The 72,089-nt window shown below is 45.7% G+C and overlaps 1 long non-coding RNA gene across 1 annotated transcript; it reads right to left on the reverse strand.

Moving 5' to 3' along the window:
• Window positions 1–28,439: 28,439 nt before the first annotated feature.
• On the reverse strand, window positions 28,440–33,218 carry LOC138570170 (uncharacterized). The gene is made up of 2 exons (XR_011303414.1): window positions 32,284–33,218; window positions 28,440–30,053 (listed from the first exon to the last, which is right to left on the reverse strand). It is a non-coding gene; the product is annotated as an uncharacterized lncRNA (long non-coding RNA).
• Between the last annotated feature and the right edge of the window lie 38,871 nt (window positions 33,219–72,089).

Consider the following 72,089-nt stretch of genomic DNA (forward strand, 5'->3'; position numbering starts at 1 on the left):
GAGTGCACCACACATGTAGGAACCCACTGACCAGGGCCCCTCCCAACAGTGCCACGTCGCGACGCTGCTGTTCGTGATGGCGTGCGTGCTCCGCCCAGGAAGCACACACATCATCACGAATATCACGCGTGCGCCATGTGACACCAACCAGGACGGAGCCCATACGGTCGTGGGACCCCTCGTCCGCAGGTAGTGGAGAGGCAGATGACGTGGCACTCCTCCCTACCTGCGGACAGGCCTGGGGCGGGGCATCCCTGCTGGTGCATGGTGGTGCAGTCACAGGGTCAAGGACAGCTACATGCACAGGCTCCTCCGCAGTGACCTGTGCTGCCTCCTGACCCTGTCCCTGGACTGCACCACTTGCACCAGTGGTACTACCCCCACCAGGCCCCATGTGCGGCTCAGTAGTGGGCTCCTCCTCCTCTGTGAAGACCACCAACCTGGATGTCTCCACACCGTCTTCCGTCATTGCAAGCCCCTGTGGGGGTTCACCCGGCCCTTCCGCTACAGCCGTAGTGGCAAACGCGGCACCAGTCCCCTCGCTCCCGGATGATGGCAATTCCTGGGAGGGTGGCTGGGCCTTGCGTCACCCCCCGGTGGAGGCATCCCCGCTGCTTGGCTCCACAGCACCGCCTCCGCCCTCTTCTTCACTTGACGCTGCGTAGAGGGAGACATAGAACACAATCATCAGGGTACAGTACAATATTCCCCTAGACATGAAGCAATAACACATGAGTGGCTCTGTCAATTGTCACTTCCATCCTGTCCCTCCACTATACATGGGTGTATGCACGCAACACACATGCAGAAACAGGCACAGCGCCTGCAATCAACATCAGCATCCATGTACAAGGGCTCTTTTAACCAAAATGTTGCCTTCAAACTCACATGCATTATGGCTCACACTGATCCCATGCGCACACATCACCGGAGGGTCATGCATCATGGCTTGTACACCACAGACACAGTGGATAGACACAGTGGATACAACGGTGACCGCACTGCATGAGTGAATCTACACATCATCACGGACATGTGTCATGCATCCATGGCGTTTCAAAGTCACACACACACTTCTCAGACACACACACATGTGCACCATACATGTACATGAGAGCAGCACCCATCCCTCACCCCCCCTCCATGTCCAAGAACAGAGACTGGCATGCATTCATGTGTGCATTCCGCATGCAGCTCCCCATGTTGCATTGGAACACATGCACCATCCATGTGGTTCACACATTGCTGGTCTCACATGCATGACCATGATGTCCCTGCACACACACATCCATACATGGCCTATGTCACACATACAGGCAAGTATCAGACTACCAGCACACTGCAACATGCCCTATCTCACACAGCAATGCTTGGCCACTTACTGCTCAACTCCAGACGGGTCTGCCTCCGAAGGATCTGGGCGTGGAGCGCTGGGCCTACACGTTCCAGGACCCTTATCTGGATGTTGCTCATGCTGACCCGGCACCCCTCTGCATCCTCTGCCTTCGCGAGGCGCCGGGCCTTGTAGAGGGTCCTGGACCTGAAGTCCTCCCAGCGCTTCCGGACGTGCTTGATGTCGCGGGATTCCACCCCCTCCGCGTTGATGGCAACCACTGCGTCCTCCCAGATCCTCTCCCGTCCTTCCTTGTTGGTGCGTGATGTTCCGAAGAGGGCATCATATTCATGGATTTTAACATCTATTACCAGCTGTGGCGCAGAGTGGCGCAGAGACCCTGCATCAGCGCCAGTTACGCCCCCAACCCCTCCCCGTGCGCCATGCACAGCGCACAAATCCCGTCCATGGCGCAAAGGCCAGTGGACCAGCATACAGACCCCCAACCACGAAAACTCCTGTAAAACTTCCTGCGCACCCCTCCGAATACACGTACACCCCTGCACGGGGAGAATCACATGTGATTGGCCCTGTGCGAGCGGGGTACGTGCATTACTGGGGTTCGTGTGGAGTTCCACATGCTATTGGCCCTGTGCGAGTGGTGTACGTGTATTAATGGGGTTTGCGTGGAGTTCACACGTAATTGGCCCTGTGCGAGCGGGGTACGTGTATTACAGGAGTTCGCGGGGAGTTCCACACGCGATTGGCCCTGTGCGAGCGGGGTACATGTATTACTGGGGTTCGTGTGGAGTTTCACACGCGATTGGCCCTGTGCGAGTGGGATACGTGTATTACTGGGGTTCGCGGGGAGTTCCACACGCGATTGGCCCTGTGCGAGCGAGGTACATGTATTACTGGGGTTCGCGTGGAGTTCCACACGGGATTGGCCCTGTGAGAGCAGGATACGTGTATTACTGGGGTTCGTGTGGAGAATCACACGCGATTGGCCCTGTGCGAGCGGGGTACGTGTATTACTGGGGTTCGCGTGGAGTTCCATACGCGATTGGCCCTGTGCGAGCGGGGTATGTGTATTACAGGGGTTCGCGGGAAGTTCCACATGCGATTGGCCCTGTGCGAGCGGGGTACATGTATTACTGGGGTTCGCAGGGAGTTCCACACGCGATTGGCTCTGTGCGAGCGGGGTACGTGTATTACAGGGGTTCGCGGGGAGAATCACATGCGATTGACCCTGTGCGAGCAGGGTACATGTATTACCAGGGTTCGTGTGGAGTTCCACACGTGATTGGCCCTGTGCGAGTGGGGTACGTGTATTGCAGAGGTTCGCGGGGGGTTCAACACGCGAATGGCCCTGTGCGGGCGGGGTACTTGTATTACTGGGGTTCGCGGGGAGTTCCACACGCGATTGGCCCTGTGCGAGCGGGGTACATGTATTACTGGGGTTCGTGGGGAGAATCACACGCGATTGGCCGTGTGCGAGCGGGGTACGTGTATTACTGGGGTTCGTATGGAGTTCCACACGCGATTGCCCCTGTGCGAGTGGAGTACGTGTATTACTGGGGTTCGCGGGGAATTTCACACGCGATTGGCCCTGTGCGAGCGGGGACGTGTATTACTGGGGTTCGCGGGGAGAATCACACGTGATTGGCCCTGTGCGAGCGGGGTATGTGTATTACTGGGGTTCACGTGGAGTTCCACACGCGATTGGCCCTGTGCGAGTGGAGTACGTGTATTACTGGGGTTCGTGGGGAATTTCACACGTGATTTCGCTGTCAGAGCGGGGAACGTGTATCCAGTGGGGTGCGCGGGGAGTCCCACACGTGAATTGGCAGTGTGGGTCCTCCCAGGTGTGCCCTCTACCCCCTCCACAGCCCCTGCAGGCAGCCCACACCACAGGGACTACCATGCACCCCTGGTCATGTCCCGCAGGCAGCCCATCCACCATGGGCATGCCCCCCAGCCAGCCCACATGTCACCTTGCATTAGTGATCACCAACTCATGTCCCCCAGCACCCCCACCCACCCAGCAGTGAGGGGCACCTGCCAGCAGGCCCCGACTCATGTCCCCCAGCACCCCCACCCACCCAGCAGTGAGGGGCACCTGCCAGCAGGCCCCGACTCATGTCCGCCAGCACCCCCACCCACCCAGTAGTGAGGCCCAGGCCCTGGCTCATGTCCCCCAGCACCCCCACCCACCCAGCAGTGAGGCTCAGGCCCTGACTCATGTCCCCCAGCACCCCAACCCACCCAGCAGTGAGGGGCACCTGCCAGCAGGCCCCGACTCATGTCCCCCAGCACCCCCACCCACCCAGCAGTAAGGGGCACCTGCCAGCAGGCCCTGACCCATGTCCCCCAGCACCCCCACCCACCCAGCAGTGAGGGGCATCTGCCAGCAGGCCCCGACTCATGTCCCCCAGTACCCCCACCCACCCAGCAGTGAGGGGCACCTGCCAGCAGGCCCCGACTCATGTCCCCCCAACACGTCATCATGATCCACAATCATGGGCCTCATGGCCTCCCAAATCCCACCGCACGCCATCCCTGTGCAAAGACCCAACCTAGTATCCCATCCACCCCACATTGAAATGCCCTTTACATGATACAACCCAACTGGCAAGAATGTACATTAACACATGTCTGTCACACACACACAATGGGTGCTGGTGATTGTGAAAACCTACACCGTGACATGCATGAAACCAATGAGAGGATACCACACATTAAAGTAATAAACCAAAATGTATTGAACACAAAAAGAATGTAATCAAATGAAAACATAACAAAAAATGTTTTAAAAAAAGATGAAATGCAGCATGTCTAAAACACAAATAGAAAAACATGAAGTCTGAATCCAAATAAATCGAAATGAAAATATGTCCAAAGTCTCCGGCCACCAAAGCAAATCCAAAGGAAACGGAAACAGCAAAATCCATTGCTCCATGGTGAGAAAAATAAGAATAGATAAATCCACTGTTCAACTATGTACAAAGAAGTAATCCAGGGTCCATGAGCCCAACGAATGAAATGAAACCTAGCAAAAAAAACTACCTAATAAAGAACTATATACAAAAAGGTGGGGCATAGTCCAAGCGCCCCAAATTAATGAAAAAGATAAAGGAAACCTAAAACTACAAACTATATACAATGGCGGCGGGCTAGTCCGACGGCTCACTTTCCGATTTCCCGGGCCAGGGCATCATCAAACTCCTGCTCGATGTCCTGGAGGCGGTCCTCTTCCATGGCCCCGAGGGTTCGCAGGGACGATGCCATGTTGGACTTCAACTCCCTGCGAATGGCCTTGAGGCACTCGGCCCGCCTCAGTGCCCTCCGCATGGAGTTCTCCACCCTGACCATTGTGAGCTATGCCTCTTCTGCCCGCCGCCGCTCTGCTTCTATACGCCGGCCCAAACGCAGACATGGAAGACACACCCATTCCAGGGTCCTCCTGCCCTCTGGCCGATGCCTGCCCCTCTGATGGCGATGGCCCCGAGCCATCATTGCTCCCAACTAGAGCCTGTTGCTGCTGCTGCTGTCCATGTGCCCTGTCCAATGATGCCTGCACATCCTCCATCAGCTTGTCTCCACCCCTGCTGGACCACCGACTCCCGACTTTGGCAGGGATGGGATCTCCACCAAGCTGGCTGTGTTGGTCAGGCCAGGTCCACAGGGGGCCCTGGTGGAATCTGGGCCGGAAGAAGGCAGGGAGAACGACTGGCGCATAGTCTCCACAGAGGAGGAGAGGTCTGCCAGAGTGCACCACACATGTAGGAACCCACTGACCAGGGCCCCTCCCAACAGTGCCACGTCGCGACGCTGCTGTTCGTGATGGCGTGCGTGCTCCGCCCAGGAAGCACACACATCATCACGAATATCACGCGTGCGCCATGTGACACCAACCAGGACAGAGCCCATACGGTCGTGGGACCCCTCGTCCGCAGGTAGTGGAGAGGCAGATGACGTGGCACTCCTCCCTACCTGCGGACAGGCCTGGGGCGGGGCATCCCTGCTGGTGCATGGTGGTGCAGTCACAGGGTCAAGGACAGCTACATGCACAGGCTCCTCCGCAGTGACCTGTGCTGCCTCCTGACCCTGTCCCTGGACTGCACCACTTGCACCAGTGGTACTACCCCCACCAGGCCCCATGTGCGGCTCAGTAGCGGGCTCCTCCTCCTCTGTGAAGACCACCAACCTGGATGTCTCCACACCGTCTTCCGTCATTGCAAGCCCCTGTGGGGGTTCACCCGGCCCTTCCGCTACAGCCGTAGTGGCAAACGCGGCACCAGTCCCCTCGCTCCCGGATGATGGCAATTCCTGGGAGGGTGGCTGGGCCTTGCGTCGCCCCCCGGTGGAGGCATCCCCGCTGCTTGGCTCCACAGCACCGCCTCCGCCCTCTTCTTCACTTGACGCTGCGTAGAGGGAGACATAGAACACAATCATCAGGGTACAGTACAATATTCCCCTAGACATGAAGCAATAACACATGAGTGGCTCTGTCAATTGTCACTTCCATCCTGTCCCTCCACTATACATGGGTGTATGCACGCAACACACATGCAGAAACAGGCACGGCGCCTGCAATCAACATCAGCATCCATGTACAAGGGCTCTTTTAACCAAAATGTTGCCTTCAAACTCACATGCATTATGGCTCACACTGATCCCATGCGCACACATCACCGGAGGGTCATGCATCATGGCTTGTACACCACAGACACAGTGGATAGACACAGTGGATACAACGGTGACCGCACTGCATGAGTGAATCTACACATCATCACGGACATGTGTCATGCATCCATGACGTTTCAAAGTCACACACACACTTCTCAGACACACACACATGTGCACCATACATGTACATGAGAGCAGCACCCATCCCTCACCCCCCCTCCATGTCCAAGAACAGAGACTGGCATGCATTCATGTGTGCATTCTGCATGCAGCTCCCCATGTTGCATTGGAACACATGCACCATCCATGTGGTTCACACATTGCTGGTCTCACATGCATGACCATGATGTCCCTGCACACACACATCCATACATGGCCTATGTCACACATACAGGCAAGTATCAGACTACCAGCACACTGCAACATGCCCTATCTCACACAGCAATGCTTGGCCACTTACTGCTCAACTCCAGACGGGTCTGCCTCCGAAGGATCTGGGCGTGGAGCGCTGGGCCTACACGTTCCAGGACCCTTATCTGGATGTTGCTCATGCTGACCCGGCACCCCTCTGCATCCTCTGCCTTCGCGAGGTGCCGGGCCTTGTAGAGGGTTCTGGACCTGAAGTCCTCCCAGCGCTTCCGGACGTGCTTGATGTCGCGGGATTCCACCCCCTCCGCGTTGATGGCAACCACTGCGTCCTCCCAGATCCTCTCCCGTCCTTCCTTGTTGGTGCGTGATGTTCCGAAGAGGGCATCATAATGCCCCAGGACATGCTCCACCAGGACCCCAACTTCCTTCTCACTGAAGCTGGTGGCCCTCTGCCTCTCTGGCTGGGGGTCGCCAGTGGTCTCAGATGGTGTTTGCCCTGACATGGCGACCCCCGAGGCAGGCGTGGGTGGGCAACTGGGTCCTGGGGCTGGGCTGTGGAGCGATGGTATCCCAGTCGGGAGTCTTCTGTTCCAGCAGGGGTGGACACAGCAACTGGACCCCTGCAGATGGCTGACGTGCAGGCACCAAATAGCAGGGCATGTGGGCAGCAGGCAGGCAGCAGCAGATGGCTGGTGGGAGCGTGCTCGGGGCTCTTGGGGGCAGGAAAATGGCCTTTTGGGCAGGAGCGTGGTCTTCCGTGTGTTTTCGCGTGGCCAGCTTGATACGGAGTGATTTAGCATGTGAAAAAAGTGCACGTCAGCGTGAAATCCGAGGAAAGGCCCTTAGCGTGTAAGCGCGTAAGTGATGTTATGCGCGCGGGCGATCCCCACAACACGGGTGCATTGTGATTCAGCACGTGACAAAACTGCACGTCACCGTGCTATTGGAGGAAATGGCCTTAGCGCGTAAGTGACGTTGCACATGTGGGCTGGCTTAAAAGGTACGAGTATCACACTATTTTCTTGTACGTGCTTTCTGTGGAGAGCGAGCGGGTGTTTCTTGTACTTCTTGTCGGTTCACACGCGATTACTTCACAACGTTTCCAGTTTGTACTCACTGTTTCCTCAGACTGTGTTGTTTTCTTCTTCTGGCGGGGGTGTTGCCAACGCGCACACGCGTGTCTTTTTCACGTTCTTTTTCAAGGCAGACGGTGAGTCGCGCACGTATTTTCCAACTGTGGTTGCCCCCGTGTGTTGCGTACCCCAGGCTGCGTGTAACACACGTACGCTTATTTTTGTGTTTCTGGGTGCCACAGCGTAGTGCAGGTTCATTTTTCCACGCACGTGGTCTACCAGGTGTTGCGTGCACGTGTACTTTTGTTTTTGGGGTGCCTGTGCGTTGCATGACCAGTCATCTTCCCCCAGGTGTCACATATAGCCTTGCTAGAGCACTAGGGAACGAATTTCATCGAGTACCCTACCCCTTTCACCCCAATTGCCCAGGACAATTGTTTACTGCAACTCCCATACGCACAACAATATCAGTGCCATGGTTGGGAGGCGACCAAGCAGTAAGGGAGGCAAAGGTGGCCGACCTCCAAAAGGTGGGCGTGGTGGGCGCGGTAGGGGACATGGCCAGGATTTGCACGGTGCCCCTAGAGCCCTGTGTTTGTTTTGTTTGTTTGTTTATTTGATATAGCGCGAAACCAAACCCGAGGGTAGCTGGGCGCAAACATTACATGGATACTTGAGAACTTGGTTACAGAGTGGTACAGGTATACAGTAGGTTGAAACATATATTTACATACTGTGGGTAAGGAGAAAAATAGTAGAGGCATGGTGAAATAAACAAGGTGGCATACGGGTAATCATCAGTTGGCATAGTCAAGAGAAGCAATTGTACAGGGTGACATAGTGAGACGGTCCGGCTAAGTGTCATTAGGTTGTATCCAGGTAAGGACCTTGCGCCTGAAACTCGGGTAGGGTTGGTCAGTTATGAGATGTGAGGGGAGTCTGTTCCAGGTTTGGGCTGCTATGACCGGAAAGCTAGAGCCGCCGGCTGTGCTTTTTTTTATATCTGGGCACCATTAAGGTGTATGCGTTGGACATTCTAGTGGGACGGTTTGAAGTTCTCTTGATGATTCTATCTGTCAGGTAAGGAGGAGCTTTATTGTTGAGACATTTAGAGGTGAGAGAGAGGGTTTTTAGGATAATCCTGTCCTTAATTTTTAGCCAGTAGATATTTCTTCTGGCGGCCGATATATGATTTCTGGTCGGGATGTTTAGGGCTGCTCTTAGAGCGTTATTTTGGAGGGTTTGTAGTTTATCGAGAATGTATTTGTTAGAACCTGCATATAGAGCATTGCAATAATCCAATCTGGATATGATCAGTGCATTCGCCAGAGTGATGCAGCTGGTCTCAGATAAGAATGGTCTACAAGCTCGGATCAATTTGCAGGTATATGCTGTGGAGGATGCTAGGGTATTGATTTGCTTCTTGAAAGTGAATGCTGAGTCAAGATAAACCCCTAGGGTTTTAACTGCAGGCATCACTTTGATGACATTGTTGTCAATGTTGAATGAGGTATAGTTGGGGTCAAGTTTTTTAATTGCTGTCTCTGTGCCAAGGATCAGTAGCTCCGTTTTGTCATTCAAGCAGAGGCCGTGGGATGCCATCCATGCCTGAATGAGGAGATATATCTTGTTTACCAAGGCCGAGTCTTCCACAAAGTTGCCCAAAAGGGGGATGAGGATCTGAGTGTTATCTGCGTAGTTAGTGTAGATGACACCCAGTCTGTCCAACTTGTCGAATAATGGCTTGGTAAAGATGTTGTACATCGTAGGAGATACACAGGATCCTTGGGGGACGCTGCAGGAAACTTGTATGGGATCGACGGCTGCTAGGGGGGAGAAGACTCTCATTGTACGGTTCGCGAGGAAGGATTGCACCCAGGCTATGGCATCACTTGAGAAATGGGCAGCTGAGCTGAGATGATTGTATAAGACTGCATGATGTACCAAGTCAAAAGCCTCCGAAAGGTCAAGGAGGAGTAGCATAGCTGATTTTCCATTGTCCTTCAACTCGTCAATTTTAGTCTTGAGGTCAATCAAGGCTGTTTCGGTGCCATGAAGGGGGCAGAAGCCCAATTGACGTGAGCCTAATAGGTTGTTGGTTTCTAGATAATCCTGGATTTGCAAATAGGCTACTCTGTCAATGATTTTGAGTAGGAAGGGGGCGGGGGCGGTGGTGATGGGTGTGTAGTTTGTCGGTATAGAGGGGTCAAGTGTTTGTTTTTTGAGCAGGGGAAGTACCCAAGATTGTTTTAGGTTGTTGGGTACTAGGTTTGACCTGAAGGAGGCATTGATGAGCTTGGAGATAAAGGGGGCAAGATCTCTAGCTGCATCCTTGATCATTCGGGGTGGGCAATTGTCTCCTTTACAGTTAGAGGGTTTTAGCGAAAGTATAATTTTTTCTGTCTCTGGTATACTTATTTGTTTGAAGGTGAAGGGATGGGGGGTATTTTTAGGCAGGTTGAGTGGTGGTTGTGATTGGGGAGGGGGCTCTGGCGGCAAGGGTAGGGAGGCTTTCTTGTTGGCAATTTTAATTTGGAGAGAGCTAATTTTACCTGAAAGGGCGTTTTGTATATTGGTACACCATGTCTTATCTTTGGGAGTATTGTCGATCTGAGGTATAGGTGATTGCATTTCGCGAAGGATGGAGAATAGTTCCTTGGTGTCTGATTTGGCCTTAGATATTCTGTCATTATAGGTATTCTTTTTAGTGCTAATGATTTCCTTTTTGTACAGTTTAGAGTGATTGGTTAGCTTACTTTTGTTCTCCTCGGTGGGCGAATGGTGCCAGATTGATTGCAGCTTTCTTTTTTGAATTCTTAATTCTTTCAGTAGTGGTGTGAACCAGTTGTTCAGATGAGATAGTTGTCTGGCTTTGCAGTTTATGAGCGGGGCGATGGTGTCCAGTGCTTTAGTCATAGTGCTATTGTAGACTTCCACGAGTAAGGTGGGGTCTGTGTTGTTGTCTAGATTGTCAAGAGTGGGAAGAAGGTGTGGTGAGAGAAGTTCTGCTGTAATGTCTTTTTTACTCCTGGTAGAGAGTGGCAGGGCCATAAGTATGGGTTTAGGGCGGATAAGATCAAGTGTGGCAGAGAATGAGATTAAGTGGTGGTCCGTCCATGATTGCCGTGTTATGTTGGTGATACTGATGTTACAATTCAGGTCAGCAATCCAGTCTAAGGTCCTTCCTTTAGAGTGTGTGGGAGTAGCAACTTTTTGTGTCAGACCATGGTCATTCAGCAAGGAGGCTATGGCGAGGGCATCTTTATTGCTACAGTCATTGAAGCCGAGGTTAAAATCGACCAGTAGGAGGGTTTGTGCGTGGTCTTTGGTATTGTTAGACAGGATGCTAGTTAAGTCGTCCTCAAAGGAGCCTAGTGGTTCAGGTGGTCTATAGATTGCGTGGATAGTAAGTGTCTGGTTGCATGATAGGTGGAGTTTGGCCGTCAGGAGTTCACAGAACTGATATGGCAGGGTAGTGGTTAGCCTGATTGGTAGGTTAGATTTGTGGATGATGGCTAGGCCACCTCCTCTAGAAATGGGTCTGTCAGCTATTAATAGTTGGTAATCCTCTGGTACCGCTAGCATGCTCGCAGGGCCTGCAGCCTTGTGGAGCCAGGTTTGTGTTATGACCAGTAGGTCCAAATTCTCGTTGATTAAGGTGTCTGAGATCTCTGTGGCATGAGCTACCATAGATCTGGTATTAATGAGGGACCCCATTAGTGATAAGGTGCTGGTAGGTATGGTAGTAGTGAGTTGTTTATTTTTAGTTAGGGTTGCTCTTTGTGGAGTTGTCTGGTTCGTTGTCGGGAGGGTGGGAGGCAGATGGGTAGAGTTGGGGTATTGTGAGCGTTTGTTGGTTGAGTCGATATAGCCTCTGAAGGTTAGGTGGGATGAGGGTTCATGGAGACGGGATAGTCTTGCCCTCAGTCTCATATTTCTATCCTTGGGAGGGGCATGAGGCAATAGAAGCGAGTGCCATGGTGGTGAGGAGGCTTAATACAAGGTGTGAAGACTGAGTAGTATTGGTTTTCAGCATGGTCGTGGGCCTGGGGGGCAGATAAGCAGGTTCTGGTTGGGGCTATGGTCTAATTTGGTGCTACCTTATAGGTGTACGGCTGTATGTAAGTTGTTGGGCAAGTCTAAGCAAATACAGATGTACTGAGGCTAGTTCGGTGAGAGCAGCAATTCGAGTATCGGCATGTGCACAGGTGGGCTAGGAGGTGGCTAGGTGGTGGCTAGTCAAAGGTGGGTAGCACTTGGAGAGGCACATATATTTGAATTTCAACAGTTAGAAGGCACAGTGATTAGAATTACATTTTAGCAGTTAGAAGGCACAATGCCTAGATTCGAATTTAATAGTTAGAAGGCACAGTGACTAAAATCAGGTGTCTGCAGTTAGAAGGCACAGTGATTAAAATTACGTTTTAGCAGTTAGAGGCACAATGTGTAGATTTGAATTTCCACAGTTAGAAGGCACAGTGACTAAAATCAGGAGTCTGCAGTTAGAAGGCACAGTGATTAAAATTACGTTTTAGCAGTTAGAAGGCACAATGTCTAGATTCGAATTTCAGCAGTTAGAAGGCACAGTGATTAAAATTACATTTTAGCAGTTAGAAGGCACAATGTCTAGATTTGAATTTCAACAGTTAGAAGGCACAGTGATTAAAATTATGTTTTAGCAGTTAGAAGGCACAATGTCTAGATTCGAATTTCAATAGGTAGAAGGCACAGTGATTAAAATTATGTTTTAGCAGTTAGAGGCACAATGTCTAGATTCAAATTCCCACAGTTAGAAGGCACAGTGACTAAAATCAGGAGTCTGCAGTTAGAAGGCACAGTGATTCAAATTATGTTTTAGCAGTTAGAAGGCACAATATCTAGATTCGAATTTCAGCACTTAGAAGGCACAGTGACTAAAATCAGGAGTCTGCAGTTAGAAGGCACAGTGATTCAAATTATGTTTTAGCAGTTAGAAGGCAAAATGTCTAGATTCGAATTTCAGCAGTAAGAAGGCACAGTGACTAAAAGTGAGTGCCGGCTCTTGCAACATATAGCGAGAATGGGAGAGCAGGTTCGAAAGACAATGTCAGTGTGTGCGCAGGCAGGGCAGGGTAGTGGCTATTGGCGGGCGGGTTGCAGTTCGGGGGCACTGTCTAGCTACAAATAATAGCATATGGGCAGGCAGGCTGCTGTTTCAATTGTGGTCGTAGTACAGAGAGGGGGTGATGAGAGGGGCTCCCTAGTTCGTCATAATGGTGAGGTCACCGAAGTAAGGCGCATACATCAGTTTACCTTAGAGGATGTACTGTGCGTGTTAGAGGGTTGATGTAAAGTTCTGGGCTCCGGCGACGGGACAACTCGGGACAGGCTCAAGACAGGCATCAGCCTTTTGAGGGTGGGCCGTCCAGGGATGTGGGCCGGCTCTCGCCTCCAGGCAGCGGGTAGGCCAATAAGAGCAGAGAAGCGGCGAATCAGAGGGCCGCGACGGGTGATGCTCCTTAGGTGCGTCGCCGGTCGGCCATCTTAGAATGTCTGGTGCTCGAGTTAGGCTTGTGGAGGTGCCGTGGTTCTTTAGGCACAGCGCCACAGATATTTCTGTATGTGATGCAGCTGGGGGTCTGCGGAAGCAAGCGGCGACAATCTGCTGGCTGCAGTGGCATTTACCGCGCCTAGTGCGCTAAGAATAAATGTGCAGGGCGGGATCATGGGTGCGTCGGTGGGGCCCCAATCGGGGACACCTATGCCCCCCCCCAATGGTTGTGGGAAACGTAGCTGACAGCACCCCAGCTCAGCCTTTGTTGGACCGGCCCATTTTGTCACCTGAACCGGCACAGGATGACTCACAGGCTGACTTCCAGGTCAGCAAGTCTAATCCACGTGTGGCGGTGAAAGTTGCTGTCACCAGGTCACGTGGATCTGGGGCAGCAATGACATCTGCTGCCCCAAGTAGCCAGGGTGGGGAGGCTGCAGGGGCAGCTGCAGCTCAATCCACCCCAGCTCCGAGTCTCCCAGCCGGCCCTGCCGACATCACCCTGCAACCAATGCCTGCACCAAGACCTATGGTCATTGTGCCTTTACAGGCTTCTAGTACCCAGTCCACCTGCGCTTCTGCCCATACTGACCACAGCGGCGTAAGCCACTCAGGATCCGCACCACCTTACAAGAAGAAGAAGAAGGGTGCTCTTGCACTACAGGCTGAGACCCCAGACACGGCTACACACTCCGGCACGTCAAGGAAGCCTAGCTTCAATTACGCCGAACTTGATGCACTTGTGGCCTATGTGTTGGCACATAGCCGCGAAATGTTGGTGACTGCAGGCTGTAAGACTACGACTGCTCAACGTAGGACCCACTGGCAGACCATCGCGGACCACATTAGTGCCCTTGGATTTGTGAGGCGCACAGCTGATGATTGCTACAAGCGGTGGAATGACCTGAAACGCAGAGCAAAGAACAAGCTGGCTTCCAATCATGCCTCTACTCTGGTGACTGGCGGTGGGTCTCCACCAGAGGATGACCAACTCACTGAACATGAGTCTGTTGCTGGAACCTTCGTCACAGAGGAACAGATCCAAGGTGTGGGAGACCTACCAGATTATGAGCCATTGTCCGGTGAGTGCCCATGCAAGTGTGTGTAATCCATGTGTATGTTTCTTGGGTGATGTGTAATGATTGAGTGCCAGGTGAGGGTGTGTACTCCTTAGTGGTATGGGTCACCCATGTGCTTCCTCCAAACCATTCTCCGGCCTTTGGTTTGGGTATGACAGTATCCCTTCTGACCACAGTAGCCAATTAGCGCCACATTACTGCAGTTGCCCTTGAACTGTCATCTTGCAACAACATTGTTCTGATTTTTCAGTGTTCATTCAGCCTGATTGTTTCAATCCTCCCATTTTTGCAAGGCATTTTTCTGCCCTAATGCCACATATGTGACATGCTTCTGTCATAGATTACAACCCACATTTGCCCACATTTATTACCTTGTTATGGGAATGATTTGACCATTCAGGCTGGTTGAGTAAGGGCCTGCTCACATTAATTTTTGGGGCCTGTTTGAATGTGGAACATGATTGTTGTTTCCTGTCATGTTGAAGTGACCAACCATTGATGTATCTATCGGCCTGCCAACACTGTATTATTGCACACTGGATGTGCTGCAGTGTGTGGCACATGCATATTTTGTCACACTATTTTGCATTTTTCATCTCATCATGTCCATCTCACATGGATGGGTGACAGTACTCATTTACTGACATATGGCTGTACTTGTCAAATGTACCATGGCTATGCTACGTGCCATCTGTGTGCTGGCATGTGTCATGTATGTGGATTGCCCATGCCACTCACAGGCTAATATGTGATGCCAGTGCTATCCAGCATGCAGCACATGTGTTGATTTTCCATCTAGGAGTCCTCAGTGTTTGCTTTTTGTCCCCCCTTCCAAAGCATTGACAGTGCATGCATGCAGGCTTATGGTAATGTGGGGCATGTGTTATTCATGTACTGGATCTCTGCCTTGTCAGGCCTATGTGTGTGCTATGGTGCTCATGCCTTTTTCCATTTGTTGTCTTTCATGTTTTTGCAGGTGATGACACACTTGATGCTGTTGAGGTGGAGGAGATGGTGCAGACCCAGGAGGAATCTCAGCCACGACCGGGCACCAGTGGAGGACGTGGTGTGGTAGTGGGTGAAAAACCTATCCTCCTACAGACCATACTGTCCACGGGTGTCTCTGGGTGCACCTCCCCAGACCTCGATGATTCAGGTGCTGAATCGGACAGTGGGATTTATGTTCTTTCGCAGGTGAGTGTTTCTGGCAGGGATGCTGTTCTGTCCAACCCACCTGCACCTGGGGTAGGCACCTCTATGGGGATGTCAGTGTTGATAAGTCCGCCTTTGGCGGTTACGGATGCAGGGTCACACTCCACAACATCTGATCCTGTTCCTGGGCCAGCAGATCAGAGGGGGAATGCAGTCCTGCAGCCTCAGGCAGTGCCAGCACAGCAAGGTGCAGATCGCCTTGCCTCAAACAGGTGTGGTGCCCGCTGACGCGGTGGCCGTACGCCACCAGGCAATACTGTATGGGAAAACTCCATGTACAGTATAGCAGCACAACAGGGAGCATTGGTTGAAATGATGGCTCAGGCAATGGAGAGGGTGGCCACTTCCATTCTCCCCCCTGAAAGGCAGATGGAGCAACAACAGCAGGCAACAGACTCCATTTGCCAATCACACAGGGAAGACATGTTGGCGTCCAACAGGGACCGACGGGCGGCACTGGAGACTCTGCGCGAAGCCATATCTGTAGAGTCACAGGGCCACAGGGAAGCTCTGAGGTGAGAACTCCATTTCCTCAGGGAGACTCTGGGTGAACTTGAGGCTTCCCGAAATTTTAGGTCAGAACAGCAGCTGGAGCAGCTCACACGTTCGCTCTCAGCTGAGCTACAGGCAACTCGTGAGGACATCCGGGCATCACGCAAGGCCATGCGTGCAGAAATGCAGACAACCCGTGAGGTGCTGCATGGGGATCTCCGTACTATCATCCTCCAGAACAAGACCTTCCACACCCGCATGCTTGCTGCCATAGAGGACCATACCAGGGCTTTGCGTGGTCTGCCTCCCATAGCACCGCCACCTCCTGATGTAGCAGCAGAGGGTGAAGAGAGCGACAGCAATTCTCCCACATTGGCGTAGCCGTGCAGGCCATGAGCTCATGGAGGTATTTTTTTTTCTCACAACATCCACGCAGGTGGGTGTTGGTGTGCACCCTGTCCTCAAATCTCCTGGGTGGCCTTCCCCCTCCCCCCTGGTCCACACATGGCCATTTTTGATTATTATTATTTATTCTTACAGTGTGTTGCTTTGTGTGGCTCCCGTGGGCATCCACTGTGTATTCCAGCTGGGCACATGCAGGCTTGTCCTGTCTTTGTGTTAGATGCTTGGGTTCATGACACACACCTGCTTCCCCTTTCCATGGGCTTTCAAAGGGTGTGACCAAGTGACAGTGACTTACACAATGACATTGGGCTCTCATGTGCTGTGTGGGCAGTCTGTAGTCAAAACTGTGTGGACATCCCTGCTGGGGAATGTTGTTGTATTGAACACTGCATGGTATATTGATATGTGCTTGTGCATCCATGTCTTCCTCCTTATTCACAGGTACCTTCTTCATGTCTTCACAAGGCCGTCACCTTTGCAGATGCAGTTCATGTTGTATGCAGTACACTGACACATTTGCCTGACAGCATCACTCTGCAGTTGGAAGGGGTCGATGTGCTGGCTTATTCAGGTTGTAAGACTTGCACTACTTTGATTTTGTACTGTCATATTTTGTATTTATTTTGTATTTTGTTTATTTGTAAAGCGCAAACCAGGCCCATAATCTTGCAAAGAATGTTACAGTAAACAGTAAATGCACAGTAAATTTACAAAACTACAGAAAGTACAGATAGACATACCGTTAAAAAATGAGATAGGGATACAATAAGAGGTGTATATACACAAATTATATTACATGTGGCAGGCAGGTCTAAAATAGGCGCCTCACTGGACGTAAGAGAACAGTCACATTTTGGCGTTGTTCTTGAAGGTTTGGAATGGCGATTCAGCTCTGATGGGAGTGGGTAGAGTGTTCCAAAGTTTGGAGGTTAAGACTGGAAAGCTCACGCCACCCGCTTTTTGGAGTTTAAATCTAGGCAGGGTGAGGCTGTGAGTCTGGGCCGATCTTGTGGGACGAAAGGAGGTGTGGGGTGTGAAGTGGGAGGAGAGGTAGGTTGGGGCATTATTGTTCATGCATTTGTGGGTCAAGGCTAGGGTCTTCAGGGCGATTATTTCTTTTATCGGGAGCCAGTGTAGGTCAGATCTGACGGAGGAGATATGTGCATGTTCCGGGGTGTTTAAGGCTGCCCTTATGGCATTATTTTGGATGGTTTGCAATTTATTAAGGTTGGACTGACTAGTCCCAAGGTAGAGAGCGCTACAGTAGTCGATTTTGGCCATAATCAGTGTTCTGGCGAGGGTGATGCAGTTGATGGGGTTTAGAAAGGGTCTGCAGGCGGTGATAAGTTTGCACGTATAGGCAAATGCCGACCTTACTGCATTAGTTTGTCTGTTCAATGAGAGCGTGGAATCAAGGTAGAAGCCTAAAGTTTTGGTATCTTTAGAGACCTTGATATTGTTGCCGTCAATGATGAAAGACTTGTAGGTTTGATCTAATTTGTTGAGGCGATAGCTAGATCCTAGTAGTAAGAGCTCGGTCTTATCATCGTTAAGGCAAAGTTTGTGCTGTGCCATCCAGGCCTGGATGACCAGATAGACATCATTCAATGCTTTGGTGTCTGTGGTGTGATCGCCCGTGATAGGAATGAGTATCTGGGTGTCGTCCGCGTAGCTTTTGCCACTGTTTCATCCTGTGTTGCTGTATTGTGTTGCTGGTAAGTATTTGTTCATGTGTGCTGTTTGTTATTGATTACTGGGATCATATTGTCTGTGGCCTGTTTCCATTTGGGACAGTGCACTTTGTGACACTTGTGTCATGTGTTGTGCATTCATTTGGTTACTTTCACATTGCATGACATGCCATGGTGTGTTGGGTAGCTGAGATGGGGAGGGGTTTGGTGACATGGCACTATTTTCATGTTGTATTTTGCAAGGGGGTAGTCATTCATGCAGCATAAATGTGTGTCTTTTTGTGACACAGCATTGGTTGTCTTTCAGTAGGTAGAGATGCACACAATGTAACTCTTTCAGGTGACCAATCTCAGGCTGGTATGGTTGTGACAGTTGACTGTCCCTTATGTCATCATCATTGATTGTCAGCTGGTATTTGCCAGGGCTTTGTGCACTCCACAGGGGTGTGATTTTAGGTGAAGTAATTAGCCACCAGCTGCGTACGGACTGCCTCACCACGTGCCCTTTCCCGTCCCATGCGCAGCGGCCGTGCATGTGGTTGAGAATGTGGGGGCACCACCATGTCCACCGGCAGGCCACGGCGGGTTGCAACATTGTGCAGGACACATGCTGCCACTATGATCCTGCACATTACTGGGGGCGCGTATAGCAGCTGCCCACCAGAGCGGTCAAGGGAGCGAAAGCGTGACTTGAGCACTCTGAATGTGCACTCCACTATGCCCCGGGTTGCAAAATGGGCTGTGTTGTATCTTACCTCGGGTGGTGTAGTGGGGTTTCAAATTGGCGTCATCATGTCGGTGCTCAGAGGGTAGGCACTGTCCTCTGGGGAGGTGATGATGAGTATCATTAATGGGGTTGTGACATTACTCAGTATCTGACATGCATGCATGTGCAGAGGCATTTATATTCACCAAGCACATGTATCGCCATGCCGCCCAGCTTCTAGGTCCCAGTTTAGGGGTGACATTCTGAAAATGAAACTGTCATGGGTGGACCCTGGATAGTTGGCATATACTGAGGTAATGATTCCCTTGGCATCACATACTACCTGCACATTGATGGAATGCCAGTGCTTGCGGTTTCTATAGATGTGCTCAGTTGCCCTGGGAGGACGTAGAGCCACATGGGTGCAATCAATGACACCTAGCACTTTGGGGAAGTGTGCCACCCGGTAAAAGTCCAGGACGGCAGCCTGCCTTTCTGCAGGTGTTATGGGCATGTATATGTGCCTGCGGACTGAAGAGCGTGCAGTCATGATGGCCAACACCTGGTGTAGGCAGCGTGACTGCGTGGCCTGTGACAACCCCCCCACTATGGCACTTGTCCGGTGAAATGAACCAGTGGCCAAGAAGTGCAGTACATTGAGCACCTTTTCCAAGGGGCTCAGTGCTTGGGAGCACAGGGTGGGTGATGTGAGGTCATCCTCCCACTCACTCACCAGGTCAAGTATTATGTGTGGTGGGGACCTATACCTCCTATACACCTGGTCATCAGGCATCCCAAAAAGGCTGGTCCTGGGTGTAAAAATTCTGGGCCTGGCTATCCTCCTCCTCCGGCAGTGTCCCACACCCACTGCGGCGAGGAATGGTATATTCATCGTAGCGTCTGAGCTTGTTTGTTGTTTGCGCGCACTTTTATGTTGCGCGGGGCCGCATACGCCTGCTTCCTGCTGGCGTACATGTTTCCGGCTTAGCGCGTCTTTTTTGGCCCACGCGTTTCCCCTGTTCGATTCCATGAATATGTGTTGTAGGCGTGCATGTGGGCGTTCCGCGCATTTACCTCGTATACTTCTCCCGTACTGCCCACATTTTCACGAGTTGTTCCCCATTCCGCGTGTTACACCCCGTGTTCCACCCACAATTCCATGAATCGGCCTGAAAATGCTTGCAATTGGTACATCTAGTGAAGGGTCCCTCTAGTGAAGGGGAAAGAGTGTTCAGCTCTCGGGAGAAGGGGATGGATTTTACAGCATGCGTTCAGAAAGGTGCATCAATTGAATGTGGAATTGCAATCTTCGTTTCAAAAATTAGAAAAAGAATTGGCTGCTAAAAAACAGATTGCTTTAATGCAACAACTTCAATTGAAGTTATATCATGACAAAGTTGATAAATATCAAGCTGTAGCTGAACATGCTGCGGTATGTGTCGCACGATATAAATATCGGAAACAAAGAGGATGGGTTAATTCACGTAAGGTAGCGATGGTGATTGCTGCCCCAGATGTGAATTGGGATCCTGATAAATGTGATTGTGATGTTTTTGACAGTACTACTACGTGCAGTGATTCTGATACATCTGATTCTATAACAAAAGTGAAACCTGTATGTAAAGAAGTGACTATTAATCCCGTCATTCGCAGGAAAATGGGTCGCCATCCATTGAATCCAGGAGGCAGTGTTATAAATATAACAGCCCTTGAAGATTACTCACAACAGGAAGTTAGTGAAATAATCAATAGACTAAAACAAAAAACTGGTGAATCATTGCTGGCTTGGATGGTCAGATTATTTGATGGAGGGACTGCAGGTTTGTTGGTTGACACGACAGATTCTGCTAGATTTTCGCCTTTGGCTAATGATGTTCACATTCAAGAGACCCTGCGTGCAGGTCCTCCTCGTGATGAAAATGGTGATGATGGACAGTTATCTCTTTTACATTGGCTGCACAAGGATGTAATCACAAATATCCAATAACGTCAGGCTGGACGACTAATGATAAAAATAGGTATACATTAAAGGAAGCAATTCAGAGGATAAGAGAACATGCTATGAAGGAGGCTATTCATCTTGATACTCCTGAACATATGGGAATGGTACATTTGTCTGTCTCGGCTAGAAATTTTCTTGCACGTACAGCCCCTCCTGCTTATAAAAATATCATAATGACCTTGTTAGTGGGAATGACAGGAAAAGTCACTGATGAGCAAGTGGAAGCGATTAGACAACTGTCAGATTTGGGTGAATGGGACAAACCCCAAGAACAATTTCGTGAGAGGGAGAGTCGATCAGAAAAGCATACTCCTGGTAAAAGATTTGATAGCAGAGATTTCCGCGTATCCAGAAAGGATATGTTTTTAGCTTTACTTAAAGATGGTGTCCCTAGGGAAGAAAGAATTGGAATTCCGACACGTAAAATGTATTTATTATATAAAAAATGAGGTTTGGATGGAAAAGAGCGCTACAAACAGGTGAAACAACAAGACTTGCACAAGCCAAAAGATGAATTAGATCCTTTTGGATCTTCACAGGAGGGGGTGATGAAGAACTCTCAGATTTCGATACCCTCCCAGCCAACATATGCTGATTTGAGAAAAATGGTGAGTGCAATAGTAGACAGAGAATCGAAAGGCACTTACTCTAAAAATGAATAGGATATTGGTCAAGCTTCAGTGTCAACAACCCATGTTAAAATAGACAGACAACCTCATGTCAAAGTTAAATTGTACTGGCATTCTGGTAATATACAGGAGGTTTGTGCTTTAATTGATACTGGAGCGGAGGCCTCTTTGATTCACAGAAACCCTCCCAGATTCAAAGGTAAACGTTTTATGATTACTGGATTGGGTGGTAAAGAAACCTCAGTGGTGCAAACTAAAATTGACATGAAAATCGGGCAATTGAAGAGAGACACTTATCGGGTATTGATCGTCCCCTTGGCAGAATACATTATTGGATTTGATATTCTAGGGGGGCTGACCCTAGGATTAGGAGGTAAAACATATCAATGTGGCGTGAATGCTTTTACTTGTTCGCCAGTTGTAGTGGGTCGAATAAAGATACCCCCTGTGCAGGTTCCAATAGCAACTAAACAAGTGTCTATGAAACAATATCGGGTTCCGGGTGGGCAAAAGAAGATTTCGAATACTATCAAAGATTATATGGAAGCAGGCCTATTACGTTCAGTGACTACTGCCTGGAACAATCTGATCTGGCCTGCCAAAAAACCTAATGGTAGTTACAGAATGACAATTGATTATCACGAATTGAACAAATATTCTTCTCCGTTGGTGCCTGCCGTACCTGATGCTGTAACATTGGTTGAGAATATACAAAAACTCGAAGGTACCTGGTACGCGGTATTGAATTTGGCTAACGCTGTTTTCACAATACCGATTGCAATTGAGTGCCAAGAATAATTTGCATTCGCTTGGAATGGGAGACAATACACGTTTAACCATTTGCCTAAGGGCTACATGCATAGTCCGACTATTTGCCACCGGCTGGTGGCTGAGCATTTGGATAAAATTCCAAGTAAACCTGATGTGCAAAGTGTGCACTACATTGATGATTATGGACGGTTTGCGCAAAAGAAGGGCAGGAAATAAATGAGGCTAAGACGCAAGGTCCAGCGGAGACTGTCATTTTTCTAGGAATTCAGTGGCATAATGGACATTGTCAAATGGTGCCTAACGCTAAACAGAAAATTCTTGAATTTCCCACTCTGAAAACTAAAAAACAAGCACAACAATTTATTGGTTTATTCGGATTTTGGAGGCTGCATATCCCACATTTGGGACACATTTTGGTGCCCCTTTACAAAGTTACACATACAAAATGTGAGTTTTTATGGGCTGAGGAACAAGACATGTCATTTCAATTAGCCAAAAGTGCTATTCAAAAAGTGCTTGATTTATGGCCATTGAGTGAAGGTGAAGTTGAATTGAACGTCTCTACTCAAGATTCCTACGTAAATTGCAGTCTATGGCAAAAGCAGGACAGAAAACTAGTACCTTTGGGTTTTTGGAGTAGGAAATTACCTGATGCAGGTGATAGATATACCCCTTTTGAGAAACAATTATTAGCCTGTTATTGGGCTTTAATAGACACTGAACAGATGACTGTGGGCCATGAGGTAATTATACGACCTGAAATACCTATCATGCAGTGGGCCCTTAGTACTCCAAAGACGCACAGAATTGGGCATGCTCAAGAAGCTAGTGTTATTAAATGGAAATGGTATATACAAGACCGTGCCAAAACTGGTAAAACAGGCATGTCAAAGTTACATGAACAAGTGGCAGGCGTGCCGCTAATTGATCTCGAACCAGAGGGTGAGATAATGATAGAAAAATCTCCAGTTACTTGGGGATCCCATATGGAGAATTACCTGTTGAACAAACTGAACATGCCTGTTTTACTGATGGCGCAGCTAAATATATAGGGATTGAGCGCTATTGGAAAGCAGTTGCATACAATCCCAAAACAAAAAAGGTACTTACTACCTCATGAAAAGGAAAGAGTAGCCAGTTTCACCTGGTACATGTCATATTTATACTGATTCATGGTCCATTGCTACTGGTCTGGTAGTTTGGCTGCCAACTTGGAAAGAGAATGGATGGAAAATGCATAATAATAATAAAGAATTGTGAGGAAAAGAAATTTGGCAAGATATTGCTGATATGCTGGTGCATACTGCTGTTACAGTATATCATGTGGATGCACATTGTGCAACAGATTCATTGGAACAATGGTTCAATTCTGTTGCAGATGGTCATGCAAGAATTCAAATTATGGACTTGATAGCTGAAGAAGAAGACTTGAAGGGAATTGCTAAATGGTCCCACCAGAAAAGTGGACATCTCAGAGAGAAGGCTTCTATCAGGTGGGCGCAAGATAGGGGAATTAACATCCCATTAGAAGTTGTGAAAACTGTGATTTTGCAATGCCCTGTATGCCAACATCAGAAACATCAATCTATTCCTCACATAATTCATGGCATGTTAAAACATGGAAAGTTACCAGGTCATATTTGGAAAATTGATTATATTGGCCCTATGCCTGTAAGTAAAGGGTGTCAATATGCATGTACGATTGTGGACACATATTCAGGCTATCTAATGGTTTTGCCATGCAAGAGAGCTACCCAATTGAATACGATTAAATTACTTGATCAGATGGCTGTATATTATGGAATCCCATTACAAATTCAAAGTGAAAATGGCTCCCATTTTAAAGGTAAAATGGTCATTGATTATTGCATTGAGAAAGGGATAGGATGGATTTTTCACGTCCCTTATCATGCGGAAGCATCTGGTCTGATTGAACGCATGAACAGTTTATTGAAACAGCAATTGCGCAAAATTGGTAATGGTACTTTGCGAAGCTGGCGCGCCACTTACTTAGGCTGTCCAAATTTTAAACAACCGTCCTATTGCTAACGGTGAAACTCCATTAATGCGTCTGTTACCGCCAGCCTTGCAAATTAATCCAAACCGTGCACATGAAACTCTGCTTTATTGGGAAACATCTCCTGGGGCTTTGGCTCCTTATCGAGCCACTCTGGAGTCTGCAGGGGTGGATTTACATTCTAGAGAAGAGATTCGTCTACAGCCAAAAGGTATTGCTGTAATTGATACTTGTATTGGTGTACATATTCCTTCTGGACACATGGGTTTAATTGCTCCAAGATCAGGATTGGCCTTACTAGGTATCCAAGTATTGGGCTGTATAGTTGACGCGGATTATCAAGGCGCCATTAAAGTTATTCTTTTAAACAGCAGTGAGAATGTGCTGTGGTACCTGTTAAAATATCCATGATAACTAAAGGTGAACCTCCCACTGCATTGACTATTCGTGGGACTAGAGGGTTTGGCTCAACGGACACAATGGTTCCTGGTGCAAAGGTATGGGTGGGGAAACCTACTGGTCCCCGAGCCTGCTTATGTATTAGCATCCAGAAATGATCAACTGGTTTTGGTCATGGAACCTGGAAAAAAGAAATGGATGCATATCCCTGCTGATAAGTGTTATTTACGTGAATGATGTACTTCACTGCTATCTTCCTTTTCTGAAACTATGTTTTAGATCCTGATTGTGTTGAGTGCCTGTGTTTGGCATGTTGGAGTCCTTTCGGGAGGCTCCGGGTTCATGTCCGAGGATGTGGCAGACTTCTCCATTCTGCCAGTGGAGCGTGGCATCTGGATGAATAATGATTCACCGCCTATTACCTACACTCCTGATCATGCATCTATTACTGCCTATCAGAGTTTTGCCTTAGTCTCTTCCAAGAGTTACTACTTCCTTTTCCCATCAGACATACTCTGCTGTAGTAAAACAACCTGTAAATGTTTGGGTCTATTTGGCCCAAAAAGTGCTTAACATTTCAGTGCTTTTGTCTGTCGGATGTGCACAATTCTGCTGACCTAATTTCTACTTGTTTAGTCGCCATTCCAACGCCCACGTTTGTTTTGAAAAACTTATTTGGCACATTACACATTGATTCTTTGGTGCAACATTCAGACATTCACAATTTGTTTTCAGTGTATGAATATGTGAAATTCTGCAAGGACACGATTCATAAATATAATAATATGACGTTTGTTATTACACACGACATTGCTCCTGCTGACTTTTGTTATATCATGACATGTGATGCTACATATATCAAAAAGTGTCAACAGTTGAAATTTGAAAAACAATATAAAAGTATTGATTTTGAGAAACAATTGTGTACAAGATCGATTGCAATGTGCAGTGATATTTCCAACAATATGATATGTAATTTTACTATCGTGACTGCTAGCCACTTGAAGCATGTTAAACTTCCGCCTGGTTGGTTATTTTCTTGTGGTACTTTTTCCTATTCCTATATTCCTGCTAATATTTCGGGTGGCCCCTGTGCTTTGACGTGGCTTGGTTTAATGATCTACCCATTGACACCTGCAATTACACGTTCTGTACGTGCTTCTTCTTATCATACCTTAACTCCCGATTGCAATTCTGATGTACATTTATTCTCAGAGGCTAAGGTGAAAGCCCTAACTGTTTCTATTATTGTTGTTTGGGGTTTAGCTGCAGGTACTTATAAGACCATGATTAAGCTTGATTGTTTAATAGTTAAAGGGTTTAATGAAACCTCACAAGCATTAACTGAATTATTACTAGATAATAGACATTTTAGAAAAGCTATTCTTCAGAATAGGGCTGCTATTGATTATTTATTTTTGAAACATAACTTAGGTTGTGACGCAATAGAAGACATGTGTTGTTTTGATTTAGGTGATCGTTCCCGCTCTATTGATAAGCATATTAAAAATAGAACGGGTCTACTTGCGAAACTAACACAAGATCAATATGAAAACTGGTGGGAATATTTATTATCCTGGATTTATGCATCCCTTCTGGTGTATTAGTGGTGTGGGGCCGATTGATGTTTTAGAAACCAATATTTGCCCCTAGACCACTCGTACCCCAGAAGTTGATTTGTTAGATTAATGGTTTCTTTTCTTACAAATAAAAGTCTCTGTAAACCACCATGCCAACTTTGTGTCAGCCTACTTCTTCGACAACTTTACAGCCCTTAAACTAGAAGACAAACCTCACTTTGCTTAACTGAGTGCAGGTGATCTTATTGCATGAGATGCCATTTACCATATTCATTGCCTCGTATTATTATATAATAGACCAAGATGCAAAAAAAAACACACGAAAACTGAGATGGACCAAATTAACCATGGTATTGCATTTGCAGAACTTATACATTGAAGATGTTCGAACCGACAATGACATTGCAGGCCTTGCACATTCTTATAAATCCCACTAGACCTACAGGGTGAGTACCTTAGCTTACATACTTGACCTAAGAGACACTTTTATTTAATTTATTTATTTATAAAATAATATGCATTCAGCCGGCAAGGCTTTACATATAACACATTACATAATATAAGAGATATGCACTTGCCCCAAGGTGACTGGTGACAAAAAGTTTACCAGTGCTTTTTGTAATATATTGCATGTCACCATAAGCACTCTTCAAATGTGGTAAAAGTCTGTTTGCCGTAAATGAAAAATATTTTCCAACATTCCCATACTCTCCAGCAAGGTCGAGTATCATGCAAATGGTATTCGCCCTTCAATAAAACTACTCGCTAATGCTAGTGGCCTAGTACATTTTGTGAGCCTGATTTGCACCCATATTTAAACTTGTTGAGCTAAGCAATCTGTACAGCATGAGGATGAAACAACTTGGAAGTGATCTTTCAGGACACATACATTCCAAGAAACTGAAAAACAGGATACATGCTTACTTTCCTGACATGGAAGCACATAAGCACATAAACAAAGCCGTCATGTGATGTTTATATTTAATAGTGATATTGGATCTGCACTGAGCAAAGCAAGTGAATACGATGCAGATAGTGACGCTGTTCATCTTGCTAAAGAAGCAAATATAGTGAGAGAAGACATCTTTTAAAATGAAAAATCACTTCAACGGATCATTTGGAAACAAGTGTCAGGAAGACTATGTACCAGCATCTCTGTTAGTACTGGTTGCTATGGTTACGAACAGCCCAAACATTGAAGCACAGTCAAGCTCTTCAACAATCCCACAACCAATCCTTACTGTTGCACAGTTTGATAAGACGTCGGGAGCATGAGTCTGAAAGAGCCTTGAGACACAACCGAGAAAGGTAAATTCCTTTGCCTATCTACTTCAGTATATTAATCGATACAAGAACTTGCAATTGTGAACTTGTTGAAACACTGCAAGGGTTTGGGTTAAGCACAGATTCCGACCATGTGCTGCACATCTCATCAGAACTTGGCAATGAAGTATGTCATCACTATCGAACCGCAAATTCTGTCATTCCTGTTCAGTTAAAAGGAGCGCTCTTCACGACTAGTGCGGTCGACAATATGGACCACAATCCAAGCTCTACCACAGCTCATTTCTCTTTCCATGGTACAGGAATATCAATATTTCAACATCCAGATGATAATTTAATGGGGACTGGTCAGACTAAGTCCTTGTGCCGAGAAAGTGAAATATCTTCCTGAGTGCTACACCAGCGTACCCCCTGCTCCTCCTATGAGAACTGATTGAGCACTGCCAACAGTAGAAGAGAGCTTAATTGACTACCAAGTTACACCTCAAGCTATGCTGAAATAATACACCTGGCTGAAGCATGTAACACAGGTTTTGGCTAGTAACAACCTACAAGGGGATAAAATAATCACCTGGGCAGCATACCATGCACGTTAACAAGAAGAAATGACAAAACATTGTGAATGAACACTTTCATCCCTGCTTCTTCTATTTCCAGAATATGCTATTTAGGTTGGCCGTGAGCCGCCATTCAATTAATATTGTGAATACCGCAGTAAAAGGCCTTACTCCTGGGCAGATTCCAATAATTACGTTTGACCACCACCCTACGCATTGATAAAACCTATCCAATGAAACTGGCCAACAACTCATGGCGAAGATCCATTCATTGTAATATTTGGTGGGCTGCATATTGAGATGGCAGTTCTCAAGGTTCTTGGAAATCTCTTGGATGAAAGTGGCTGGACTGAAGCACTTGTTCGGGCTCATATTACCAAAGCATGAAATGCGGATTCGTTTATAAATGGTTCCGATGTGACTCGTGCCCGTAGCGGTCATCAAGTCACAGCCAGTAGTCACTACTTCTGCAGCAGGCCTACAATGCCAACAGCCAAGAGACAGAGGATAGTAGTAGGATTTAGTCACTTGAAGACTGGTGTCTAGAAAGAAGAGATGTATGTACCCAATTTTGATTCTGGTACATGTGAGGGGTCAGAAATGTGAGACAGACAACTTAGATTTTTCAAAAGATGCTATTTTATTAACTCAAAAGGTTGGATAAACGCCTCCCTATCCCTCCCCTGACGAGGATTTCACAGCCTAAAATAAACTAAAGGAAACACTATAACAAAAGGATTCTGTTCCTCACACTTGTACATACAATAACTCAAAAAGCTAATATAGGACAGTTCAAACAAGTCAAATGTATCGGTAAGGTTAACAACTTAATAAAAGTCTCTCCTTATAATCTGGGTGAACTCCGCTTCCCCAGATTTCAGCAGGATTCTGTTCAACAGTTCCAAAAGATAAGGAAATCCTGTCTCATGACAAAGATCCACTTTAGTTCTTTTAGTTTAATATTTAACAACAAAAGTTCCAACTTGAATTTACCCAAAAGTTCAAGATTATCCAACAAGGTTTTCTTCCTTCCACTTGTAACAAAGAACTCAAATAATTTCTTCGCATCACCAAAGAATACTTCCATAGTTCCTTATGATCAACCTAAATGTCTTTGTCAGGATAATTCTGCAGTCGCTCATAGAACCTTTGGTTCCATAATGTTAGATACATCTGCCACAGTTTATACAACACTTGCTTCAGTGATATAAATGTTGTCAGGATGCTTCAATAACAGTGCAGCAAAATATTCCAGTGGTGCTGCCACTTCATCTTCAAGAGTTTTAAAAACACCACAATACTTTAACGACTTCTGCCTAGTCTACTCACCTGCCAAGCCTATACTTTAGGGCCCTTTGTCCTGGTGTACTCCCTTGCCAGGCCTAACAAAACTACTACCACTTCTACAAGTACTCTTGTGGTTAGTTTTATCTTCGTGCAACTTAGAAGACTTTATGATTTCATCAACAACTTCTACTACTTCTTTGGGGAAAAACATGTAACACATTGGTGCGGCTTGCTTCACACTCCTGTTTATCACATGCAATGCAGGTTATGCTCCTCTCCTTCTGTACACTTCTTGTAAGAAGGGCAGCCTTCCTCCTACCACTCTTGTTTTCCCCCTCTTGCATTAACCAAGTTCTTATAATGGCACCTTCTCACTACTGCTCTTTGATGCATCAGACAATGCGCTCCTTAGGCACTCAGGTGCTCGCCTTCTACTGGAGTCTGCCCCGCTGGGGGGAAGGCTTCTTGGCTTCACGCTTCCAAAAGCACTACCTCTGCAACCATGATCTTCAGGGTGGAAGTCTGTAAAAACAATGTTTCCTGCTGTTTGATCTCTGCAATAACGATCTTCAGGGGGAAAGCTTGTATTTGTAACACTTCCCGCTGCACGTTCTCTGCACCGCAGGTCTCAAAAGGAAAAGACCCTCTCTGAACCGGCTTCCATACTTCAAGCCACGGCGGTTCCAGCTTCTCTATGTTCCCTCAGTTGCAACGCCTGCACTGTGGAGTTTCACCCCAACATCTATGCAGAATTCATGAAAGGAAAGTTTGCCACAAAAATGTCAAATCGTGCACTCTCTGCTATTGTCATTGATCAGGTCCATGAACAACATAACACATCAGTCAAAGGTGATGCAGGTGCTTTAGGCCTGACAAAAAACCCAATAGCTCTGCATCGTTGGATGGTCTCTAGTCCTGAGATGGCACGCTTAGTTGAAGAATTTAATTCTACAAAGACAAAGAGATTGGAAAAAGTTGAATGTCACCACAAGGCCAACATACATTCACAAATGGCTTTTACAAAAGATATCAAGTCTCTTACTCATACAATACAAGATATGGGAAACCAATTTAGTGAAACCAGCTGTGATCTAATGGTACTTGACATCCGAAATATACTACATCCAGCAGTTGCAGACACATTGCTAAATATTAAAAAAAATTGGACTTGACCGGTATGTGTTATAGTTCAGCAACAGGCTTATTAATCAAACTAAACATATTGTAGATCCTATTAAGCGGGATAGCCTCCACCTCTTCGGCCATCCTCAAGTTCATGAAAAGTCAAGTAAACAGTTACAACTGATAACACTGAAGAATGACTGCTCACTATTTTCTAGACTTTACATTGCATCACAGATACGTAATGGAGATCTGGATGATTTATGTATACCCAAACACCAAGCCTATCCTCCAGCACTGTCGAAGTTAGGTAGTGTAAGAACCGGAACAAAGTCTGATTCATTGATTTTCCTGGAAGAACTCACACCCGGAAAAAACACTACTTCCAAACCAACAGTCCAAATGACCATCCTTGAAAGCACTGCAATTGTCAACATGCTGCAACAAGAATTTGTGAAAACATTCGAAGATTATGACAGTACTGTGTTCATATCCTAAATCAAACCTCAGCTTCAATATGTTACAAGGCTAGATATCATCTGGGATGTGTACAGGACTGACAGCTTGAAGAGTGACACACACAGTAAAAGGGGAAAAGGTGTTCGGAAATGTGTTGAACAAAGAAATGCACTCCCTAAAAATTGGCAGAATTTTGTCCGGGTTGATGAAAATAAGACTGAATTGTTCTCTTTCTTGGCAAAAACTGTAATAAACAAAGATCCTTATTCATCCTGGGTAGGTTCCATAAGTCAGCTTTATTGCATATTACACAAAGTCTATTTAAAATGGTAAACATGAACCAGTGGGTCCCATTACCCAGGCTGGGACTCTCCAACTGACATACTATGGAACATTCACAACAGGCATTCCTGCACTCACAAACATTCTTTCAGACACACCAACATTCTCTCATGCATTCCCTAGCACCTGCATTCACACCAAGCACGATACAGCACATCTCCATTCTTCACACACACACAAATCCACAAAAGGAAACATACAGGGAAACACTCATACGGGGCATCTTTTTTGTGAGAGATGCAACTCGGAAGAAAGATAGAGGCATCCCCCCAACATACTGGCTGCGCCTCCAACAACAGCCACTCATATTTACAGAGGGTGTCCCCCCTTTCTACCCATAATCTACATCTCTCAGTAACATGAATGGGAATGTGCCCCCTCCCCCCTTACTCACTTACTCATCTGAAACACTCATACAGGGCATCTTTTTGTGAGAAATGCGACTCAGAAGAAAGGCAGAGGGTGTCTCCCCAACATACCGGCTGCACCTCCAACAACAGCCACTCATTCTTACGGAAGCTATCCCCCCTTTCTACCCATACTCTACATCTCTCAGTCACGTGAATAGGAAGGCGCCCCCCCCCCCTTATTCACTTGCACATCTGACCCATTCCTCACTTCACTTTAACTCTGCCATGCCTACAGAATACCCATTGACCAAACCTCACACCGGAGGAGAGATCCCACTATAATCCTTACACACAATTGTGTTGGTGCAGTGTCGCCACAAACCAGTAACCAGCCCTCACACCAGGGAGGTCGCAAAGCATAACATACATACCTAAATCCTAGACATTTAAACGTTTTGCACCATGCTCGACGTCCATCACTGAAAAACATCTTCTAACCTGAAATATGCTAAACAGGTCACCCTACCCAAACTTTTTACTCTCAACTTTTTTTACAAAGAACTGGTTCACCTTTTACATACGATGAACACAACTAAAAGTCCATAGCTGCGCACAGCTCTAACATGTAAATTCTCAAAAATTGGTAGTCCCTAGCCTATAAATCTACCATCCACACCCAACTACATCTTCCACACTACAGCGCCAACCCTTATTAGGTGCATAACTTCCTGTAACATGCACTGGTTACCAAACTACATTTCCCAGCTTACAACAAATACCCCACATATAGGTATTCATTTCTAACCCACACCATCCTAACACTAAACATGCAAAACTGAACAATGAGCTCTACATCCATAAAACTCATAGACGTACAACAACGTTGAATTTCTCTCTAACAACACCTTTATAAAGGATATTAGAAGCACGTTAGTTTCAGCTGCACCTCCAGCCTGTCCTCCTTTCTGCAATTTGTCTCTGCCGATTCTCCGTGCCACAAGTGTATATTAGAGCAGTGCATGTTCCTTTGCCAGGCATTCCTACAATACCATGAATTCGAAAAGCAGTTCCAAACCGCTGCTCTGAAATCCTGAATCTCCGGCAGACGTTCCGATCCTCCACAGTCACCTCCAATACTGGCTGCAGCGCTAAGACCCAAATCAGTTCTGTGCCCGCTGAATGTTCGGACACAGCACTTCGGAATCACTCCTTCTGCCCTACTCTGTTAAACGCGTCGTAAATGACACAGCCTCCCCACGCAGAGGTCCATTACCCAAACCTCTTGCGCAACGAAGCACCTCACTACATTTGACTGGCCATATTAGCTCTACGGTGCATGTGCTCACACAGGGTGACATCACCCCGCACTGCGCACCAACACGATCAGAGGGGCTTTCCTCCGAGTCCAGCTGCACTCTCCAAGCCGTTCCCACGACGGTGGCTCAAACCTGAGAATTCCATCTCTCGCCATCACCCTGCTCACAATGACATCATCACATGAGCTCCAGGCACCGAACTCGGATGAGCTCCAGTCTCCAACCATCACATGGAGTGCTGGTGAGTTAATGCGCTGTGAATCACGTAAATGGTGAACAGGGGCATTTCTCTGCCCGGTAACCCAGCAGAGCAGCCTGTTCACCCTCTGAAGCAACTCTACCAGTGACGACGAGAATGCAAGGCAAATGGAGGAGGCACCCTGATAACCCGGGCAGTGTCCTCCTCCTGGCCTCCCCCTCCTGGGAAGAAGGAGGGGGGCGGGGACGCCGGCGCAGCAAAAGGAAGGAAAAGCCCGTGAAAGAAAGCGCGGCAGAATCTGGGGAAAGCCCGCGAAGGGCGAACAAAAGAAAGGAGAGGGGATTCCCCTTTATAACGGGCAGGCTCTGGACACAAAACAGCATCTCCAGCTGCTGCAGAGGGAGGCCCGGGGAGTAGCTCCAAGGGAAAAGACAAGGTCAAGAAGCAATGAGGTTAAAAGCAGGATGTCAAATTCTAGCCCTAAATAAATGTGTAATGGCATGATTAAAGTTGGGCTACCAACCCCGATTAACTTACAAACGATGACTCCAAGGTTGAATATTTATCATAACACGGAAGATGCTAGATTGTTGTGGGAAGGCTTCAGGTGGGGGTTTAGGATCCCATGTGGGAAGGTGGAAAAGGGCACAGTGGCATGCAATCTGCGATCGGCTCTGGGGATGCCGGAGGTGGTGGCACGGAAAGTGGCCAAAGAGGTGGATTTGGGCAGAGTGGCCGGTCCCTTCACGCACCCTCCAATGCCAAACCAGGTCATATCACCATTAGGGCTGGTCCCCAAGAAGGAGGAGGGGCAGTACTGGCTGATCCATCACCTCTCTTTTCCAGAAGGGGGGTCTGTCAATGATGGGATCAGTGAAGAATTGTGCAGAGTACACTATTCATCCTTTGAAGAGGCAATGGATGTGGTAAGGGCGGCTAGGAGGGGAGCTCTTATGGGAAAAGCTGACATTGAGTCGGCATTTCGGTTGTTGCCCATTCATGAGGAGAGTCAACATTTGTTGGGTTTTAAGGTACAAGAGATCTACTATTATGATAAGTGTTTACCGATGGGGTGTGCCATTTCATGTTCCTATTTTGAGGCGTTTAGCACCTTCTTAGAGTTTGCATTGAAAAAAGAGTGTCAAGAAGGGGCAGTGGTACACTACCTGGATGATTTTCTTTTTATCGGGGCAAAAGGGTCCAAAGAGTGTGAGAACCTCATGTGTGCTTTTCAGAGACTAATGAAGGTGATGCGGGTTCCTTTAGCTTGTGAAAAAACGGTAGGGCCGGTGACCTGTCTAACCTTCCTAGGGATTGAAATTGATTCAGTGAAAGGGGAGTGCAGGCTGCCTCAGGACAAGGTAGCAAAACTGAAGGAGATCATCAAGGGGTTAAGGGGTAAAAAGAAGGCAACCCTAAAGGAACTTCAGGTCTTGGCTGGCAACCTCAATTCTGCAGGGAAAGTCATCCCTGTGGGTAGGACATTCGCAAGGAGTGTCGAACTGAAAACTGTAGGGCTGCAGCATGCGGGACAACATGTCAGGCTGGGGTCTGAAGTGCGGGAGAACTTGGCCATGTGGGACACCTTCCTTTAATGGGGTTTTGTTGTGGAGAAGGGAAGGTAGCAGCAAGGACAGGTGGAAACTGTTCACTGACTCATCTGGGGCTCTGGGGTTCGGGGCAATCCTTGACAACAAATGGTGCGGCATGGCATGGCCGGAGGAATGGCATCGGCAAGGGATCACCAGGGACATCACTCTGTTGGAACTCTTCCCCATTGTGATAGCCTTTAAACTGTGGGGGGAACAACTGGTAAACAGCAAAGTCATGCTCTGGTCTGACAACTTAGCAGTAGTCCAGACAAGTAATCAAGGTTCTGCCAATGGCACATGGGTTTTGCGGTTACTAAGGGAACTTCAGAGTTGCATGCTAGAAAAGCATATTGAGGTACGAGAAAGACACATTCCGGGGGTTCAGAACACAGCAGCTGATGCTCTCTCTCGTTTACAGTGGGAGAAATTTTGGGAGAGTTGTCCAGGAGCGGAACAAATGATGTCCCCATTCAAAACACAGTGGTGGGACATGATTGGGGTAATCTGAGTACCCTGATTCAGGCGGCACTGGCACCAAGCACGACTAAAAGGTGCAAGGCATGCTGGGATCGGTACCTGAATTTCAAACGGAAGGTGCTAGGAGCGAGTCAGCAGGAGTGGCCAGTGAGGGCCTTTGTGGGGTGGGGCTGGCAGGAAGGAAAAACAGGTCATGGATGGCACATCACGTGGCAGCTATCGCCCACTTTTCTAAACTGGAGGGTAAGAGTGACCCTACTAAGGAGCATTATATTTGTATGGCGATGAAAGGATGGGCCAAACAAGAAGGCCCTAGAAGTGATGAGAGGAGGCCCTTGGACGTGGTCAAGCTGCAGAGGGTGGTGGCCAGCCTTGAATGAAATCTGCCACAGGGGATTCGAAGTGTCATTATTCAGGGCGGCGTTCACACTAGCATTTTGTGGGGCATTCAGGGTGCGCGAACTGGTACCAGAAAACAAAGGGGCGAAAGGCACGAAATTTCTACAAATACAGGATGTGCATTGTTCTGAGACTCAGGTGACATTGTGGTTAAAAAGATCAAAGACGGATCAGGTAGGCAAAGGATACACAGTGTCTTTGTTACCCATCACAGGTAGCACGGTATGCCCAGTCAAGGCAGTGTCAAGTTTCCTAACAGTAAGACCGCTCACAGAAGGGGGGGCTACGCTACTGATTCATCAGGATGGTACATCACTTAGTCGATGCCAGTTTAAGAGAGTGATAGAGCTGGCGTCAGAAGAGATAGGGGAAACAGAAGGGGTCTTTGGGACACACTCATTCCGGATTGGGGCTGCCACATCAGCGGCAGTGGTGGGCATGGGGGAGGCAGCAATCAAACAGATTGGGAGATGGAAATCGGGTTGCTTCAAGAGATATATCAGGCCTGAAAAACTGTAAAATTGACGCTCCACCTTCTTTTCCCTCCAGCACCAACCCGAAGGAAGAAGAAATCTGTATGGGTAATAGGACACTCATTTGTGTCTAGGGCAGGGGCGAGCTGGACGGCGGAGCAGGAAAAGCTGATGGCGGGTGAGTTCAGCATTGGGTGGCACGGGGTGCCAGGTATGAAATGGGCGCCACTACAGTGGCAGGTGCACAGAATGCTGACCAACAAGCAAAAGCCAGACATATTGGTCATCCATTTAGGGGGTAAAGATTTGACAAATTTGGGGAGAGGGGGATTGATGAGGGAAATGATGTTCTCTTTACAGGAACTAGCAGGTCAGCTGGGGGAAACAGAGATCGTCTGGTCGGAGATGATCCCGAGGCCAGAATGGAGAGGTGCGGAGAATCACGCAGCTGTGGAGAAGTCCAGGCGGGAGTTAAACTGTGAAATGGCAAAGTTCTGCAGGAGCAGGGGCTTTGGCCAGATCAGGCACGGCCTGATCAATTTGAAGTCTCCAGAGTATTTTCTCAAGGATGGGGTGCACCTATCACCATTGGGCATGGATCTGTTTTTTTGGAATCTCTGCACGAAAATACTGGAAATATAAGGAGAGGAGCAAGGGGGGAGCCACAGTGGGCGGCAACCCACTCGTGGCTTGGCGGTGTTTGGCCGATCAAACACATGAGACAGACTCTGTATGAGCCAGGAGAAAGCCGGAAGGGTCTTTGCTCTTCCCTGATCCATCGCCCTTTGGGAGCCTAAGCGGCAGGGGCCTCTGGGAGGAACAACTAGGGCTCAGCTTCCCCCAAGGAAATGGCACTCTCCCCTCCCAGGAGTGCCTGGAGGGGCATGAGGGGCTCAGACGCAAAGGTGGTTAGAGTTGGGCCTATTTTTGGACTATTGGGGAAGGAAAGGGGGAAGCAGTTATATGGGACACGGAGCAGTCGCTGCATCTTATGAGTGTTTTCCACAAATGTGTGCAGTGTGGTTTGTAATATTGTGGAATAAATCTGCAGCCTTTTATGCCAAAACAAAACAAAACAAGGTCTCATTCTACACTTTCTGGGGGGAAAAGGAATGAGCTATGGTTATGTGTTGGATACAAATGGACGGATGCGGGGTTATGCCAGTGACAACGAGAATGCAAGGCAAAAGGAGGAGGCACCCCGCTAACCCGGGCAGTGTCCTTCTCCTGGCCTCCCTCTCCTGGGAAGAAGGGGGGGGCGCGGACGCCGGCACGGCAAAAGGAAGGAAAAGCCTGCAAACGAAAGCACGGCAGAATCTGGGGAAAGCCCGCGAAGGGCAAACAAAAGAAAGGGGAGGGAATTTCCCTTTATAATGGACAGGCTCTGGGCACAAAGCAGCATCTCCAGCTGCTGCAGAGGGACGCCCGTTACCCGCGGAGGTGGTTTTCGTTTTCGCGGAGGTGGTTTTCGTTTTCCCACCCACCAACCCTACGAACAGAACAAACAGGAACACCTGGTCGTCATCGTCGTAGGACGACTAGGCAGTGTGGTGGTGTTTGGCCGAACAAACACATAAGACAGACTCCGGATGAGCCAGGAGAAAGCCGGAAGGGTCTTCGCTCTTCTCTGATCCAGCGCCCTTTGGGAGCCTAAGCAGCAGGGGCATCTGGGAGGAACAACTAGGGCTCAGCTTCCCCCAAGGAAACGGCACTCTCCCCGCCCAGGAGCGCCTGCAGGGGCAGGAGGGGCTCAGACGCAAAGGTGGTGAGAGTTGGACCTATTTTTGGACTCTTGGGGAAGGAAAGGGGGAAGCAGTTATTTGGGACACGGAGCAGTTGCCGCATCTTATGAGTGTTTTCCACAAATGTGTGCAGTGTGGTTTGTGATATTGTGGAATAAATCTGCAGCCTTTTATGCCAAAACAAAATAAAACAAAACAAGGTCTCATTCTACACTTTCTGGGGGGAAAAAGGAATGAGCTATGGTTATGTGTTTGATACAAATGTACGGATGCCTGGGTTATGCCATTCCCCTTTTCTTTCCCACTGTGCCGCTTGTGCCCAGTCCTTCATCTGCCGCAGGGCTATCGCATTGCAGGGAATTCCTTATCTCTGCCCTGGGTCTTTTATTGGGGCAAAGCTCGCCCTGTTCCTTGCCCCAGTACTGCCTTTTCCTTCTCCAGGGGTCACCAATTGTAGAGTAGGTGCCACCTTTTTCCTGGCACTGGTAATGTCTCTTTGACCTGAAGACTACCCTTTTCTTCACTAGGCACAGCTCCCCCTAATCTTCCTTGCTCTGCAGTTGCCAAACTGCAGCCCTCCCTCTTTCTTGTATCAGGGATATCCTGCGCTGCAGCACCCTCTTTTATGATAGGTTGTGATACGTTATTTATAACGCGCTAATACCCAGAGGTTTCTAATTGCAGACCCGGGGATCGAACCTGTGGTGCTCCGTGTCGTCTTGCTTCCAAGCAGAGCGCGTTGCCCCTGAGTTATCCTCATGAGACCTTTCTTGGCCCTGGGTGATGAGACTTAATTGTGTGGGTGGCAGTGGTTCCTTTCCTTCTTCTCTGCACCCTTGCGCAGCAGACAGGTCACCTTTGCCCTCACTTTGGCGATACAGGTTGTTTATCTTTACTTGAAAGACCGACTCATCGCCAGTGTAATAAAGTGACGTCCTTAAGCTTGCAGGTAAGTTCCAGGTTCTTTATTATAGATACTCATGTTACATTAGGTTAGCTTAGTGTGAACAGATACTAGTACCAAACACTGGCTCCCATCACCCAGGCAGGGGCACTCCAACTGCCTATGCTTAGAACCCTCACCACAAGCATTCCCTCACTCACACCATCACATTCCGTCTTACATCACATGCTTCTACATTCACCCCAAGCACTATACAAAACATCTCCCTTTCTTCCAGATATCACCACACACAGCACACCACATACCAACGGAGCACATCATAACAAAAACCTTACCAGCAATTGACACAAACAGCAGGTAATTACCACAAATAGATCCAGTGTTCTTTCTATAAATCGTCAAGATATCTTGGGACTGGCTCCATGCTCACACGATGAAGAAAACACTTGCATCCTACTCCATTTATGTGATGCTGTGCAGCAAGGATATAACCAAGCCGTAATATGCACTTTGCACACTGACGTAGTTCTCCTCATCACATCTTCACAACATCTGATCATTGAGGAACTATGGGCCTCATTACGGGTCTGGCGGTAACCCTACCGGTGCTTCCGGCGGGTTGCCGCCGAACCCGTAAGAAATTACCTGCGCCTGACCTCCCGGTGCCACCGGGCTATTCCAAGTCCGGCAGCGGGGAAGTCAGGCGCCAGCAATTTCGTTAGTCCCCATTCCCATAGAGTCCTCTCAGACTCTATGGGAATGGGGACACAGGAGCACCAGCACTGTTGTTAACGGTGCCGGTGCTCCTGTGAAAACTCTGCGGGTGGGGGCCGTCCCGCCCGGCAGGTCTGACCAGCTGGGCAGGAGGGCACTCACCCGCAGAGTTGTAGTGTGCCAGTCCAGAAACAACAGTACCGGTAAGCTTACCAGCACCGTTGATTCTGGACGGCACACTTAGAATGAGGATCCCTATGGGTTGCATCTGGAGTTGGGAAGAACTTCCGGTTCTTTGTTGCTCATGAGTTAGCAAGAGCTTTGGGTCCTGATCGTTGTATTGTCTTATCAATGTTTCACTCAATAACTGGGTGTGCCACTATGTCCTTTTTTGGAGGAAGAGGCCAGAGGACTGCATGGGACACCTGGAATGCATATAGAGACGTCACCTTAGCTTTTTGTGGATTAGCTGACAGGCTTAGTCAGCAGGAAGAGAAAGAAATGCTGCCATTGCAGAGATTTGTAGTTTTGCTATATGACCGTACTAGCAGCGACGAACATGTTAATGAGGCAAGAAAACACCTATTTACTCAGAAAGATAGAGCAATTGACAATCTACCTCCCACTCAAGATGCGCTCATTCAGCATACAAAAAGAGCTGTCTACCAGGCTGCTTACTACTCGGCCTAAATGATGGTGTCAACACCATAGCTTCCATTGCCAAGTGACTGGGGGTGGAAGAAGAGGGATCAAGGTGGATGGAAAATATCCTGGACCACAATACCAGAGGCTACGCAAGCTTGCAGGGAACTCATATGATGTTGCTGCAAGAAAGGCTGCTCACTACAGTGCAAGTGTAGGAAGACTACCCTACAGTGTACTGCACTTTGTACGCGTGGTGCTCTTGGTTCTGACTAAAATAAGGGGGCGGGTCATTACCAATAATCTGTTTCAGGGATAGTATTAACATTCATTCAATAATTAACAATAACATAAAAATCAGTGATATAAGAGACTACATTACATAAAAATCAATCAATAATTGTTTTTGTTTTTCTTCCCTTGACTAAATCAATGAATGTATATATGCTGCTATAGATTACAGAAAAAAACATGATTTACTATTATGCTTCACTTATACTTCTAAAGTGTACAATAGGCACCACTTGACCACAAGTACATGATTGAACAATGAATATCTACACAAATTAAGATACCTAAATGACAACTAGTCGCCATTTTAAAAACAGGGCTGCTAACTTTGTTACAGGAAAAATCTGATATGGCCCCATAAGCAAACATTTTTATTAGGGTGTAGTCTCAAAAGTGTGCCAAAATGAATAACTCTATCATCAAATTGTTCACCTATCTGCAGTACTACACGGCAGTCTAAATGTTGATGTAACATTTGACAACGCACATAGCAGACCGCCTTGCTATTAGTACCAAAGTGAGCGAAGAAACTGGAGCCAACCGTAACCCTCTCCCGAAGCAGGCCTCGTTTGCATTCATCATATCCACTCGTCCAATTGGCCTTGTCCTTTGATCTTTGACTGGAAACCTGCTCACCAGTTCCCTGGAGGCCCAACCTCTGACACTCCCTACTGCAGAGAGACCTTTAGTCCTGGGAAAATTAGTGTTGTTTATCTAAGCAAGAAGCATACATTCCTGCCACAAACCCAGCGCAGCCTTCTTGCCCAAACAGGAGAAATCCATGGAAACAGTGCAGGGCCTGGTTGTTAAACTGCAGGAAGAAAGGCCAGTTACCAACAGGCCCCATGTCACCATTACCCACTTTTGGCGTTTTTTTCACCAGCCACATTTCATGCATGTTCTGTTGTTTCCATTCATGTTTGCAAGTCCCAGTATGCAAAGTATAGTTGACTTAAAAGCCAGGTCTAGAGAAAGTTGATGCTAATGACATGGGGCAACCTGAGACCTCTCCTTTGCAAATCTCCAGGGAGGCCTATTCACCATGACAAATGGTTTTCACCGGATTCAGTTTCAACATGTGGGGTTTGGGCACCTACCTACGAACCAGGAAGATGGCAACCATCAAAACAAACAAATGATACCCGTTTATTCAGAATAGCAACTAAAGGTAAAATACAACACAGTATACACAAAAACACATGAGGCTTCCCACTTGACAAGGCTGCATCAATGCGCTGAAAATCCGCCTTATAGGTGAGAATAGGGCAGAGAATCAGCGTATTGTGTTCAGTTCTATTATGTCACATTACCTTACATTGCTCTTAAATATTTTTCTCTTTTAATTGTAATTTTTGTAGTTGTTTATGACAATGTTTTATATTTTATTTTGTATATGACGCTAGACCCCCACATACTGTCGTTTCAAAGCACTATGAAGAATGCTAGGGCATAGAAAGTACAATGAATACGAGTAATGTGGGTTGCCCTTAAAAATGAATTAAGAGCCAAATGCAGCAAAGAACATTGGTAACCCCAGAGTGTGCCCGCAAGCTCCTTGCACAGCACCTCAAAAGTGTGTTCCACTGGATGGAGCGATCGACCCCCACACAGGGTGTATTTTGGGTGGCACAAAGTCAACAGCTTATAAGTATCCAATATTAGGGATTGCATTATGATGCCTTATGTACTGTTACTTTGAACTGTGTTACCTTATGTTACATTACGTTGCTTAACGTTATATTATCGTACACGACATTAAGGCAGCTTACTTTACCTTACACCACTTCACTTTTTCGTTACCCTACATTAGCATATCAAACTGAACGTTATTGTTCTTTTTGTTGCGGATAGGACAAAAGTCAAGGCGGAGTCTTTTTATTATCTCTTTAGATTGGAGACTCTGCCATCCTTAGGTCCAGGCTGGTCGAGGAAGGAGGTGAGAGCGTCGTCTTGCTTACACACAGACTCACACTAATTGAGCCTGTGTGAGCTTTAAACAACAGTCTCGCACTAATTGAGCCTGTGGAGCCTAACACCTCAGCAGGCTCCAATGCTGGGCTGAAAGTACTGTCGCTATTTGTTTTGAGTCAACTTTGTTATCTGCCCATCTGTAATCAGGATAAAAACCGAACCTACCCACAGTTGGCTGCCCAACATTTGCCTGCATACAAGAAGGCAACTGAGTAAAAATAATAATGAGGTAAAATGAGCCGTGTTAAAGCTGTTTATTCCAAGTCCACTCTGTCTGCTTGTTTGGCACGTATACACATGTTGAATATATTGAAATGCAGTTAGAATTCCATTATTCATGAAAAAGTTACAAGTATGTATGAACGAATGACTAAAAAGCGGTAACTTCTTCACTGACTCTCAAGTGTTTTATAATGGCGCAATCCCATAGGAAAACGTGCCATGACTCAGGCCCTGAGGTATATCTTGAAGTCTTAAAAGTCGCAGGAGAGTATACAGAGCTCAAGTTTTCTATTGTCAAGTGTAAGCTCCTCTGACAGTCCTGGCTGTTAAGCTCACAACACTTTGTATTCTGGTACTTGTAGTCCTTACTTTAAAGTGAAAATAACAATACAAGTACATTTTATGAATTCGATATGCTACAAGCTAAGGATGGTCAGGACACCACTTTTGGGCTCGTCATATTTGTTTTTTAAAATAACTATAAATGATCTAGGAGTGATGTTAATTGAGGAAAGCGAGTAGTTTGTCAACATTTCTTGGTTTACTGGAATTCAACATTTCTTCCCCAGCAATTAATTTCCATTCAGATAACTATGTAAGAAGGAAATAATGTTCTCTTGCCCATTATGCAATGTTATCCCAATTGGCTTGGAACAAACCCAGTTACTAAAAGCGACTGGCATTGCGTCATGCCTTTGTTTTCACTTCCTGTGGTGTTGCTCTTTCCTTACATTAATTAGCCCCTTTCCTTACATTAATTAGTCTTCACTAACATTTGTAGGACTCATGACCTGAAATACCCTAACTTACTTTATAATGCCCATCCTGTGAGGAAATGACTACTGGTCTACAGGAGTACAGGGATGAGTTATGGATAAATCTCCTACTCAGCCCCACACTACTACTAAACCAGGAATGATCCTTACCAAAAAGGTGAAATGTGCACAGACCCACAAATATACCCCCTTTTTGTGGTAATGGGCCAAGGGTAGGCTATTCACTCCAGGAGGGATGTGAGCCTGAACAGAAGCAGTCTAATAAACAATTGCACTGTGGTAGCAAAATAAAATAATGTCTAACGAAGGATCTATACAAATAGAAAACATACTGGTTACTGTAGACAGAACCACTTCACTCAGGCTGGCTATTGGGGCTCAACAGCGTCAAGCAGGCAGGCACGTTACAATTGGTCGATTCAGCCGTGAGACGTTTCAAGTCAGTTGTTTCCAATGGATCAGGGTATCAAGTGGTGAAGTGGTGTTGTCTTGTCGCAGTGATCAGATCAAAACAAGAGGTGAACGGGCAAGCAATGGTCGAGTCAGCATCTTGAATCGGTTGAGTCACCTTGAAGAGATCAAATGATATAGGGCGGTTTTTTGGTAGCAATCGGCTCAAAAATAGCTGGCACGCAGACAGGCGATGGGTAAAAAAAGTGGTTATTAAATGGCGATGGGTTGCAGCAGATCAAAATGTATCTCTGATGGGTCTAGCCTGCATGAAAATGGACCGAAGTGAAGTGAGAAAACAGTGCCGATAGCTGGTTTTTGACTACTGTTTGCTAGTGGACCCCTTCCAGGGCAGGTTTTGAAATTCAGATTTCATGAGCAGGAGCTAGATCTATCTCTGGGGTATCAGGCACCACCTAGTAGGCAGGAGCTACCCCTAGAAAACCAGGAGCTAGTACATAGTGTGCAGCAAAAACAACTTTTATCGGCAAAGCAAACTAACTTTTTGTCCAGTATATACAATCAAAGATGCTTTAAATGCTTCCTTATGCACATTTCCAAATACAGGATCCAAAGGAAGCTCCTAGTAGCTATTAGTTTCAAGCTAACCAGGTTCTCTGGGGATAGAAGTAGGAGCTACATAGCTCTCAGTAATTTCGATCCCTGCAGAGTCAAGCCAACCTTGATCCTTGTTCTGCACTTCCCAGCCAGGAAGTTTTCCAGAGAGCATTTGCAGGGGCTGTCACCTCCAATGGAGAAGGTTCTTGGGCATCAGTGGTATGAGCTTGCAGTAGCCTGGTCTAACCAGCAGATCACTCCAAATGTTCCTCTGGAAGGGTGAGAATGGGCATGCTCCTTTCTTGGAAATCTGTGTCTTCCACTCTACAGAAGGGGTATTTTTCGGGCAGGTTGTACCCCTAACAAAGTTCCAGGTAAAATCCTTCTTCTTTTTCAGTCCCAAGATCATCAGAGGAGGTGGTCTCACCCTCAACTTAACTAGGCAATTCGCCACAGTGGATTGGTCTCTGTACTGCCTTCTGTAATGTGTTAAATTCTGGCTTCTATGTTAGGAGTCTTTTGCCTTTAGATGTCAGTCCCAGATTTCCTTGTCTGCAGGAAGTGGGGATGGCATAGGAAGCATCAGAGCCCTGGAGCAATCCAAGGTAGGGCCAACCTTCTGTGGACTTGTGATTCTCTCCTGAATACTCTAACGTTACCCTGTCTCTTGTCTGTACTGCATCAAACAGTCTCTGGTAATTACCATCCTGATGTGAGCTCTGCACTGTCTTGGCAAGGTTTGCTTTTGAAGCAGTGGTTCCTATCTAACCCTTGTTTTGGGTGAACCCCAGTCCTAGGTGCTGATGCAGATAAGGCACTGTTAATGATATGAGCCACAAGCAGCCAACTGACAATCCTAATGACAACAAAAGGCTTTGGCCAGTATAATTGTAGATTCCCAAAGACCACCATGTCAAAATTAGACATGGCTCATATTTAGAGTTTTATCTGCATCTAGGCCCTCGAAACGCATCATTATATAATTTTGGATCAGGACTGCCCACATTTAAATTCAGATCCTGGCTGTTTGAACTTTGGGTTCCATCAGGCTGTTGGCAGGAATGCCCATGTCACTTTTAAACTGCCATGTTGCCAAACTGCAAGGCCGCTGCTGAGAGGTGTCAGTAGATAGGATCAGCAGACTTGCATGTTTGCATTACACCTTTGAGCATGGAGCATTATGAAAGTGAGGTCTGATTAACAGAGCTTACTTTCAGAGACAAATTTATCTGCATCATTTTATAATAAAAGTCAAAAACACTTAGGCTCTCAACCCTCATAGATGGCATTCTGACGCACATCTCACAAAGCCCATGGCAAACCTCCAGACCTGTACAGAGCATTGGTCTCTGGGCAGCAACAGTTTGAAGCCTTCCCTAATTTAGGGGGGCTGTATTTCCTCCCACATTTCATGCCTATTGAACCTGGCACTATGTGGCCAGTTCCGAACCTACGTACTAAGTAAACAGCTATTTGGTGGTTCATTACAAGTTGGGCAGGATTTTCGAGCAGGAACAATGCTCGTAATAACTACTATCTCTGGCAGTATTGCTGACAATCTGACCTATTCAAAGTTGCTGACTGCCCCACTGGTAATAGCTTTGGTACTGCTGCAATACCTCAGGTGGTATTCCAGTAATAATATTTGCTATATTTGTTTAAGCATTTTTTAATCTATGTCCACTGTGATGAATCAGTGATGATTCCTCCCAGAAAGTTTGTCTGGGACCCTGCTCATGTGGCCAGGGTGTGGAGTGCATTTAAGGTGCTGAAACAGAAATCCTGGTCACCTGAAAAACTACATTAAACAGTGCCACCAAAAACGGCTGTGCTTTGCTTTCCCTGGCACATGTATGGCAAGCATTTGAACACTGCAACCCAAAGAATGGCTCTGCGTTTGCTTCTATTCCATTAAATGACAAAAGTTAAAAAAATGTCACCAAAAACAGCCCTGCGCAATTGCTTTTATTCCATGTTGAATGACCAAAAGTTAAACATTTCACCAAAAACGGCTCTGTGTTTACTTCTCTTTCATCTGACTAACAAGAAGTTATACACTGCATTGAAGAACGGCTCTGCGTTTGCTTTTCTTTCATCTGAATAATACAAAGTTATGCCATGCATTCAGAACTGCGCTGCGTTGGCTTTTCTTTCATCTGAATAATAAGAAGTTACGCACTGCATTCAAAACGGCCCTGCATTTGCATTTCTTTAATCTGAATACCAAAAAGTTATGCACTACATCGAAAACGGCCTGGTCTTACTATTAATTCACATGAGGGGCAAGGTTTTCAACATTGCAACCCGATAAAGCTTTTGTTTTCCCTTTCATGTGAACAGCAGCGCTCTAAACATTGCAAAGGAAAAATGGCTTAGCATTTTCTTTTATCCAATGTCAAATCAAAGAGCCCCGTCCAGGGGGTCTACTCCTCCTTGTCCATGGACCAACAGTAAATGCAAACCCACTGAAAAGGACAAATTAAAAAAATGCCATGACCTGTAGAACCGCATTTCAAACATTAGATGAAAAACATGTCTTGCATACATGTGAACGAAAATATGAAAGGACAGATTTGCTCGCAGTGAAATATGTTATGGGTGGGGGGTTGGCTGAGCAATGTACATTATATTTTCCCCACAAGACTCCATCACCTTGGAAAAGGCTCAGAATACCAGTAAAACCAGTTTTTGGGCTCAGGCACAAAACTCAATTGAAAGCATTGCCTCCCACTGGAGGTCGCACCAATAACTGAACCATTCCACAATGACATGTGATGTCGCTAAGGGCGTTATAATTCTCTGCTCTGCCAGACTGGAATGCAGTACTAGCAGCAAGGACAAAGAAAGCAAGCCTGGCCAGAGCTTGACTAAGAAGTGTGTTACTCCAGCACCAACTCCCAAGGACAAACTGACAAACTTCAAAGGGTGTCATAAAGGTCTTTTGTTGCAAGCTGAGCCAGGGAGAGACACTTGACTGTGGGGGATGAAGCAACGCCCTCCCATATGTGACAGATCCTCCAGATTGACATTAAAGGATTGATTCATTTTAGGCATTTTTTTCAGCACTCAGAATAAGAAATAATTTCGTTTTATGATATTTTTCCATGGAATTTCCAGGGGTTTCTGAAGAGACTAAGTGCATATTCCTAGGACTTTGTGGACTGAAATGGCCAATAAAGACTTGTTTCTGGATGATTTATAAATGGGAAAAATATGAAGATTGGGGGAAAGATGTAAAATGAGAGTATGAACATGCTTAATCATTTGCAGAGTTATAACTGTTATGCATTTCATGAAAAGGACAAAACGGTGCCAAGGGGCCATGCTACCTCGCACAGAGTTGGCGATCGGCTTGCCTAATTCCCTATGACCCCATGAAACCGCCTATCTATTTCTTATGGCAGTGGCTAGTATAAGTTTGAAGTTATGATGCATAACCCAGTTTTGCTAAAAGGTTGACCAGAGAACAAAGAACTATAATAAATAACAAATAGACAGATGATGCTCTCTCCGCTTGAACCAATAAGGCCAGGGGGCGGAGAGGGGAATGGTAGGCTGTCCTATCCTAGGGTAGGAGTAATTCTAGAATACTGCCCTCAGATTCTAAAATTAATGATGTCATTTGGGCTATATAAGGGGGGGCTTGACTAGACAAAAGGACACACACATACACACACACACACAAGAATCCGGGGGGGACAGCAGAAAGAGGACAGAGGAAAAGCTGAACCATACCAAGGAGAGTGCAGCGACCAGACCCCTTGCCTAGCTGCCCTGAGCGTCCTGCGATCCAACTGGCTGTCCAGAATCCCATCCAGGGGAGTACAGAGACCAGACCCCTTGCCCTAGCTGTCCAGAAAGTCCTGAGATCCAGCTGACTTTCCAGAATCCCAAACCAAGGCTTACTTTGTAAGCTGCAAGTAACCCCATTCTCAAATTGAATAAAACTCTCCTTTTCTAACATTGCATCCAATATTTCCCCCATTGAAACACCATTGAAGTCCCAAATTGCCAATATAATTCAACTTCGCATAGTAGAATATGTATCAGCCTGTGTATGTTTGCATATTCCCTGTGATAAATCTCTCAGTTGTCTGTAAAAAAAATTCCTTAGCATTATTTTGAAGTAAATCGATTAATTCTGCATTGAAATTCACGGTACAAGTTGCTTAGAATTCTAAATTAACCCCCTTGTGTCTAGTGTCTTTGTTTAATAGCTATAGTCATTAAAGTATAGCCTCAACAGAATTAGTCTCTCTGTGACTAAAAACCAAATTTGTATGTGTATTGTGTGCATTACCCCACAAACTCCTAAATTGCATCTGTCCATTAAATAACCCAAACCGTAGTCCCATAGAGAGTCACCCCGTTTGCCTAGAATCCTATCTGTCATGTACCTCTGTCCTTGTCCGTGAAAACCGATTTCCGATTTTGAAAGCTAAACCCCTTACCCTAGCCGCCTGTCATTGTAAATCCCTTGTGAAACGAATTTCCATTTGCCGTTTGTATTTTCCTTTTGCATTTGCTTACTTCCCAAAATCAATTTCCTTACCTCATTTCCACATTATTTGTACTGATTAGTAGCCTCTGAGCTTCTTTTTTTTTTTATTTGTTCGTGGTTTACATGAAACCTTTACAAAATTGAACATACATAAAAGAAAAAGAAAATCATCTACATTTTCATTTACTTTTAAATTGGTTATACTTAAATACATCACAAAATTACCTTTTATACAATTCCTTTTCTAAAAACATCTCTTCTAATTACATTACTTAACTATGATATTTTTCCAGTTCTGTTTCAATGTTTTTTAGTAAATGAACGAGAGCAAAGATCAGTGGCTTATATCTCCCTATCATTAATCTATTCCAAAGGTATTCAATGGCATTGTCATAGTCAACATTTACAAACTTCATTAATGCAAATGTTCTAACCACTTTAAAGTGTGTGCATTCTAACAGCAGATGTTTTAAGGTCTCATAGGGTTCATCGCATTCCGGGAATCAACATTCTATCTCATGACTTCTCTCCAATTCATTTCCCCAGTGCTTAGTCCTTTCCCCAGTTAAGAATTGGGTCATTTTAAAGCGCATGTAATACATGCGCGTCCAATTACATGGGACCGTATCTATATATGAACCACTTAGATCTCTTTTGGGCAGAAATATGCATATTCAAGATATGTAGGATATCTTGCAATGGCCTCCAATGTACAATTCCAATCTTTTTCAAACAGTTTTTCTTTACATAGGCCGGTCTAAGGCATAGGTCACTAGGCGTCACTTCTAATTCATTCAATAAATTGTTCATTCTCTTATGGAATTGCGTAATCGAATTAGTGCTGTCACTCAGTATACTGGCTTGATAATTTTGATACAAAGAATTCTTAGGAGGATCGTGCATCCTAGCATAGTTCAAAAGTGCCCGCCTCTATCCTCTGCTTGATAGTAATACCAATCGAAATTTGTGACGAATTATGCAGTTAGATATAGCTACGGATAGATGGAGGGCTGCTTTCATGAGTCGGGCTTGCAGTATATCTAGCTGTTTACTCAAATTGTACAGACAGATTTTCAATGCATATAGAATCACTGGCTCGACTTTTGGATTTGAAAATTCCAACAGTGGGTGCAACAAGAATTTACAGTACTTGCAAAATGTCAGGTTTATTTGGCTTAAAAGAGGCCTAGTTTTGAGTTTAAGTCTTTCGTCCAGATCTTAATAGACATTACATCGAATATATAATAGCCAAGATATATAATCTCAGTAGATGGTAATATATAGACCTCTTTAAGTTTCCAGCTGTATTTCTTTAGTTTTTTACACGCATTGAAGACCATAATTGTTGTTTTAGTTTAGCATTGGGGCTTAAGTTATGTATATAAGCAACATTTTCGAATAACTGCAACTTCGTTTGGAGCCATGATGAAGTTAGGTCAAACAGTATGATGTCATCCCCGAATGCAAGCCAAAGAAGCCTTAATGTCTTAAATCTTACTGCAAATACCTTCATTTCGAACCATATTTTCACAAGATCACAAAGATAAAGGTTAAATAGAAAGGCAGCCAAGTTGCATCCTTGTTTAAGACCAAGCTGCGTGCTGATTAATTTAGTCATTGCACCTACCAGTGTAAGTCTTATCTTATATGACGTGTTAGTATGAAGTTAATCTATCCAGTAAATCAATCAGTTTGGTATACCAAAAGAGACAAGCTTAAGCCATAATAGATTATGTACAACAGAATCGAAGGCATTGGACATATCTATGCATGCCATGTATACAGGACATGCTCCTTTGATTTTAGTTCCTGCTAAGATATGAGCTAAAGTAATCCCATTAAGGCTAGTGCTCATCCCTTTTCTGAATCCAGTTTGACACTTTGAGTAGGTTTCATGTGAGTCGATATACTTTTCCATTTCATATAGCAATAATATAACAAAGATCTTAGCTGAAGTATCCATCAAAGGTATTGGCCTATAGTTTTCGGGATTTCTTGGGTCCCCTTTCTTCAATATGGGAACAATTATTGAAGTAACACAGGATCGTGGTATTTTCATAGTTTTTAATATAACATCTAATTTTATTTTCAGAATCCTTGACCAAAGTAGCAGGTCTGCCTTGTACACAAAAGGAGGGATGCCTTCCGGTCCCGCTGCCGTTGATAAAGATAGCTTTCCAATGGCCCACACTATGTCAGCTATTGATCAATTCATGGGAGTCAACTCCCGGGGGCTGGGTAACTGATAATTACAGTTCACAAAGCGCTAAGGAAGAGAACATTTGTGATTGATGTAATCTTCCCATACCTGAGCAGGGATGATATTCGGAGAATAATCTGTATTACATGAAAAAGGTTGCCTTATAATTACCCAAATTCATCTTGTATCATGACTACATATTGCTCTTATTAATTCTTGGTTTTCTTTAATGTAAGAATTAACCTTGTTTTGTCTCATTGTATTTTTTTCTAAGCCTGTAATATGCATTTCTTTTTTAACAGATATTGAGGGACACTGAAATTACCATTTTTTAATTTTCTCAAATCTTTGTTCTTCTCAAGTTTTAGGAGTACTGTCTCATAATTATATTTGTGATTTGTGGACGCTTGGATGGGTTTTTGCCTTACTATGAGGGTGGCTAGAGCTTCCTTTATGATATCAGTTACCATTGCTTCTCTTTGATGTACCGGGGATCCCTGTTTAACCAGTATCTCCTCAATTTCCTCTATTTTGGAGTGTATCCGAGATACAAGTTTATGACAAATGACTGGATTCCATCCAAGAGATAGATTAGGGCGATCGATTTCTGGAAGTTGCAATAATTTATCAACTGGGTGATTATGAGAAGGAATGTCAATATTAATTTCAATAGGTGTGTGGTCACTATAAGAGATCCTACAAACAATCGCTGGTTTAGTTATGTTCAACAATGATTTTGATATACAAAAGGAATCAATCATGGAGGACATCAATCCACATGACCAATTAGGTTTAATGGAATCTCATTACATTCAACAAAAATCAACCCCCAATTTTCTACAAATTGAACCAATTTTTTCCTCTTAACTGGGCCAGCCTGGAGGCTTCAAATTGTTTTGCCTCAGCTCCTGCTGGCTTCACTAAACAGTACGAATGAAAGTCTCCCCCAAAATTATTTCAGAATATACATCATAAACCCCTACTTTTTCAAAACAGGAATCGATCTCATCAAACATGTCCTCAATGTCAATGTTTAAAGGATTCCTATATAGGGTAACCAGTAACAGTAATCTGTTGGAACACACCTTCAATTTGGCCTCAACAGCAGTAACATGTTCAGATCTGTAAATGAGCTTCGAGTCACAATTAAAGGTGTTGTTTATGGCAATAGCAAGGCCTTCAACCGGGCAACCCTCTTTTTCCCGAGATGCATGTGCGCAATAGGTGCAATATCCATATAACACCAGATCATCGATTTTCATGGTTTCTTGCATAAAGATTATATTAGGAGTTTGTGAAGGAAGAAGCAATGCCAACCATTCAAAGATATTGCAGAATTCACATGAGTTCCAGGAATAGATTTCTAATTCGAGGTTCACTTTTTGCTAATTGTCATCTTTGTTTGCTTTATTATTAAAACCCTTTAAGTGCCAAGGGCGAGTTATCTCGTCCTTGGGATTACCTTCCTGTTGCCAAGGACGAGATACCATGTCCTTGACACTTAAGGGATTAATGAAACAGAAAACGTTAGAAGGCATTGAATGGTGAAATACCAAAATCACCAAAAAAGGCGTTGGTATTCGGGGGGGAAGCCCATGGCAGTTAAAAGGTTTTAAACATTGTTTTCAACATGGGTTCCACCCAAGCAAGTTCCTTTTTATTAGCTGCCAAAGAAAGCAGTTGTGAAATACATCATTTTATGTCAATCCTATCACCATTCCTCTGATTGGTGGGCTCTGCTGCCTCCTTTTTACCAGGAAACTGGAACTGTAAAAATTCACTAGCTGCTACTTTTTCATTGAATGTGTACAACCTAAATCCCAATTCAAACAATTCAGACCTAAAGGACCAGATGAATTTTAGCATACTAGCTGAAGAGACATTACACATCATTCTGTAGTTATTTGACCTATCAAGAGAAATATCAACAAAATCATCAGTCATTGGCATCCTTAATGGATGGATGCGTGCCATAAGGTCCAACAGGAATTTCCTGTTGATCCTTGCTTCCCCTAATATCTGTGCATTTCTTTCCAGGCCAATTATATTGGGTTCCTCACACATATTCACAGTGTGCCTAAGGTGTTCCTTGCCAGGTTCCTGAGCGTGTATCCTGCTTATAATCTGGCCTTCTGAGGATCCAGTTCTTATGCCAAAATCAGTAGTTGTATCCCCAATGCGCTCTCCATTTCCGCCATATTATTCACAAGTTGCAATGTTGACATATGAGATCCTAATTGCCTATCATCAAGGAACATGGCTTTGTTTTGTAAATTCAATTAGTTGCTTAGAACTTCTGGGGTGATGAGTCCTGACTGCAATGCTTTTTTCAACGATTCTACTAAACTTGATTGTGGCTTATTTTCAATATTATCCGTACTTAATATTGTCTGATTTTTATGCAGTTCTACTGCAACTTGAGAGTGGTTGCATGATATAATTGACTCATCACGTTAGTACACTTACCCCCAATAGGTAAAATGGAGGGATCACCCATAGTCCTTGACTCGGGGACATAAGCCAATGCAGGCAGAGGCCCCATAGTACCAGACCCCGGGGCGCATTTCTGCAGAGGCTGTGCTACAAGTCTCATTGGAGGCAGTGCACAGATTTGACCCGGGCCTGATACTATAATGAAATCCTTCACAACATGTGAAGCAGTGCCAGTTATGTCTGTTTGGTCTCCAGAGCATACTTTCGCATATGAGCAGAGTTTGTTCTTTGACGCATATGTGCCCTCCTGTTTCAAGTCATAAATGACCGGAATATACACAGGAGGAACCCCTATGGGGCATACACACGTATCTTTGGATGTGTGTTTCCTTTCCTCCTGCCAGAAATAATTATTGATGTTCACCCGTTTCTTTTCTACTTCAGACAACATGCCAATATGAGGAATTTTGTTTGCTTTTTTTTCAGATTCTCCTTTCTTTTTAGCTTTGCTCGTAATGCTATCCGCCGGAGCCACAACGCACGCTACTTGCACAATATGTTCAGGTCGCAATAAAGCTTGACTTTCCTCACTTAATTGTTCGACATCTATTATGTCTTTGTCCTTAATAGGGATAGATTTAGTATTTTTACTACTTTTGGTAGCTTTTAGCTTTTCACGGAATTACATTTTTTGGATACTAGCTAGCTCCTTTAACTCATCACTAGTTGAGGTATCTTTGTTAAAATCGGGCTCCTTGACTACTTTTTGTCTCCTTTTTGCAGTTGTAATTTCTTCATGCGTCACGATAAAATATTCCCTTATTATCGGGAATGATGTTTTTTGATTCATCCTCATCCATTTGTTCAATAATTTTTGTTAATGCTGACGGGCTATCCAAGGACATACTACCATTCAATGCGCCTGCAGGTGATTGAGTATTATTAGTACCCAAAATATGTTGCCTCACCTCATCGAGCACATGTTTCATTGCATTAATATCTGCAACCAGTTCAACCATGCCGAAATCCGTTACCCCACAACATTGGGTACTATTATCAACAGTAATTATCTCCTTTTTAGATGGAAAGCTTAAGGGGGGGTTACTAAATTCTCTGGCTGACTTTCTGAGTTGGCAGGACAAGTCTCCCTTGCAAGGATAAAGCCTTCCAGCCTGTTAGTAGAAGCTAAAATATCAGATATTGCGGATTTTATCACACTAATCTCATGGTGAGTGTAATCGAGTCCTTTATCGAGTAAATCGAGTATGCCAATAATTACTGGAAATGTTCGAGGGACCTTGGGGGTGAAGAGGGAGAAGATGTTGTGGCATTCTTTAATAGTCTGTTTGGAGGGGATACCTAAAGATGAGAACAATTGGTCATTGCTACACTTAAATCCCCAGGGAGCATTCACGGGCCTAGAATGAATGAGCTCATCAGTGGCATGTAGACGTGGGACAAGCGGAGTCAGCATACTCATAGATAGCCTGACACGCTTGTCCAAATCAGCCATCAAGTGAAGGCCTACTTTAGTTATTTCCTTACTAGACCCATTAGTACCTTGAGATATATTTAACAGGCTTGAATCGTGTAGGTGCATGTGATCAATGTCAGTTTTCACAGCACCTTTGGCGTGATCGCACTTAGTAGTATCTTGTGGTACCTCCATGGCATAACCCCCCCAATGCAAGCTTAATGCAGAGTCCTACGCCATAGCCTTAAACGATTCGCCACACACTCCCCTCCCTTCCATATCTTTCATAGGCACAGCTTCTGTTCCGTTTACATTAAACTCCATAGTGCCTCCCATTGGCTCAGCCGCTATATTACAATGGCATCTTATTACCAAACCGTTTCAACTAACAAAACGAAACAGCAAATCATCTAACTTCTCCTCACGTCTGCACACAGTGGATCTGACTGGTCCTATGAAGCCACTTGATGATCAATCAACTGGAGATAACTTATTGGTTGAAAAGATTACTTCTTCAAAACAAACATCAAAACAACTTCAGCTACCCATGATAAAGTCTCCATTCAGCTAATTGGTCACGGCTCTGGACAAAGCGATCCCAAACATTCACGTCCAAATAAATTCTCTGACAAACTGTGATGCTGACTCAAGTACTTCTAAGCCAGCCTGGCCATCTGAGATAATACGTCAAGTGGCCCCACCAACATCCAATCGATCACAAATCGACCAAATTAAAATCGCGGTCGATTCATATCTCCTCCAACGATTGAATGAAGCTAAGGTTTTGGCATAAAAAAAAGACAAACAGAATCCTGTCGTGAACTGTTCCTTACATGAAGAGCACCTTAGCGAAACCCTATCTGAAACTCAACATGTGAGATACAGAGAAGATTGAAATCAATCCACCTTAAAGAACTTGATTGTTCCAGCTTTAACAAAAGATCCTCCAGACAACGGCGCATGGTATGAACAAAATGAGAATATCAAGTCCGCAATTGATACTTATTTTGCAGCTCACTTCGGGTTGTCGAACATTCCTGCACGACTAAGAGAAAATCATCCAAAAGTCACATTCACTGACGATGATACCTTGGTCAATGAAATTAATTCATGCCAAAAAGCAAACAGCGTGATTAATAAGTCCGTTTTTACAAATTCAACCAAAACTGAAGAAGTTGCAGTTAAACAACAAAAGATTGATCTAAAAAGAAAAAAAGCATTTGCAAACTATCATACATTAATCTTAAAATGCCGTGCGGCTCCGCATCCACAATATGATTTATCACATGCTAGTATCTTTAATGATATACCGGAACTAGGAGATCTAACGTCATCTGATATTGACCAACTGGAATTTATATCTGATGTAAATCTTGGCATTGTACGATTATGGATGAAGTCTGGCTTGGTTATGAATTCCCTATGGCAGGTTACAATGGAACTCTTTAAAATGGGCTTCTTGCTCGCCCAAGATCCAGAAAGGAACAATTGTGAGATCACTTTAGAAAAACAAACAACCCCTAAGGCTTCAACCACTGCATGCCAGTGTGCAAACTGCAATTTTGACGACTCTACATCTGAATACCCTCACATTCCTCAAACATAACCACCATTGCACCAAGATGTGAGCAAGAAGAAATCCAATTTCTTGTCACTAGTGAGTTGGAATACAAGGGGCTACGCTCACCTACTGACAGATCATAATCTTTCCTTGAATGACGCTGACATTATATCCCTACAAGAAACATGGATAAGCTCTATTCCAATATGGGACAATCATGAAGTCTCCATTAACCCAGCAATTCCAGCTCAAAAGGGCCGCCCTATGGCAGGGCTTCTTGTTGCCGTTAAATTGGGTTCAAGATTAAAATTACAACCTTGGGAAAACCCGAATAATTTCATCCAAATGGTAAAAATATCGATTGATTCCCAAGTGTTCACTGATGACCGTTTTTACAAGGATCTTTCGAAAATGTTCGAAATAATCACCAAAACCAAAGGAATCACAGCTGTCTTACTTGCTGGGGACCTTAATCTCGACTGCATCAAATACACCACTGGGAAAAAAACACAGGAAATTAATAAATGGAGCACTTTCATGATGCATTTTGGTATGAGAATGGCCAACGGATCACTCCCGGGAGACATTCCATCACAGACGACGTGGCATAGAGGATCATCGACAAGCACTATTGATTACATTTATTTATCGGAGAGGCTCTTTATGTCAGCAACCAACTTCAAGATAATGAAGCAATCAAGAAGCGACCATCACATGGTCATACTAACTTGGCCAAGAGACAGCCTGGATGTGCATTTCAAACAACAATGGATGCCTCAAAAGCTTTCAATCAATAATGCCAAATCGCGTTTTAAGTGGTCTCCAAGAAAATTGACATCGTTAAATAGAACCTTAATGATCCGAGTTGAATCGCAAAACATAAATTCATACGTGGAAGCGTAGTCATGCTACAAAAATCTTTTTATCCTTGCTGGAAGATTTCATCCTCATACGTTTGATCTACTAATGTCTCAAACAAAAAAAGAACATCACAAGGCATTAAGAGCATTGTTTGAGAGGAGTAAAACTCGTAAGACATTAAAAACTCGCTATAGAAACTGGGTGAGATATCACAAAAGTAAGCTATATCAACAGGATGGGGAGGCTTTCTTAGCAGCAACATCAAACAAGAACTCTGCCCAAATTTGGCAGTTGCTTAATGTAAAATCGAATCTAAATAATCTGCAGTTGCAACTAAATGGAGTCGCTGAAAACCAATGGATATTACACTTTACAGCCCTGTATGCGGACAAGGCCTTTCAACTGTTTGAATACAAAACCCAATCTACAGCGTCCTGGAATCTGGAATGTTCAGAGGATATCATCGAAGATCTTATAGCCAAGTCCTCATCATCGAGAGCGGCAGGCCCGGATGGCATTACTAATTACATTCTAAAACAACATCCGAAGCATTGGGCCATAATTCTGAATAACATATTTCAGCGTATTTTAAAATCTCAGAAAATCCCAGACTCATGGCGTACCTCTGTTATCGTTCCTATCTTTAAAAAAGGAGACCGTGGAACACCAGCAAACTATCGTCCGATAGCGCTATTGGACTCCCCAGGAAAAATGTTTAATCGCCTAGTACTAAAGGCCTTCAACAGTTAGACATACGAAAGCAAATGCAGAGATCATAATCAAACAGTTTCGTCCGTGGCATTGGGACCTCAGTATAAATCTTATGATCCTTAACTCCTTAAAAGCTCAAGCGCGAAACACAAGAACATCTTTGTTTTTCGCATTCGTCGACTTAAATGCTGCGTTAGATTCAGTCTCCCGTGTTAAACTCATCCAAAAGTTAATCAAAGCGCAATGTCCACAAGACATAATCAACATTATATTTGCTCTACATTCATCAACGTCCATTATGGTTCGTTTGTCTACTATGGGCTTGTTATCTGCAGTGATTGAAACATCGAGAGGACTAAAACAGGGATGTATCCTGGCCTCGGCGTTATTTAACTTCTTCATTCATGATGTCCAGGAAGTCTTCCTCACCATAGCGTCAGATTCACCCAAAATGAATTGTACTGTAATACAAGCTCTATGGTATGCCGACGACCTGGTGCTCATCTCCAAGACCCCGATAGGCCTTCAGAAGCTAATAACTGCTCTCTCCTCTTATTTCGAAGATAACGAGTTGTCCATGAATATAAAGAAATCCCAGAGCATAGTTGACGTCCCGAAGCCATCACAAAGAAGCAAGTTTGTCTGGATGGTTAAGATATCACCTTAGATATTGTTCCGTGCTACAAATACTTGGGTACCCAATTGGAAACCAACTCTTCGACCATTGAACATCAGCAATCATTGCAAAGTAAACTGATTTCTGCAATATCTCAATCTAAATTGATCCTCTATAAATATTGTAAATTTACCATCAAGACTGCACTACACTTTTGGCAACAAAAAGTAACACCAGTGCTATTATATGGTTTAGAGGCTCGAGACATTATTAATGTTAAAGATTTAGATAGATTAGAAGCTACATTTTGGAGACAACTCCTAAATGTACCACAGTCAACACCTGGCCCGTGTATGGGATATGAATTAGGGCTCACATCGCTTAACGCAAAATACCATTGGCAGCTCTGTGCACTTCTTAGAACATGTTTGGTGAACACTAATGATGAATCGATTCTAGCCATTCTGTCTACATATCTGTTTACTTCGAGTCATCGGTTTGTTTTAAAATGGACCGCCTATGTTTATCAAATTATGGTAACAGTAGATGTTGATGTGGAAACTCTTATACAGAATCCTGAACGAGTAAAAAAAATAATCTATTTTCATGATTGGATTGTAACCTGTGATTTATGCCTGCGTTATAAACACTTTGCTAGTCAACTATATCCAGACAAAAAATGGGATCTGTTGAAAGTTATCTGTTAAAATCACCTTCTCCTCAAGTTCGCATGGCAATTTTGAGAATGCGATTTAATCTGTGGCCAACTCGAGATATTTTGGCCCGCGAAAACAAATTGCCATGTCAGATAACTTCTGTAGGTTCTGCAACGATGTGCTACAAAAAGAAACGTTGGAACATATTACTGTTGAATGTCCTGCCTTGTGTTCACTAAGAAACAATGTTTTCATGAAGCACATGTCTACAGTTGCTAACGTTTGCCCAAACTTGAGATGGTCTTGTCTGATAAATTCTAATAACATGAGCTTACTCATTGCATTAGTGAATTTTCTTAATGCCCTTCGTTTATGTGATAATTAATTATTAAAAAATTAATAATGGATTGGATGCTAATTTTTAGTCACCAACTTTTACATGATTAGGATAATTTCCTTAAGAATGTTCATTCAGACTGTCTCTTTTCAAATCATGTGTTCGCTGTTATGATGTTTAAAGACCTGATTTTTAATATTGTAAATATTGTTGATACTAATTTTGCCTTGTATTTAATAATTTTGTAATTTTGTAAATGTAAGTGTAATTGGAAAAAAAAAGTTGATTTATTTCAACAAAATTTTTTTCAGTAAAAAAGTGTCAGACAATGAAAAAAAAAACAAAAAAAAGGGGCCAGGCAAGCCCTGAAAGCAGAGCACAAGGCTCAAATAGGGGCTGATAAAGAGAAATGTGAGAGGTTGAGAGGTTAGAAAAAGAGTGTGCTAGGTTAAATAAGTACTTGAGGAACTCCAAACAGTTAGAGAGTGACAGGGAAAACCTGATCACAGTGTGATGCCCTCTGTACCAAGGGCCTCAAGCCAAATTACCACCCTATATGCACAAGGTGCTGCTAACTTCATGTCGACAGGTTCACAAGAACCAGAAACCATGAGGCAGCCGGACTCAGTTAGGCCCAGCATGATTGAGTCGGCAGGCCAGCGTCCATCAGAGATTGATGGACATGCATCCCTGTTCATCTTCAAAAATATTGTGGCTCATGTATCTGACCAGGAAGATTCCTATGATGAGAAAATCAGGGAGTTAAACTTGCAGACACATCAGCTACAAAGGAACCACCTGGTCCACTTTGCAGATAAAAAGGAGTCTGAGTTTAGGCCCCAAAAGAGCATCCTGAAAAACTCCACCCAATCAGGGAGGAGGGGGGAGTTCTCCACCAACCCCGGAAGAAGGGAGGAGTCAGATGACTACTCCCCTGTGCGAAAGAGGAAGTCCAAGGGAAGTGACCCTAAGAGCCCGCAATGCAACAGATGAGAAGAGTCTAGGCCCCATCATTCTGTCAGAGACTCTCAGTCTCCCAGAATCAGGGAGCGCCTAGAAGATAGCGATGGGACCGCAAATAGCAGCAGCTCTTAGTCTGAGGGTGAATGGACTCAGGTGCAGCAGAAAAAGAAGGCTGCCAAACAAAAGAGAACTCTAGTGAAAGAACCCATTAGACAGATGAAAGCCATTAGAAACTTCATGACTTTGTACCATAAAAATGCCAAGTACTCAGTCTGGGAGCATCTGAAGCTGTCTGACCAGATGATGAGGTCAGATGATGAGGTCATTTGGCATTAAAAATGATCAGAATTCTATGGAGTTTTCCAAATGGACATTCTCCCCAGAATACTCCAGCTTCTTTGCTGGGCTGGAAGATTAACATCATTCAAGGGGGTCTACCTACAAGGCAGCCATCTTGAAGCACTTCTCCACGCATAGAAACCCCCAGGAGGCTCGCAAGGGGTCTACAACCTGCAGTGCAGGGAGGATCAGGCTTAGAGAATTTGTCCAGAAATTGAAGCGGGCATTTGCACAAACCACTATGCGGGTGCGCACAAACAGTAGGAAGTTCATCATGATCTATTTCCATGCACTCCCTAAATATATTATGACACAGTTTGTCAAGGACTTCCACAATGAAAGGACCCTGGACTGGGTAATAGAGCAAGCTACCCACATCTATAAGGTACAAAAGTAGAAACTAAGAATTCCCCCAAAAACCCCAAACAAACCAACACCCCCGCTTCTTCCAAGGTGGCAGAGGTGAAGGTTACCCCCATTTTGGACCTAGAAATGGGGGGCCTAAAAATACACCTAACACTAACCAACCAAACCAGAGGTAGACAAAGATCCTCTGACCAGTCCCAAGCAGGTGGTAGCCAGGCAGGATACCCCACAAATGTGTCACCTGACCCCAGGTACAAGGGGAATAGACCCATCTTGGGGTACGTATGGACTACCCCGGCCCACGGGGGGTACCTAATCAGGTGAGTACGGCCCCAGGAAACCTCCCTCCAAACTTCCCTCGGGAGGGCAGTAATCTTCCACACTCTAGTTTAAGTTTCTTCCCGGGTACCTTCAAAACCCCAATGTTCATAACAACCCTCCTTCCTCTCCCCACTTTCAGGAGTCTAGACCACCAAATCAGGGAGAAGGAAGGCCAAGAATGGAGGGTTACCAGGGAAACCTTCCGTATGAAGGCTACTCGGGGAGAAGGGACATTTACCCTTCCCAAGAGCAGCAAAGTGTTGACTCCACACTCCTGTATCAGCCAGAGAGGGTGTCAGAACGGGAGCGCAAGGTCCAGAATTTGACCCAAGACCTGAGTCGCTTGTTGAGGGCTCAGCAGAACCCTCAGATGAACATGGCTGCTCAGAACAGTTCGAACTCAGGGTCTGGCCCCCCGGAACTATGACGGAGGGAGAACACCGACAACCAACAGGTTTCAGAGGAGGAGACTCGGGAGTAAGGGGGATGCAAACCCCTAAAGGAAAAAGTGAAAAGCCCATAGAAACCCCTGAACCTGAACCCAAATCTCTTACCCCCGAAAAGCTGCATCCTAGGGAACACAGGGTAAGTAGGAGAAACAAAGAGACAAAGAAGACCCATTTTGTAGAGAAGGTCCACGTCCTCCAGTTTGAAGGGGAAGAATCCTTGGAGGATTCTGGGAAGAAAGTCTTCTCTTTCAAGGATGGGGGATTCCTTCCAAAGAAAATGGGTCCCAAAAGACCATAACTCAGACTGGGTAGGTATGGGGACTAAACTAGAACCACTGATCCCTGAACCTCAGAAATGTCATCCTGAGAGATCACAACTGAATGGGGGATCCTCACCACAAACCGGTTCATGTGACTGTCTCATGGAAAAGGGGGACAGCATAGAATCAAGGAAAAAAGGGGTTTCCAAAATCCCACCAATATCAGGATGCCACATTTTATTTACCGATTCCCGAACTCCGACACAGAAAACTGACAAGATTCCACACCGTTGGAGTCCAAAATAAAGAAATTAATGGCCCACATGGCCCAAAATGCCCATTTCCTTTGCCCCCTGGAGGAGAAAGAAGGTAGGTTTTATGCCCCCGTCCTGCAAGGGCAGTGTGCAATTTCAGCACTAGTGGACACCGGATCCCAAGCCACTCTTCTGTCCAAAAGGGCATTTGAGCAACTTGATTCAGGAAGAGGGGGGTGTCACCAAATTCCCCTCACACCTCTTCCTGGACAACTCCAGAACTTTGACGGGAATGACCATCGAGGGGACTGCGGACCAGGAGATCAAAATTGGGTGACACAAGGTGAAACACCTGGTTATAGTCGTAACTCCAGATGGGACCCCCTATCTCTTAGGGAATTACCTCTGTCGGAGGTTGTCTCCACTAATAGCCTGTGTGAACAAGGTCCTCTGGACGCAGGCTAACCGGCCAAGAAAATTAAAACAGAACACCAACTATGTCAGTCTAAATGGCACATGCCACATGGTTGAGCAATGATCTGACCAAATTTTATTCCATTTCAGGAACAATCAAGTCCCCGACGTCACTGTAATTGAGGTAGGACAACAAACTGGTGATGGGAACCCTTCTCCATTTCTGAAAATCAACCTTCCTTCCAGTTCCAAGTGGCATTCCACACTAGAAGGAAATACCCTGAAATTGTATATCGATCCACAGTTTGAAAACCCATGTCCCATGATAAAAAGTGATGAAAAGCCAGCTCAAAGCTTGGCCGATAATCAGAGAAGGGGTGAACAGCTGTTTCTCCCCATTCAGATAAATGAGGGGGAGGCCGGTTCTTGCCAGAGTGTGCTTGAATAATGAAAAAAAGCTTCATCCGCAAAGTGTTATTCAGGAAACTCCCAAAAGATCAGACCATTTCCACATTAAAATTGATTGATAAGCCTGGAAACCTTCAATTCCAAACATCTCCTGCTAAAGATGTCCATTGGTGATAAAAGCATAGAGCATAATCGATTGTTGGGTCGTGCAAGATGTCCCCTCTGCATTCTCCTTAGGCAGTGACATTCTTAACCGATTTGCAATTAATTTGGACTCAACGTATTCCCAAGTGTGGTCTCGACGGGGGGATAAACCCCTGGGCTTTGACAATCCTAAAAAAGGCTTCTCGGTTCGCTCAATTGCTACCAGATGCAGTTGAAATTCAAACTGGAGAAGAGGTCACCATCCCAGGACTGGCCTGACCATTCACCATCCCCATAGAAATTAAAAGAGCAGGACTTGCGGCTGATTGAATGGCCCAGTGAGCGTAGTGCCTAGGAATCCTCTACAGGATAGAGGTAAGGAACTGGAGCCCGGATAGAAGAAAATCATATTCATATAGATAACAGGGAGTAATTTACTTGGTGTTATTTTAAAAATGAAAAAGAAGATGTCATGAAAATTGCAAGTTATTGTCGTTGTTCTATTGTTGTAAATCTTCCGGGAAAAATGTCAGTAAAAAGTACTAAAAACTTGTTTTTTTCGCTCTTCTAATAGAATATTAACATCCTCACATTCCAGCCTGGAGAGGAATGCCCCGGGGACCTGGAAGGGAAGGAAGGAAAGTGGGTGGCGCACCACACTCTCCAACCCAAGGATGGAAGGTGATCCTGGAATGCCACTCCCTGATGAAGGAAATTTCATCAAAGGAAACCCCACTCAGCCCTACTCCTTTCCAAAATAAAGTCACTGAAGAGCGTGGGGGGGGTCTGTGGGGTGCATTTCCGGTGTCAAATCAATGAGCCCTGTGCAGCGGGTCTAGCCCTCCGTGTCCATGGACCACCAGTAAATACAAACCAACTAAAAAGGCCAAATTAAAAAAATCCTATGACCTACAGAACTGCATTTCAAACATTAGATGAAAAACATGGCTTTCACACGTGTGAAAGAAAATATGAAAGGACAGCTTTGCTCGCACAGAAATGTTAGTGAAATATGTTGTGGGTAGGGGGTTAGCTAAGCAATGTACATTATATTTTTCCCCACAAAACTCCATCACCTTGGAAAAAGCACAGAATACCAGAAAAAACAGTTTTTGGGCTCAGGCTCAAAACTGAATTGAAAGTGTTGCCGCCCACTGGAAGTCGCACCAATAAATGAACCATTCTGCAATGACATGTGATGTGGCTAAGGGTGTTATAATTCTCTGCTCTGCCCGACAGGAAGGAAGTACTAGCAGCAAGGACAAAGAAAGCAAGCGTGGCCAGAGCTTGACCAAGAAGTGTGAGTTCCTCCAGCACCCACTCCCAAGGACAAATTGACAAACTTCAAATGCTGTCATAAAGGTCTTTTTGTTGCAAGCTGAGCCAAGGGGAGACATTTGGCTGTGGGGGATGAAGCAACGCCCTCCCATATGTGAGTGATCCTCCAGATTGACATTAAAGGATTGATTCATTTTAGGCATTTTTTTTAGCACTCAGAATAAGAAATAGTTTTGTTTTATGCTATCTTTCCATGGGATTTCAAGGGGGTTCTGAAGTGCATGTTCCTAGGACTTTGTAGACTAAAATGGCCAGAAAAGACTTACTTGTTTCTGGCTGATTTATAAATGGGACAAATATGAAGATTGGTGGAAAGATGGAAAATGAGAGTATGAACATGCCTAATCATTTGCAGAGTTATAACTGTTATGCATTTCATGAAAAGGACTACAAGTTGCTAAGGGGCGATGCTATCTCACAGAGAGTTGGTGATCGGCATGCCTAATTCCCTATGACCCCCATGAAACCGCCTATCTATTTCTTATGGCGGTGGCTAGTATAAGTTTGAAGTTATGGTACATAACTCAGTTTTGCTAAAAAGTTAACCGGAGAACAAAGAACTATAATAAATGACTGTCTTTCCTCCCCCACATACTGGACCATTGGGTCTCCTGTCCCTTGTGCATTGTTTCAACACACCTGCACTATCAATGACACCCAAGAATTTTGGAAGAACTCAAAGCCTGAGCACACCTTAGATGACATCATACTCTATGGGTTTGGGGAAAAAGCACACCTGCTCCTCTTCCTTTGGAAATGTTCTCTGAGGGCAAATCACCCCTTGCCTCTGTGACAGCAATCAGCATCAAGCAGCCATGAAATTGGAGAATGATGCACTTTACAACTACTAAACATAACATGCTTTACAGTACTGTTATGTTTTGCCTTTCCCTGCACCATGCCCTGTATGCATGGAACACTAGGAGTGATTGACATGGAATGCTGTGTGTGTGTGTGAGAATGTTATCTTCTGAATGGTTCTGTTAGTGTCAGTTGGAAGATGGCTGGTCTGAGAGAGGATGCCGGTGGATGTTATCCCCATGTAACTTACCTGATGTTCCCTAAATATATACCTATGCCTTGAACCTGAGACTGGAACTTCAGTAAAGATGTTCCTACACCAGTCTCAGTGTCAACAGTGTCATCTCTGGTCAAGACTTCGACTTTACAATGGCGATGAGCAGGAGGAACCTGCGTGGGCTGTGCTGGGGGACAGCACCCGGAAGGGACATCAAGGAGAGGGACATCCACCGCCCCCTAAATCCAGAGAAGATCCTCTCACAAGGTATGAGCGCTGCTGGGAGCTGTGGGGCCAGTGAGCCCCAATCATTGATGTGAGCAGCGCCAGTGCTGTTGCATTACTGCCATACACGTGAAGAGCAAGAATTGTGTCTGCAAGGGGAAACAGTCTAATCTAACGTTGTGCGGGGCAGCCTCATTGACTTGCAGCCCAATGGTGAGGCCGGATAGCAGCTGTGCTGCGAGGGGCAGCATGTGAGGAAAAGTGACACTTACCAGTGTCTTGGAGGAGAAGAGAGTAGGGCCTGCTGTTTTCGTGAGTCGTGGCAGCGCCAGCAGATCTTTTTCCTGCCCGGTGCACAGGTGTGGTGGGGCAGCGTATTGCAGCTGGTTGAGAGGGTTTGAGACATCACTGTGGCTGCGAGTGATAGCTGGGCCCAACCCCGGGAAGAGCTCTTTGATTATCGGAGCTGTGCCGGAGAGAGGAGGCGGCAAGCAAGAGGGCAGGTATGGCGGGTGTGATTCTTTCGTGGAGTGAAGGGGTCCATACCCCATGAGGTCTTGAGAAGTGTGATGACGTGCTAGATCGTTGGACGTTTCAGCACAATGGGCGCAACCAGAAAGCCAGGGGATGCACCGAGCAAAGGAAGGCCTTGGTGGACGCTGCCATAGCCACATTGTCCATCAGGCCATGGGACGCCCCCAGGTTCCTCCCTCCTTCCCCTTGTTAAGAACAGATGGGGATTGCACCCAGACAGGGTGACTCCAGGGACAGGATCTCAAGTGGGGGGGGAGGAACCCCAAGGTGCGAAAAGAGCATGGACGGGAAAGAAGGCTGCTCCATCCGACACAAGGTGCTTTATAAGCACAGCATCCGAAGGCAAACACCCTCTATTGTCCAGGAGAGGCAGTGAAGGCAAAGGATTTAGGTATCATAGGCGGCGTGTGTGAGGCCTAAAAGAAGCAATGTGAGTTGGATCTGGGAGTGAGCCGCGGTCTCCGGTTGGTGGCATTATGTAATAACGTGGGAGCGTTAGAGCTTAGGGAGGGAAGTACGGGTGGTCCATAATAAGACAGCCTTGATGTGTCGTATGTGGAGGGTAGGAAGAATGACAAGAACCAATGCCCAGGTTGAGGGGATTGTCGGGCAGTGGGAGTGCGGCAGCAGTTATGGTGGTGGGGCTTACGGTTGTGGGGGTTGAACATTTTCTGAGTGGGTGGGCCTGTGGTTGGGTGGAGTTACTTAAGCCAGCCAGCATGGTGCTGCACAAGGGGGATTGCGATTGTCCAAGCATGGTACATGAGGCAGGCTTAGCAGGTTGGTGATCGCTTGATCGCAAAGTGCTGTCGGCAGGAGAGCGGTTGCAGGGCGGCCGTGGGACCGTTAGGTGAGGTTCGGGCAGCTGGCAGATGGTCGGCTCTACACTGGATAAGGGGAAGCTCCAAATTAAGGGCTCACACAAGTAAACTGATAATGCATGCGGGTGACCCAGCCAGAGAACAACTACCAGAACGCAAAGCACCATTCTTGTGATTCTTATTTTGGGGTGATGCGTGCGCTGCGGCGGAAGAATCATGCACGATGGCAGGGGCTACCGCATTGGCTGTGCATATCTAGGTTGAAGCGCAGCAGGGTGAGGGTCCACGGTCTTGCGGAGGAGAACGCTCGATCTGAAGGTTTCTCGTGTTGGTTTCTTCCATGTTCTGGGTTGCACTATGCCGCAGGGGTGAATGTGTTATGATGCATCATTTATAGTATTCTCAGGTAGGTTTGGGAAAAAAGTGTATTGTGGCCTTGCTATGCCACAGAGGGTGGTACGGCGTCATTATACTTGGGTGGGCGCGGGTGCTCAGGCATCATGGGGTTCAATGTAGTATTAGAAGAACTAGAGGGTAAAGATTCCCTCCCACCAACATCTTACTCTAGTCCCCAGTTCTAACATTCACCTGGACATGTTTTCAAATCTGTACACCAGATCCCATAACACAGGCATTTTATAGCACTAGAGAACGCACATTCGAGAGGGCCTTTTGTGGCATACAACAACACATTTCTGATTCCCATACCTTGACATGATATGATACGATACAATGTGGCATTTATAACGCACCTGTGCACAAGTGTTCCTAGCCGGCACAAGACAAGGGTGGGTAAGAACAAAGGGTGTACAAAGAACAATCTTACTAGGCCTTGTATCACCACAGCGTCCCCAATGGTTCACAATTTCCTGATCACATGACAACCAATCTATCCCCCGGACGTGGGGGGACACCGAGGGGGCTAAGGTGCTGTTATGCTTGAGCTAAAACATGGCGCTGGTGCGCATTGTATTCTGGGAGCACTCAGAGTCATACTAGATATTTACTTCATGCCGCAGTGAAAAGCTGTACTCATTTTGCTGAGAGCTAGATTTACTATGCTGAAGAAAACATGCTTTCCAAACCTGGTATGCAGTCAAGGACATTCTGCTGGGAAAGCTGGCTTTGTTATGTCTTGTTATGAGTTATGGGACTGTTTTCCGTGGTGCTTGTTTTTAGAGGAGGGAAGCACTTTGCTCCTTGAGGTTACTGTCGGTTGACCCAGCTGGCAACCAACTGCTGCCTATCAATGCGCAAGTGCGTTGCCAGAAGGTTCGAGAAATTACCACCCCTTTTTGAGGAGTGCATATATGCGGAACCCCTTAACGGTCAGACAGGACCTCAGTCGGAAGGGGGACGCTTCCGTACGGCATACCTGTGGGCTGTTGTGCTCTCGGCCTGGCTGTCATCGGGGTATTCCAGCCGCTTCTGGTGAGATGAGGGATTCAGTTACGCCCACGGCGATGTATTTTCTTTTGAATTCTCCGTTTCTTCTGTGATTTATTTCTATGTTATCACTTGTTGCTTCCAAGCTTTGAATAAATAGCTGTATAAGTGCTCATTATTTTCTAAGAGTGTGTGTGGTTGCAAGTCATTGCGTCTACCTGCATTTAAAGTATTGGCTCCGTAATTGCAATGGTGATTAATGATTGTCTGTGATATTTGTGATGAATTGTTCCAAATATTAAAGAGTCTGTTTGAACGCAGAGAATGCAAGCAAAAGTAATTTGGCAGTGAGTGTTGAACTGTGTTAAGCTGTTTTTTTTTTTCCTTTGCTGGTGTGTGCGTGCTTGCGTGAGTGATTGCAGTGTGGAAAGAAATGAAAATATATAGATATAAAGAGGTTTTGTACAGTTTTGCAATAATTAAGAGTTTGTTCAGGAAAAAGAGTGTTCCCGCTGGCGGTGAATGTTCTGATATTATCATTCCAGGCTGGACTAAGAGCCCATATGATAAATTGGCACAGGTGTGGGCATGCTGAGCGGGGCTAAGTGAAACATGGGATCAGGGATTGGGAGATGCTGATCCGTCTGATGTAATGTTGTGCTTACAACAAGTTTCAGTGGAACGGAGCAGGGAATGCGCTGCGCTAGGTAGGCGGGGTTGGGTCCTCCTGCATGCCTATAGGAAAATACATCAAAGGAATTTGGAGATAAAAAATGAGATTTTGCAATTGGAAAGAGAGCTGGCTGCAGAAAGGCAGACTGCGTTAATGCAGCAGATTCAAATGAAACTTTTTAAAGATAAGGCTGACACATACCAGGCTGTGGCCGAGAGGGCAGCAGTCAGAGTAGCCCGGTATAAGTATAGGAAAAGACGGGGAGGGGTCAACCAAAGAACTGTGGCAGCTGTAATCGCTACCGCCGGTGTGGACTGGGATCCGGATAATTGAGATGGTGACATTTTTGACTCAACCAGTCCAGAGAGTAGTTCAGTAAATGAGTCAGACCCCAAAATGGAAATTAAGCAGAAGACAGTGGATGCTAAGCCAGTTAGAAGATGGCGAGCCGGGCCCCACCCGCAGAATCCTGCAGGCGGGGTTGTGGATTTAACCACGCTGGAGGATTACACCCAGCAGGAGGTTGGGGAAATTATTACCCGTTTGAGGCAAAAATCAGGGGAACCTTTAGTGACATGGATGGTGAGGTTGCTAGATGGGGGTGCTGCGGGGTTGTTGGTAGATTCCACGGACTCACCACATTTTCTACCTTTGTCAACTGACACCAATGTACAGGAGGTCTTAAGGGCAGGGCCGCCCCCTGATGAGAATGGCCAAGATTCACAGGTGTCTTTATTGCACATAGCAGCCCAAGCATGTAACTGTAAATACCCCATTACCACAGATTGGCCTAGTGAGGAAACAAAGTGGTATACTTTGAAAGAGGCAATTCAAAAGGTCAGAGAGCATGCTATGAAAGAGGCAATTCACGTAGATGCTCCAGGACACATGGGGGCCGTGCCGCTCTCAGTTTCAACTAGAAAAATGATGATCAGAACTGCACCACCCGCATACAAAAGTGTCATTATGACTTTACTCGTAGGTATGACGGGCAAACCCACTGATGAGGTAGTGGATGCCATTCGGCAACTGGCAGATTTAGGGGAGTGGGACAAGAGTGATGACAAGCCACGGGAGAGAGAGGGGCGTAGTGAGAGAAGAACTGAAGCAGGAGGCAAGATAGTAGAGACTCCCGAGTGTCCAGAAAGGACATGTTTTTGGCTTTGTTAAAAGATGGTGTGCCACGAGAAGAAATTGATGGCATTGAAACTAGGGTAATGTATGAATTATAAAAGAAGAGAGGGCTTGCAGCCAAAGAGCGCTATAAACAGGTTAAGAAACAGGTAGTAACCAAGCCACAGGGAGACACCTCACCTTCCTCTCCTCCTGAGGAAGAACAAGAAGAAGGGTCTATGGGGACACCTTCCCCGTACCAGCCAACTTACGCTGATTTGAGGAAGGTGGTGAGTGCAATGCTAGAGGCAGAGTCAAGTCACACTCATTCGAAATTTGACTAGGGCTACGGCCAAGCTCCGGCAGCGTCTGCTCGCATAAAAGTTGATAGGCGGCCCCATGTTAATGTTAAGATATTTTGGGGCCCAGGAAATACGCAAGGGGTGCGAGCATTGATAGACACCGGGGCGGAGGCCTCTCTGATTCATGGCAATCTAGCACGATTCAAGGGGCAGCCAATTTACTATTACAGGTCTCGGGGAGAGCCCCGCAGTACAAACGGAAGTGGAGCAGAAAATAGGCAATTTGAATAGGCATAAATACCAAGTGTTGATTGTCCCGATACCTGGGTATATAATTGGCTTTGACATTCTGGAAGGGTTGACTTTGGGACTTGGAGGGAAAACGTACCAGTTTGGGGTGAGTGCATTGATCTGCACACCCATTACCGTAGGCAAATTGAAGATGCCCCCAGTGCAAGTGCCTGTGGCAACCAAGCGGGTAGCAATATGAAGCAATACCGCATTCCTGGGGGGTACAAGGAAATTTCAGACACCATCAAAGGGTATGTGGAGGCGGGTGTGTTACGCCCTATCACCACTGCATGGAACAATCCTCTCTAGCCTATTAAAAAGGGGATGGGTCTTGGAGGATGACGGTGGATTACCGTGAGTTGAATAAACACACTCCTCCCTTAGTGCCCGCGGTCCCAGATGCCATTACCTTGATTGAGAATGTCCAAAAGTTTGAGGGGACTTGGTATGCAGCGGTAGATTTAGCCAATGAATTTTTCTCTGTGCCAATTGCTGAAGAGTGCCAAGAGCAGTTTGCATTTTCGTGGAGCGGGCGTCAGTACACCTTTACAAGGTTACCTATGGTGTACATACATAGCCGACTATCTGTCACCGGCTGGTGGCAGAGCACTTAGACAAGATACCGTGTAAACCTGACATACAAATCTCTCACTACATTGATGATATTTTGATTCAGGGCAAGGATGAGCACAGTGTACAAAACCAGTTACAAGTCATTGTGGAAGGATTGAAGTAGGAAGGGTGGGAGATTAACCCGAATAAAATTCAAGGCCCAGCTGAAACAGTGACATTCCTAGGGATTCAGTGGCATAATGGGCATCGAGAAATGGTGCCGAAGGCCCGACAGAAAATACTTGAGTTCACCACTCCAATGAACAAAAAGCAAGCTCAGCAGTTTATAGGGCTGTTTGGGTTCTGGAGACAGCACATTCCCCATTTAGGGCAGATACTGGCCCCCCTCTACAAAGTGACACGAAAGAAATATGAGTTTCAGTGGGGGGAAGAGCAGCAGAAAG

The sequence above is a fragment of the Ambystoma mexicanum genome, chromosome 1p (assembly GCF_040938575.1).
Source record: "Ambystoma mexicanum isolate Mex_15411 chromosome 1p, UKY_AmexF1_1, whole genome shotgun sequence".
NCBI lineage: Eukaryota > Metazoa > Chordata > Amphibia > Caudata > Ambystomatidae > Ambystoma > Ambystoma mexicanum.